Here is a 70,781-nt window from a genome sequence, read left to right on the forward strand (position 1 = left end):
CGTTTTACATCACGACAGACATTCTCCTGTCTGCACTTTGATTCTCGTTTGTCTGCAGTCTTGACATTTAGGGCTGGGAATAATTTTATGACGGAGTTCCACAAAGCTTTGACCCAATAAACTTTTTTCTCTTAATTTCTTTTAAAAACTGTTATATTTTGATGTGAATAGCTACAAATTCAAAATAACTTTACATTTTCTTAGGCACAAAAAAATATATAAAATAATCAGACACTTCTGAAATAAATCACCATAATATTTAATGATGCAACTCTACAACCATGATCACACCGATTTCTGAAAATGTCAGTAAATATTTAAACAAAACTGACAAGCTTTTAGCCTCAATATATAATCTGTTCAATTTCCCTATAAATAATTTTAATAGTCAAAACATTCACATTTCTCAACGGAGTCTGCGTGAAACAAAGCTTTTGTCCGTCAGACTGTGGAAAGCAGCACCGACATGACCAGCAGCACCCAGCTGACCAGGGAAGCGTTTCCTTTAGAGTGAAACACGGACCTATCGTTCAAACGCTGCACTGGCCTGTAGTTCTGAATCATTTTTTTCTCCTCATGAAAGAAAAGCTGGTCGAATGCAGAGAGCTGCAGTGAAGACAAAAATCACAACAAAAGGTTAAATATCACCACTGCACAACAAAACAAATTAGACGAGTTGTCAAAAAGGTAGGTGGTGATGAATATTTAATACGTTTGTATTATGCATTTTATACGCCCATAGTTTCATTTTACACCAGTCAAGAAACAGTAAAAAAAAATACAACTAAAAATTTAGATGTTTGAAATCAAGCCCCATCTCCAACTCCTACTCCGCCTTCAGCATGTCAAACATTTCTCATTGTGCCATTTTAAATGGTTCTCAGGAGTGTTGCACTGAGAAGTAGCTCCTATGAGCTCAGCTGATGTGCAGTTCCACCAGGTGTTTGCCAATTGCTGCTGGCTAGTCTGAAAGAGCTGAGTGGGTAGAGCTGTACTCTACAAGACGGTAGCTAAACTGGACCGCATTTCCACTCCCACAATATGCCCCATTTTTTTTTAGAAAAGGAATCAAAGAACTGGGTTTGACTTATTGTCATCAGTTTTGCATACAAATTTCAGTATGCAAAACCTCTTCAGAGCTTGAATTTCAGCTGAAGAGAATTAAATATGGAGCAACGACCCATGAAAGTCAGATTAAACCTTTAAAAATCCAAGATTCAAAATATACAAATTTTCATCCTACCATGAAAAACTTTTCCCCCCCAAATTGCCATGTTTTCATTTAGTAATTTTCAAAATTTCAATTTGTGCAATTCTATTGTTAATTAAAACACAACTATCAATAAAGTCTTAATGCTGAACAAAGTGTCCCAGTCACCTGATTCTTGCTCAGAAGAATGGGGCTTTCAAACAGCGTCCAGACGACAGCTTCATCGCAGTTGGGAGTCGTGAGGGAGCCGTTGTAGCGGAAGTATTTGTTCAAGCTGCTCAGAGGAGGAATAAGCATTTCCAGGGAGACGTCTGACAGTGTGACGTTACTGGCTGCAGTTCAAAACAGATTAGGAACCACAGGCTTACTCCATTTTATTGTGAAGTTCAGAGAAAAGTTGTTTATAATGTTTTGTTACTGTGCAACTGCTGGCCTTCAGCCTAACATAGATCAGTGTGCAGATAAAAGGGTTTGATTATGTTCCAATTCCAAGAAATCTGCAATAACTTACTGGGATTAATGATCTGCTTCAGAGCATCAACCAGGGTAGTGTACTCCTTATTCTCAGATGGAGACTCCTGAAATGAAGAAAGAGTGTCTGGAAATAAAATCAGGATTATATAAAGACCAGGGAATCACACAACAGATGATTTGTGCTCAACAGGTAATGAAGATTTTAAAAAATAGATATGAGCAGTTATTTGATGCCACTGAAGAAGCTGAAAATGTGGGAAAATGCAGTATAATGAATTGCTCATGCTGAAATGACTCGTAGTCCTTTGAAGAGTCTTTAAATATTTACAGACAGATTTATGTCGCCACTTTATATCTGCCACTGACTGAATGCGTGCAATATAAGGCCTGTTTTTATGTCAGAATCTCCTCAAAGTTTAATTGCATGCTACAGTTATCGCGCATCACATTTTTAAGATCGTGTTTCCACTGGGGGGGGGGAAAAAATTTTAAAAAAATCCCCAAAAGCAATAATGGCAACGCCTCACATTTAACTACCTTAAAGTTACCCATCAACAAGTTAAGTTAATCATTTTCAGCTTGTTTTGTCATTTATAATAGATGTAGCAGGCAGCAACATTTAAAGGTTTTATTGCATATTGCAGATAAAGTTTCCCTTATTGCACGTTTGTGTCGTCACATTAACCCTCAATTCAGAATGTTGACATAAAAAGTAAAGTTACCTTAAAGAAAAATCCAAGAACTGCAATTCCAATGGGGTCCTTCACAGCCTGGGCCAAAGAGTTGTAACCTTCTTTGATGTGGACAATGTGCATCTACAGGTTACATGAAAGATATGCTTGCGTTTTTATCGGTTTTTTTTTTCCTGAGGTGAGGTTTATTGCATTTAAACAAAGGTCATAAAAAAGTTAAATATGCTCCTGTTGCATGCATCACCTCCATGGGAAACTTCTCTCCATCAATGGTGTGTTCGGATCCAGATGAACCATCCTTGCCCCAGTGCAGATGGAGCTGAATGGCTTTGTACTTTGCAGCCAAGTGTCCTCCACTGATCACGATATCAGAAGGCAAGTTCAGCTGAGCTAAAAAAAAAAAATATAAAAAAAAAAAGGGATATATACACAAGACTCCAACATGAGCAAAATGTACATCTTTGTACACTTTTTAAATTCAATTTTTGAAATCAAGCACTTTTTTTTAAATGTTGAAATATTCAAAGTTTACAAAGTTGAAAATAATGACAAATTCTTCAGACTTGTCATAAAGCTTCCTTCTGTCACTAGCAAGGCGGAAGGAACAAACAAGATGTTATGTCAAAGTTTACCAAAGTACATAAAGACACATTTTTGATATATTGTCATATCTCCAAGATTGAGCTATTGCCCTTCTTCCGTCATTGGCAATAACTAGGCACACTTGGAAGGAACCAACCAAGCACGAAACAAGAAGGTCAATAAACTCTTCACACCAACAGTATTTATCATTATCCTGGCCTTCTACTGGATAATGTTCAATAAATGTAAAAAATCAAATTCAAGAATAAAAAATATTTTAGAGGGAATTTGGTCATGAAACAAGTTGAGAAATCAGAAACGGTCAACACTCCTAAAAATATATAAATACATTTCCTTTATTTAAAATTCCTACCGTTCAAGCTACTCAGCTCTGCTCTTTCTCATCCTTATCTTTATAGTTTACAGCCAAACATTGCCTTCTGAGCATCATTACTGCCACTCCACCTCATTATTTACAGTTTTTTTTCCAAACAAAGGTAATTTGACCTGAGCCCTACCAGTGTGACCGTTGTTTATGAAGGTGACGGGATACGCTTTATGGTAGTTGACAAACTGAAGCGGAGTTGGGCGTTCGTCTTTGAGCGTTTTCTTCGTCACAATGTTCACTGGAGACTGAAATCTGCCACCGCATTGTTGAGAAATTTCTTGCCATGCATCTGGACCTGTGAGGAGAAGATGACAAGAAGGTTAGTAAAACAACTTTCCCTGTTAAAACCCTTCATATGATTGGACTGAAGCCGAGTTTACCTAGACAGGTGCTGTTGCAGTCAACCTGTGACTGGTAGCACCATTCTGGAAGAAAAAACACTGATGAAGATGTGCAGATCAACAGATTTTGTACTGAAAAAATTAAAATGTCAATTCTCTTCAGTTGATTTAGTAACTAGTCTTGTGCAGCATCGTCATAAATCAAAGAAAGTACAGTTTCTCAAGATTAAATTTTGTAAACTCCAAAAATTCATGAAGGTGTAACAAATTCAATAACATAAAACATTGCACAGGCTTGAAAAGGCACAGTCTGTCTAATGTTAAAGATCTGAACTCCTTAACGTGACTCTTTACAGGACATACCTGAAGCTGAGACGGTCTTCACGGACAATGCAAAGCAAATTAAAACCCAGGTGAGCTGCATGGTGAAAACCCACTTTGCGTCTGTCTGAGTTTTCTGACTGTGTTGGAGGTGAAGCATTCGATGGGATGTCGTGCGGTCTATTATAGGTCAGGTAGGCCCACCTATCAACCCCTCCCACACTGAATGATTTGCTGTTTCCATCTGGATTAATGATATCTCAGAAGAGATAATGACAAGAAAATGCTGACTGTCATCTACTTTAAAAACAGAGATTAATCCCTTAACTCTTACCTGGCTTTTTTTCATATGGAATAAAATTGTAAGGATTTGAGTTTTTCTGTGTGTTTATTTAGGTTTATGTGTCAGTTGATTGTTGTCCTGTCTGCCCTTGATTGATCCCAGCTGTGTCTAGTTCTCTTGATTACCCCCTGGGTTTCTTGTTTCTCAAGTCCTTGTCTAGATTGTCAATACTGGGCTCATTATGAGAATTTGAGGTATAGATATTGGGATCCAACAGATGGCAGTAGAGCAACAATAATGGATGCAAGCTGCCGTGAAATACTAAAAAAGAAGAAGAAAAGAAGACGTCTAGTTGTCTAGTTGTCTCTTGTCTGCCCTCTATTGATTACTGTTTACCAGTTGCTAGAGACTAGCTCCTGTGCTGCCTGGGTTTTTGTGTTTTTCATCATTAAACCACCATCATCTTCAAGTACCTGGGTCCTACCGCGTTTATCCTCACCATTTTCACCCCCACTTCATGACAAAAATATAGAACTATATAAAGAAATAAAAATATTATGAAATGTTTTAACCCTATTGTAATTTAGTCTGAGAGCAGATTTGCTTCCAATTCTCAACATTCTGCTGATTCTGCCTGATGTTTTAGTGATTTCACCTTCACTCTCAATACTTACATCCTCATTTGAAAGAAGGATCTTCAACAATAATGCCATATTTGTAGTTTTTATACTTTTCCAACTTTTATCAGGTATCTTAAGTGTTTTCAAGCTCTTTGAACCATTCAAATCTGCACGAGTTTTTAAAATAAGTAGACAAAGTCCTGTCCATTTTTCACTTTACCTTGACTGAGAGTTTAGATTCAACAATTCTGTCAAGTTTCGTTTGAATGCATTGACCTTAAATGCCTTTGTTCTGCTCAGTAACTAAATTATTGTCAACAGAATTTCTTGTTATTTTATCCCTGCAAACAGGTTTACAGTATAATGCATGACTACTTTAACGAGATAAACCATCTGAAGTTCAAACAAAGAGTTTATTACTCCAGAGCTCAGTCATGGTGGACTTTGGGTTGATGAAAAGTTTTAAACTTACCAAAGTCAATTTTACATATTTTTTATTAGATATTCCAACTTCAAGCAAGAAACATAATGCAGCATTAGTCAATCCCTCCAAGATGTTTTTTTTTTGTGATTGCGGTAGCTCAAAATTATTAACCTTTTTGGAAAAGTTGTGGTCAAAGTTCCTCATTTTTTTATGCTTCATTTTTGCCATAACACGGTCTTGAAAAAAGAAATTGAAATTGCTGGACATAACCAACCTTAAAAAAATAGGATTTTAACAGTTAATATTTAAAGTGAAAACAACATTTTCAAGCATCTTCTTGAAATAGAACCTCAATAGAAATAAAATTATGCCCTGAGGAGTTATCAAAGTGCAAAAGATGAATTCCATATTGGTCATTCAAGTAAACATAAAATGTTTACATAGTGCAAACAAATCCTACAGAACATCTTAAATGTATTTTAATAGCAAATGTTACAGTTTAATGTCACACATGCTTTCATTTTGCATGTACAGCTTTTAAGAGATGTTGTGAAACAACTAATTTAGAAAGAAGCTAAGGGGATTGGTCAAAATTCAGCCGAGTTGCTGTGATTGGTCAGAAAAAAATAAAAATAAAAAAAGGAAATATACAAAAATATTAAGCTAATGGGTCAGACTTGCGGAAAATTGCAAGTCTGCACAAAAATTTTAGCAAATTTGCATTAGTAGTTGTGATTGCAACTTTCTGGAAGGACTGATCAGTAGCATCCACAAAACTTTATGGAGAGGAGAGTCTGTTAGATACAGGGAGAGCAGTGTGGTTTTTGTCCTGGTCGTGAAATACTGGACCAGCTATACACCCAAAGCAGGGTCCCATCCAGTGCATATGTGGTTTGTGGACTTGGAGAAGGAGTTTGACTGTGTCTCTTGGGGGGTAGTCCAGGGGTATGGGGTACCAGCTATGACCAGTGCCAGAGCTCAGTCCACATTGCCAGCAGTAAGTTGAACTCGTTTGCAGTGAGAGTTGGACTCCGTCAAGGTTGCACTTTGTCACTAATTCTGTTTCTTTATGGACAGCATTTCTATGTGAAGCCGAGGGGATCCATTTGGATGTCCTTAGGATTGCATCTCTGCTCTTTGCAGACAATGTGGTTATTTTGGCTTCATCTGGTTGTGATCTCCAGCTTTCACTGGAGTGGTTCTCAGATGAGTATGGTGCGGCAGGGATGAGAAACGGTCCCTCCAAATCTGAGGTCATTTTCTTGAGCCGGTGTAGAGTGCCTTCTATGGGTCAAAGAAGAGATTTTGCCCCGAGTGAGGGAGTTTAAGTATCTTGAGGTCTTGTTCACGAATGAAGGAGTATTGGTGCAGGAGATAGATGGATGGATTAGTGCAGAGTCTACAGTACAGCAGACGTTGTACCGGTGTGTCATGGTGAAGCGAGAGATGAGCAATTAGGCAAAGCTCTTGATTTACCCTTTGATCAGGAGCTTTGGCTAAATACCAAAAGAATTAGATCACAGATACAGCAACCAAAATCAGTTTCCTCCACGGGTTTCCCAGGCTCTCCCTTAGAGATAAACTGAAAAACTCGGCCAGTCCACAAAACACAACACCAGTCGAGGTGTTGTGTTTTGTGGATGCCTTCTTGACACCTCCATGGGGAGGAGTTCTGGGCTCATCCCACCTGGAGGAGACCCAGAGGAAAACCCAAGATATGCTGAAAGACTATGTTTGTCAGCTGGTCTGGGAACACTTTGGGATTTTCCCAAAGGACAGAACCTAAGAGGTCAGTCTGGGTCTCTCTGCATAGACTGATGCCTGGCAACCTGACTTTGATTGATTGATTGATTGATTGATTGATTGATTGATTGATTGATTGATTGATTGATTGATTGATTGATTGATTGATTGATTGATTGATTGATTGATTGATTGATTGATTGATTGATTGATTGATTGATTGATTGATGCTGACAATTTGCTGGGTACATTTTTGGTTGGTTGCCTTGCATTGTTCCTACTGTTTTCTGACCTCTGACCAGTGAAGATGATCATTAGGAGCCTTTCACACCAGATCGGTTTGGCCCACTCAGTCTACTTTAAATGGACCAGAGATGTTTTCCTTGGATAGTCCACTTTGTTCTGGCAGGACAAAATGCTCATCCAAACTCTGCTGCGGTCCAAGAACACAAATCCTGGTCCGCCTGAAGATGCGGATCGAGGTTTCCTTGCAGTGAGAATGTAAATCAAGTGAACCAAAGAAAAGAATGGAAAAGATAAAATTTATGAACACATGCGTACTCTCACTAGGAGTCTGTTATAATAAAATCATCTCATAAACCTTTTCACAAAACAAATTAAGCTGAGAGAGAATGAGTTACTTTGCTGGAACTGGCTTTATAGGTTCCTGTCACGCAACTAGATCTTTAATGATCTAACCCCGGGCTGAAGGAAGGGGAAAAAACCAAGTATGACTAAACCAGCAATATTGGAAAAATCTCTGCAAGACATTTTATCAAGTCCACAACGGACAGAGTGTACAATAAAACATGGTGCGGCCCTATTCGGACATGTACAATGCACTTTGAGGGATGACCTTCTCAGCCAATCCTGTTGCTCTATTGAGCAGCACTGAGTTTGTCCCAAAACCTGAAACAGAGAAGGCGCCTTTGTCTGAAGGTTGAGCCTCTGTGAAGATCTGCACTTTTAAGGACAATAATAAGGATCAGGTTGAACAGGTTGAAAAGTCTTATGCAATGACCCATTTTTTCTTCATGCTGCTTGTCAAAATCCTGATTCCCACGCCATCCCACAAAAAAAAAAGAAAAATGATGAAACCCGAGGGAGCGACAAAAGGGGATGTGGGCCATTTTAAAGGAATTTCACCAGGAGGAAAAGATGAGGCTGCAACAACTAAAGAGCTTTTGATGGCGAGATAAGACGGGAGGCCTGTGAAGCTAGCAAAGCCCGAGTTTAGAAGTTGAATCTCTTCACCAAAATGTTTTAGGACACTCAGTGCGGCAGTAATCTTCCTTAATGAGGGAAATGATATCCAGAATGGCTAACCCTGCCTCATGGTACCAACATCATCCCAGCACAAGTTTCATCAACTTTCACAGAGATGTAGCGCTGAATGACAGCCAAGATACTTTAACCCATCACATTGTTAACATTTATTAGACAGTTGCACTGATTTTTATTTGAACATTCTGTACAAGCGCACTTTACAGCATGCCTTTGCACATTAATTTGTGTGCGTGTGTGTGATGTTTTTTTGCTACATACATTTCTGAAAATTATTATGCATTTTATGAATAAAATGTTTTCAGTGATCAGCAATTCGTTTCTATGGCAAACTGAGAACATAGATGACTTAGGTCAAGTACACCAGGCGTATAGGAAAAGGTAGATAAAAAGCCAATTAAACAAACTAACATTTCTCCTAGTTGCACGTTATGGTATGCTGCAGACACAAAAACAACTCTTTTGTGTTATTATGTTTTCATTATTGTCTTTTAACCACAGGTTGATAGCAAGATGTTGGGGTGATGCAGTTTTACGGACTAACTACTTCAAATGTCAAAAATTTAATCTACTTTTAGTCTTAAAATAAGATTTTCTTTTAAGAAAATTGTCTATGTAAAGCAAGAACATATTAAGGCAAATGTTGGAAACTTCATGTAAAATTAAGTCACCAATATTTTTTCTTAAGGGCAGGCTCTACGGTTGAAACCAGACACACAGTGAGTTAAGAATTGCAAACAATTTTTTTTTCACTGTCTGAACCTTAATCAGACCAAACTTGTCTTGCTTTAGGTTACATTTACTAAATGTATTTTTATTTGCTTAACAACACAATTGTTAGAAAAAAATAAAAAGCAGATGTTTACATGTAATGAGGGAAATATAGATGATAAGGTCATGGCTTTGTAAACTTCTGATAGGTTAACTCACACATTTGAGCTAACTGGAGCCAGATATTGACTTGTTTTGGTCAGAAATGGACCCCAGAACTAAAGCAAAAAAACCTTGTGTAGATGCAGGCTGAAGCAAAGAAGATAGTGTCATTGTCCGCAGTGAAGCATATCTTGTACCAACATGTACTGACAGGCCACTCGGTGAGGAGGAAGAAATCACTCCAGAGGAAAACTGAAAAGCCAGATTGCAGTTTGCAGATGCACACCAGGACAAGGATCTTCATTTTTAGAGACACTTTCTTTGGTCTGATAAATCTGAAGTGGAACTGTTTAGTTAATGATCATCAGTGCATTCGAAGAAAAAAAATTGAATGCTTTTACCATCCCAACTGTGAAGAATGGTGGGGCTGTTTTGCTACAGGAGGAACTGGTGCACTTCATAAACTAAACTGCATGATTTGAAAAAAAACATAGTGTTGAAATATTGAAGCAACATCTAACTACATCAACCAAGACGGAAGAGCTTTGGTGTTGATTGGTCTTCTTAATGGACAATAACCCTCAACATCCAGCCAAAGTGTTAAGTGTGTTATAAAAGTGTGGTTCGATTTAACTTCAGACAGTAATGGAACAAATTAGACATTTTTTTTTTTAATTCATTGTGTGCAAACTTCTGGTTTCATTTGTAGATGATTCCTGTGATGCAACACAAGATTAAGATGTTTTTATGGTATAATTTTTTTTACCTCTTGTAGGTTGTCTCATACCCAAACAGAGCAGAATTGTACAGTAGATATCCAAGAAATACCAAGCCGTGCGAGAACAAGATAAACAGAAGGATTAAACCGCTCAAAAGGTGATGGATGTACCGATGAATCGTGCTGCATTTTCTGCACAACTGGTATGACTACCTTTTTGTACTTTTCTTAGTGGCTGAGTTTATTTGTACAGGACATTTCAGCAACAACGCAGTTAAAAGTGCTTCACATGGTAAATACATCAGGCAACAAGAGACACCATTTTATCAGCTGTAGCCTTTACGTCTCCCCCACTCTGCACATAAAACATCTAAAAGCTTGTTAACTTCAGCCATACCTAATCGTTTGTGCCTGCGGTGTTCTGCATGCGCCTCACAGGACTTTTTCCGACCCCGGAGTGCACCCAGATCTTAGCTGAAGGGATGTAAAGCCCCCTTTATTTCTCTATCATGAAGCTAAAATATAAACTAAAACATTTCTTCAAATAACTGATCCAAATCTCTGCGTGCAACACGTTTCCAATGGATTTTGAGATGAAAGAGTACACTGCATTATGTGAGTTTTTCCCCCCGGTTACATAACATGGGGCAGTGTGTAAAAGGGTTTTATTTAATTAGAATGAATAGACTAGTACACCCTCTTTAGACTGCTGCTTAAGCATGACGCAGCTGAATGTGACGGCAAATTAATTATTAGTGTGATAAAACAATATCTGCCTTTGACAGCGGATGTTGAATTATGGCACTAATTCAATAACTACAAGACTCCACCTGAACTTTACTAGAAAGAAACTTAATCACTTCAGAAATGCCGTTATTGTTCCTTTCATGGGTATCCACACACCTTAAACGTTTCCACGTTTTCTCAAGTTTCAGCAACAAATTTCACATTTTATCACTTTTGACGTCGCAAAGCAATGGAAAGGAGTCAAGGTTTTGATTTTGAAATAAAAATCTAAGAGATGTCACATGCATTTTTGTTCCACTCCTTTCAAGTTAGTTAAGTCAATAGAAGTCATATTGATTAATATTTGTGGGTCAACTATGGATAATATAGTAAATCCAGCTGATCTCTGAAGGACCTCAGAGGTTTGTCGAACAAACAGCATCATGAAGACAAATAGAAACAGTTATGAAGAAGTATAAAGCAGGAAGGAGAGCATTAATCAGGAAAGCAGCTGTAAGGTTCACTAGCTGTATTTCTGTTGACCATATAATTGCACAATATGATATTTTGAAAACAAGTTTGCTAATTTTTGTTATACGAAGATTGGACACCAAGGATGAAGTGGGTTGTTTTTTTTTTGTCTTTCTCAAAATTGATTTGTCTAGCAAAACTGCAATGGAAACAAACAATTCAACAACCAGACTGAGGTAGTTGGAGGTTCTTAATAATTTAGAGCGTTAAGTTTCTTATTCACATATAAAATTAATTGTCTTTCATTTAATGGAAATGCCACAATTGTGAATTTTTTTTTCAGCATTGTCAAAGTTTTGTGTAATGGAAATGCAGCAAATAATTGCATTTCCATTGACCACATAATTGCGTAATTTGACATTTTGAAAATAAATTTGCCTAATGGAAAATTTGCAAAAAAAAAAAAAAAAAAAAAAAAAAAAAATATATATATATATATATATATATATATATATATATATATATATATATATATATATATATATATATATATATATATATATATATATTTGACAACACTTTTTAGTGATACGATGAGGTGTTTTTTTTTTTTGGCCATATAAAAATTGGTTTACTTTGCAAAACTGAGATGGGAACACTTTTAGCATGGGAAGGTTCAGGGTGCCTGAATATTTTTGCATGGCAAAGTAGCTTGCAAATCTCACAACGCAGACGCTGGGTAGGCACACACAAACAGATGTTTTATGAGATATTTATTTTTACAAAAAACAAAATATGAGAAAACATGGAGAGAATAAAAACATTTACACTCTAACAAAATGTCAAGAAAGCATTAGGCAAGATCAGCTTTATGGGAAACCTAAGAACATAATGTAAGATTATACAAATTCTTACTCTCTGGATACTCTTCAGTAACTTCACTAAATGAAGAACAAGTTTGTTGTAACCAAAAAATTCAACAGACACACACTTGGATTGTTCTTAATTTTGTTAGTTTGTGATTGTTATGTGAATTATTTTCATTTTGATATTCAATAATACCAAAATTGTGCACATAAATGTATATTTCAGTCTGATGATGTAATTTTTACATATTACATGACTGATGTTTTCTTCAGTTATTTAGCTCTCCTTACCTAATACCTTCTTTACTGTTATGACTAATGACTCAAAGCCTGATTTAGCTTTGTTGTGAGGATGCTCTTTTTTGACTTCTCTAGCGCCTTCAATACCATCCAGCCCCATCTACTACAGGAGAAACTGAACAGCATGGCTGTGGACCCCCATCTGGTGCGCTGGATAACAGACTACTTGACCAACAGACCACAGTTTGTCAGGATGGCGAACTGTAGGTCCACCATTCTGACCAGCAACACAGGGGCTCCACAGGGCACGGTTCTTTTGCCCCTCCTCTTCACCCTCTACACCTCTGACTTTAAATACAACTCAGCTGCCACATACAAAAATTTTCTGACGATACTGCCATTGTGGCGTGTATAAAGGAGGGTGGAGAGGGGGAGTACAGGAGCCTGGTGAAGAACTCCGGAGCATGGTGCCACAGGAATAAACTCCAACTGAACATCTCTAAAACAAAAGAGATGGTTCTTGATTAGGGTGTCCCTCTTGCCTCAGCCTATCACCATTGGTGGCAATGAGGTAGAGGTGGTCAGCACATACAAATACTTGAACCTACAGCTGGACAGTAAGCTGAACTGGTTTTCCAATATAGACAATGTGTACAAGAAATCACAGAGTAGAATGTACTTCTTGAGGAGACTGGCCTCCTTCAATGTGTGCTCTAAGCTCCTGTACATGTTTTATAAGTCCATTGTGTCTACTGTTATCCATCCATCCATCCATCCATTTTCCTGCACCCTTGTCCCTCAGTGGGGTCGGGAGGGTTGCTGGTGCCCATCTCCAGCTAATGTTCCGGGCGAGAGGCAGGGTCACCCTGGTCAGGTCGTCAGTCTGTCGCAGGGCAACACAGAGACACACAGGACAAACAACCATGCACACACACACTCACACCTAGGGGCAATTTGGAAATGCCAATTAACCTAACAGTCATGTTTTTGGACTGTGGGAGGAAACCGGAGTACCCGGAGAAAACCCACGCATGCACAGGGAGAACATGCAAACTCCATGCAGAAAGACCGGGGCCGGGAATCGAACCCAGAACCTTCTTGCTGCAAGGCAACAGCTCTACCAACTGCGCCACTGTCTACTGTTATATTCTATGCAATTGTTTGTTGGGGGGGGAGGGGAGTGCAAAGAAGAGGGACATACAGAGATTGAACCGCCTCATCCACAGAGCTGGCTCTGTGGTCAGTGTGAGCCTGGAGTCTGTGGAGACAGTGGTGGAACAGAGGACACCACTGTCCTCTGTTCCACCACTCCAGGACTAAACTCAGTTTTTAAACTCAGTGACGGGTTTCTCTCACTGGGATGTTCAACTGAGAGGTTTAAAAACTCCTTTGTCCCACGAGTCATTAGGCTTCATATTTCTGTGATTTCTGGGAGGGGAAAGGGAGGGAGATGGAGTAATTAGCATTAATGTATTTAAGCTCTTTACTAGACCACTTTTTAATGTATGTATATTGTGTACCTTTTATAGATGTTTCCAGTTGTACGATTTTTAATGCTGTGTGGATGTGAATTAATGTGTGAGCATCAGACAACCTTAATTTCCCTACGGGATTAATAAAGTTTTACCTGACCTACCTAACCTAACCTAACCTTAGCTTGATTGAACTTTGCGCTTGTTCTGCTAAAGTCGGAACTTGCACAATCCTGCTTCTGGATCTAGAAGAGAGTGAGATCCAGGCTGTTTGCAATAGCAAAACGTGCTGAGTCTACAATGACTATGCTGTCGTGGGTTACACAATTCTTCCCTTTCAACTCTCACATACTTAATCAAAAGACTCTCCATCCATCCATCCATTCATCATTAGAGCGAGGAGTGGCCTTGAACGCACCGCGCAGAATGGGGCGTCTCCGTGCAGCAGAACTCCAGACTATAAAGAACCCGGTGTTCTCCCGGCTCCCTCTGTCTCTCTCACTTGTCCTCGTTACCTGTAGTGAAGACCTGCCGTGAAGCTGTGATGGACCGCTGGAAGGGCAGAGTGGCTCTGGTGACCGGAGCTTCGGTCGGGATTGGAGCGACCATCGCCAAAGAGCTGGTCCGGTACGGCATGACGGTGGTGGGCTGCGCGAGAAGCCTGGACAAAATTCAGGTTTGTTGCACTTTGATTTAAAAAAATAATAATAATAATAAAAATTGTGAGCAATTTGATATAAAGTTCGAATTTTACGCAGCTTTATCAAAGCAAATGAGAATACTTTCACATGACAACAATAATAAAAATAAATAATAGTAGTAGAGAGCTTAAATTATTCATGAAATTAGTAACAAAAGTATTTATATATGTAGAGTCGGATTTATGTTTAAGATTTCTTTCGACTGTGTCGTGATTGCATAAGCTGGAGAACAGAGGGGCGTTTTAAATGTAATATAAGCTTACAAAACCTTGTAAATATACAAAGGTCCTGTTATGCAATAGAATAAGCAGATCGGTTTACAGTTCAAATCCACCGGGGTTGGTTTGTAGAAAACTCTGAGTTCCGCAGAGCCTCATGAGTTACACAATGAAGCAAATGTTTGCAGCAGGCTACATTTTGGGTCTTTATTGAGTTGGGTGTCTTTGAAAAAATTTCAAATGATTCAAAAAGACAAAAGCACGTTCCAGAAGTTTGAAATTAAATGTGAAATATGTGCAGTCTCTCTGTTAAAAAAGTTTAAATTGTGAAGACAAAAGAGAAACTGTGTGTCACCGGGATACAGAGAATAATTTCCTGTACAGGTTAAAGTCCGCCTGAGATTAAATTGTGTAGTAAATATTTAATTATTCACTCATAAAACCATAAAATTGCTCAACTGTTTATTCTGGAAGGATCATGTATGTTACAGTAAAAAGGAAAATCTGCCAAGAAGTTTTTTTTTTTTAAATCTTCAAACTAAAAAGTATTAAATCATTACAGTAAGAAATTATTTAGATTGCAATTTTTCATGATTAATTCTTTTTTCTGGAGTTTTCGGTGGAAGTGTGGGGGTTGTTTTGCATTTAAAAAAAAAAAAAAATCAGTTTTGTTATGCAGATCTAAAAAAAAAAACTGCCCCAAAACCAAACATTTAAAACCATCTGCTCATTTTTGAATATGTCCTGACATATTCAGATCGACTATATGACATTGTGGTAAAATAGTAAAATGATGTCAGTAGACGTTCTGAGTCAGCTAAAACTAAACAGCAAAGAAAACCTCTGCATATAAAATAAATATGTTTTTATTAATTGCATTCAACGCATAGATGTGTATATGTTTATGTATTTAATGACTGGGTTTTTTTTACATTTATGTCTTTGTGTGAACCTGCTGTAAAAGTTGGAATTTATTGATCTGTATAATCAGATCCTGTTCACCAAACATTAGCTTACACATCTGACTCAACAATAGCTAATTCAAATATTAGCTCAAATATTAGTCTTTGAAAAATCCAGAACTGACTACAGTGGAAACTAAGGTAGCAGATTTACACATCAGATGTATGCAGCTTTCCACGTCTTTTATGGAGCCATCTTGGATTTAAACTTCCATCCTTAAATAAAACTGAAAATTAGTTTCTTTAGCACAAGCAGATTTTCAGTCACCATATTGTCAGACACTTCAATCAAATGTTTTCACAAACTTCTCCTTCGTTTCAGGCCTTGGCTGCAGAGTGCAAGAGCGCAGGCCACAGTGGCGTCCTGATCCCGATGAAGTGCGACCTGACCAACGCAGAGGACATCCAGTCCATGTTCGCAGCCATCAAAGCGCAGCACAAAGGCGTGGATGTTTGCATCAACAACGCAGGCCTGGCTCACCCCGAGTCTCTGCTGAGCGGCAAATCCAGCGCCTGGAAGAACATGCTGGACGTAAGAACTCACTGTGGCTCAGAAATATTGTTTTGAGGCTTTCAGGGACAGTTAAAATATTTTATGTCTGAGAATGAGAAGAAGGGAGAAACGAGTGAAATGAGCAGAAATAAAGATGGGTTAGTTCAGCTACCTGAGGTTAACCAGGGGTGGTTAAGATAAGTTAGTGAGACCAGCGGATTCTTCACTCAACCCAGAGCAGGAATTAAAACAAAGTTAGAATCAAGAGAAACTCTTGTTAGTTCATCTAGAGAAACTCCTCATTCAGCATTTAGCATTAAACTGTTAATTGAGCAAAACCCAGAGAAATTCCTTTTAGTTTACAAATCTAGAACAAACGTACACAGTACCATCATCTTTATCAGAACAGGAATCCAGAGAAACCCCTAAATTATGGACTACTTTTTCTTAAACATGGGGAACTAATTTGTAGTTTTATACTTTGTTTTTCTTTTACTCTTTCCTTTGGTTTGTTGTTTTGTTGCATTTCCTTCTAATTCATGTAACCTTACCCTTCCTTACCTGCTATGATGTCAATAACTCTAAACGTAGATAAACAATGTTTTTTTAAAAAATCTTAAGAATGTTCAGGCAAATATTTTGCCATTTGGTAAATAGAAATAAATTTTATAACTCTGCCAAAGCTAAAAGAAGATGGTCTGATGTAACTTCACACAATAAGAAAAAATAATGTCTGTTTCAGTTATCTAAAAGAGACAAAAAATTTTCCACACGTGTTTATCCTCTGCACGTCGTACTCTTGTTGTTTTGCAGGTGAACGTTATGGCTCTGAGCATCTGCACTCGTGAAGCGTACCAGTCCATGAAAGAACGTAACATTGATGATGGGCACATCATCAACCTGAACAGGTACGCTTTCATTTTACTCATTTGTTTTCTTTGCCTTACAGACAGTAATAATAACTGACCGGGTCTTTTTTGCAGCAGATAGCGAACGGTTCACACTAACTTAGCCTATGGTTCATTAAGTATCACAGAAGTAATAATATGTAACTGGAACCTTATTGTAATTAATTCAATCTCTTAACATACTTCTCTTCTTTTTCATTTTAAATCTAGTTATTGGCATCAGCTGTCATTTGCTTTATCCAGGCCAAAAAAGCATCAATAAGCATAGAATGAGTGAGATAAGTAGACTTTATATGAGAAAGAAAAACAAAAAAGAGTACAGTTATAGTTAAATAGCTAATAGTTAATAGCAGGACTGAATTAATATTCATTTCAAGGGGAAATAGAATCAAATAAAGTAAATGAAGTTAATAGCAGTGATAACTCTAGCAATGTCTTTTGTTTCGAAGAGACATCCTTAAACTGAAAGGAAAAAGTTGAAGAATTTTAAAAGAATCGTATAATCAGTTCCACGGCTGGACTATTATTATTATTATTATTATTATTATTATTATTATTATTATTATTATTATTATTATTATTGCTTAGTGGAATCAGAGAAGTAGTGAATGACTTATGATGCCTGCTGGTGTTATGATGGTGCTCAGACTGGAATTGCTATTAATATTTGAGTTCATATAATATATGATATATGAACTCAAATATATCCTTTTTGTTTGAGTGTCATACTGATATGTTTAAAAATCTAGGTTCATTAAAATGGAGAATTGATTTGAAAAATTTGGAAAAAAAACCCCAGAAAGGTACAGGGTTAAACAGAGAAGCACTAAGTCAGGTGTACATTTTATAGAAAAGACAAACAAATAGTCTGTACAAAGTTAATGGCATCGTTTGTTCTGCCAGAAGAACAATGGAGCTAAACCCAAAAGCACCGATGAAGACTACGTTCTATGGGAAATGATAACCGGCCACTCAAGAGTTAATAGTAGCTACAGGAAATTCTGTGTGTTTTGATGAACAAGCACAGCAAACAAAATCCAAGCGTTTGGTTGCTTATGAAAACACTACTGAGTTAAATGAGAGTCTTCTGGCACAGAACGTCTGATCCTGTTCGCTCATTTTATTGGGATGTTTTTGTGACTTTTGTGGTGGGGATATATCAGCAGTTCTTTGTAATGTGTTTGACTCGCATAACCCTCAAATACCCTTCCTCTCTGTTCCAGTATCTGTGGACACATTGTAATTAACAGCGGCGACATCCATTTCTACACGGCCACCAAGTACGCCGTGTCCGCCCTGACCGAAGGCCTGAGGCAGGAGCTCAGAGAGGCCAAGACTCACATCAGAGCCACGGTGACGTTTCAGTGCCATTCATTTAGAAACTGTGGCTGGGACTTTATTCCGTCTATTGTACCTCTCTGAAAATTATAGTGTGATTAGCTTAGCATACAGTTGTTCCGGTCGGAATCTTTTGGATTCACGTGTTTCTGGTACGCCCGTAAATCTGACGCACAAGCGACATCCACAAACAACAAAGCTGCATCTCTTGACCAACTCAAGGTTAATTTCTCTGTAAAAAAAAATCTGATGGAATGTAGAAAGGTTTGTTGTGTTCAAGTTGTGCTTAAAGGAGTTAACCAATCAACAAAGCTGTTCCAGCCTAAAATAGCATCTGAATGCTAATCATGTTGCAGCAGTACAGACATCTCAAACAGCAATTTTGTCATCCACAGTCTGCATTTCTAAAAGAATTTTGAAAGAACTTACCTGTATGATCAGATGTACTTAAAGCACAGAATTTGTATAACAGCATTTTGTACCAATCTGATGGTTGAATAGCCTAAATAACACATTATATAATTACATAATAAATATCTATATTTTTTAGCTCAAAAGTATTTTAAATAGAAAATTTAGCTTATTTTGTCTCAATATGGTTTTGATTAAAGTGCTATTAATTGTATTTAATGCAATAGAAAATCTGAATCGTGTCCCATCACTATTGAAAACGCACCTTTTGCACACAGTTAGCCTCCAATGAGTCAGATTATGATCTGCCCATGTTGATAGATCCACCACGCCCAATAACGAACTCCCTGAGAACATCGTAGCGGTGACGAGGTTTAAAGCCGAGGCCATCAGTCATCTTTTCATTCCTATTTATGTGGCGCGGCTCTCTGAAGGTGTGTTTGTTGACAAAAAGGTTCACGACTCGAACCGCTTTGTCTCTGACAGATTTGTTGCCGCTTGAAATGCATGACTTGCTGCTGAATTCGACTTATTATTCTTTCAGTTCATGCAGTAGTTTTTGGAATTGATCTTCAACGATTCAGGTCCGACCAGTTCTGCAGTCTCTGATAGGACAGACATCTTTTTACGTCCTAACGTTAACTGACTGTCCTCTTGTCTCTTCAGTCCATTTCTCCTGGCATAGTAGAGACTGAATTTGCTCATCGTTTCTACAGCGAATCCCCTGACAAAGCCTCTGCAACATATTCTCAGCTTAAGGTAAGCATATTTTAAAAAAGCACACATTAATACACTTGATACTTTTCACAGAGAAAAGCAGTAAAGCTTTTATCTTATTTTACAGCCGTTGGAGGCGATAGACGTTGCTAATGCCGTGGTTTATGTCCTGAGTGCCCCGCCTCATGTTCAGGTAGTTGGGTTTTCTTTCTTTGCATGTTTCAGTTTTGAAGGATTGTCTTTTGCTTTTCTTTGTCTGAGTGACTCCACCTTGTTTTCCAGGTGGGAGATGTGGTGTTGCGACCTGTGGAGCAGCAGATGTGATGTTGAACCATGTGACGGCTGCATTTACACACCACTCACTCTTCAGATGATCTCCTTACTTCTTCTATGAAATTAACAATTTTAATCTCCAGTTTAAATAATAAAAGTCTGATTTTAAGATGGAACGTGTCGCTGCTGATTTTGTTTTTTGTAGTTTTTTTTAAAGTGTTTTGGATAAACCTTCAAAGCCCTGGGATCTTTCTAACATTTTGTCTTATTAAAACAATAAACTTGAAAAGATTATAATAACTTATTTGAAATGAATGAAATCTTGATTTTAAGCATACAGTGGCTTGAAAAGGTATTCATATCGTTTGTGTCACATTTACAACCGCAAACATGAATATATTTTGTTGGAATTTAATATGAAAGACCAACATAAGATGGTATACAATCATGAAATAGAAAATTATACATGATTCAAAACACTTTTTTACAAATAAAAAACTGAAAACTGTGGAAAAAGTTCAAAAGTATTCAGCTCCCCAAGTGCAACCATTTGTCTTTAGCAGTTTCCTGATGAGTGCTAATGACTAAGTAAAGCCCACCTGTGTGTAATCTAATGTCAGTACAAATTCAGATGATTATTCAGGAGCAAACAACATCGTGAGGTCCAAGGAACACAGCAGTGTGGAGAAGCTTACAGCAGGCTGAGGCTGTAAAAAGATTTCTTAAACTTTGAACACACCACTGTTAAATCCATTATCAAGAAACGGAAAGACATGAGACTGGGGCAGAGCCTCACCTTCCAGGACGACAACCACCCTAAACTTAAACCAGGGCTACAATAGAATGGTGTTGGAATCATGTGTTAGAATGGTGCAGTCAAAGTCCAGGCTTAAACCCAATCAAGAATCTGTGGCAAGATCTGAGAAGTTTTCCATCTAATCAGACTGAGATTCACGGGTTTTGCAAAGAAGAATGGGTAAAAATTTCAGTCGATAGATACACAAAGCTGATTTCTACCTCACAACTGAATAACACTTTGTGTTTGTCTTTCACACTGAATTCCAATGAAATATTTTTAAGCTTGTGGTTGTAATGTGACAGAATATGGAAGAGTTCAAGGGGTATGAATACTTTTGAATGCCACTGTATAAGCAACAAATGTTTATGAGGAAATGAAAACAAAGGGATGCAAACTTAATGAGGTGCTATGGATGTTTAGAAATTCATTAGGCTATAAAAGTGAACACACTGTTCCCTGAAAAAGTATTTCCGTGAATCTTTTAATCTCTTACATCTGCAAGCTTGTGGTTATTGTTATTGTTATTGTGCTGTACTTTTTACTTTTATTTGAGTAATTGTATCATGAAGCAGCACTACTTTACTTGAGTAAAATCTCTGGATACTCTTAAGTAACATCAAAGATTGAAGAACAAGTTTTTTAAAAAACTAAAATAAAAACAGCCACAGAGACACACTTGCAGTTTTTGTGAAAGTTTAGTATGTTTAATACTGAAATTAACTGATTTGGGGCCGGGAGGAATCTTTTGCTTAAATTAGTTATTTTGTGATTATGTATAATAATTATTTAAATTTTGATATTCATAATTTGATCCGTCTGATAATGTAATTTTTGCATGTTACGTGACTGATGTTGCCTTAAGTTATTCGGCACTTTTTACCTAATACCTTCTTTACTGTTATGACTAATGACTCAAAGCCTGATTTAGCTTGATTGAACTTTGCGCTTGTTCTGCTAAAGTCGCACAATCCTGCTTCTGGATCTAGAAGAGAGTGAGATCCAGGCTGTTTGCAATAGCAAAACGTGCTGAGTCTACAATGACTATGCTGTGGTGGGTTACGCAATTCTTCCCTTTCAACTCTCACCTACTTTATCAAAAGGCTCTCTATCCATCCATCCATCCATCCATCCATCCATCCATCCATCATTAGGCTTTGAACGCACCGCTCAGAATGGGAAGCAGAACTCCAGACTATAAAGAACCCGGTGTTCTCCCGGCTCCCTCTGTCTCTCTCACTTGTCCTCGTTACCTGTAGTGAAGACCTGCCGTGAAGCTGTGATGGACCGCTGGAAGGGCAGAGTGGCTCTGGTGACCGGAGCTTCGGTCGGGATTGGAGCGACCATCGCCAAAGAGCTGGTCCGGTACGGCATGACGGTGGTGGGCTGCGCGAGAAGCCTGGACAAAATTCAGGTTTGTTGCACTTTGCTCTTTTATCTGTTTGTTTTTTTTGTTTGTTTTTTTTTAGATAAAGTTCAGAGGAGAACGTATTTAAAGTATAATAGAAAAGTTTCAGAGAACTTATATCATTTCATCGTTTAGTGTAATTAGTGATCACACCATGTTTATGTATTGAGTCTGGTCTATGTCTAAGATCTTTCAGCTATGTCATGATTACATAACCTGGAGAAGAAAGGTGTTTTAAAAGTAATATAAGCAAACAAGTAAGTAAACTTTATTTATATAGCACCTTTCACAGACATAAAAATCACTAAGTGCTTTACAAAAAAAGGAAACACATGAATAATAAAAGAATCTAAAATCAATTAACAAAATTAATCAAAAGTCAGTCTAAAGAGATAAGTCTTAAGACTTTTTTTAAATGCATCAGTTGACTCTGAGCAACGCATTGATAGAGGACAGATAGATAATCTGTTCCAGAGCCTCAGGGCCACCACCTGAAATGCTCTATAGTCACAAGTTTTAAAATGAGTTCTGGGAACCGACAGCAGCATCTGATTAGAAGACCTCAGAGTCCTAGACGGACAGAGGGCTTCAAAAGGTCCAATATATATTTGGGAGCCTCACCATGAACTGCTTTAAAAGTTAAAACCAAAATTTTAAAATGAGTCCTAAAATGCACCAGGAGCCAGTGCAGGTTTGTAGGAGTTCCACTGAGCCTTGTGAAGTAAATGTCTGCAGCAGGCTTCATTTTGGTTCTCTATTGAGTTAGATGTTATTATAAAATGGTCAAATGATTCAGAAGGCAGTCTTCATCTTATCAGGTTCTGCCACAGGGACCTGATTGTAGCCACTTGATAGGTCAAGTGAGGAAAGCCACTGGGCTTCTGGCAGCTCATCCAAGGATTCCTCTGTTCACCTCGGATCTTACTGTTGAGCTTTCAGTAGTTGACAAAACACAGGCGGATACTCCCATCTTTCTTGTTTACTACTACAACTGGGGAGGCTTAGGGATTTCTACTCTCACGGATCACCTGACTATCCAACAGCTCCCGAATGTCGGCCTTTACACCCTCATACTCTTAGGGAAGAGGAAACCTCTGATGTACCGGTACTTTATTTAGCAGAGGGATTTTATGGGTTATTAATTCTGTGTGTAACCTAGGTATACCTATGGGCAGAAAACACACCCACATATTTTTCCAGCAGAGATCTACCTTTCTCTTGTTCCATGTTGTTCAAAGTTGACAAATCTACATCTGGTAGATAATCTGACTGAGGTGCAGCAGAGCTAAGCTGAGCAGAAACGGTAGCCTGTCCAGATCCAACCACCTCTGCAACACCTCCTGGAAGACTTACAGTGCTAGTAGGACCTGCCGGGAGTACAGGATTGAAGCAACACATCCACATTACTTACAGTAACAATAGGAATGTGCACGATCCTGCTGACCACTGTCATTTCTACTGGTGACACCAACAATCCTGCTGGGAGGCAATGTTTAGTGGCAAGTGGCTTAAATAACCCAGATTCTGTGGAACAAAGTTCAGCTCTAGGACACGTAGCAATGATAACCCTTATAGTGTCACCTGGCACACTAACTGAGCTGTGACCCCTTACTTGAACCGTACCCATTTTAGGGGCAGACTGTCTGCACTGGCACTTTCTGGTAATGTTAGAAAGCCATGTGCCATGAAGACGAAGCCTGACTGACAGCTGGTAACACAAACAATGCTGCACCATGTTGTTTAAGGAACTCATTTTACAATTCTCTAATGACTTTCATATCCAATACACCTGCTATTGTCGACTGAGAAGAATATTCCAGGGGGTCCTTAACAACGAGGACAGTTTGCTTAGGTGCCACCTTGCTATGCCCATAGGCTGCATGAAGCCCAAGCCAAGAGTAGACATGTAAGGTCCCCTGACAATATTGTTTAGAGAAACTTTGATACCATAGAAACAGTGTCCAAAAGACACTGAAGTGGGACATCCCTCATTTTCAAAAGTACTGTGAGACCCAGTAGTTTTGAAAATGTATTGTCAACCAGCAGTGAATCCAAACACTTGTATTCAGGACCACTTCAGCTATGACCTACCCCTTCTGAAATGTGGATCCACAAAGCAGAAGGAACTAAATTCCCGCCTGCTGATATGCAGCTGCAGCCTCTTCTAGTATGAGAATGGGATGCTGCGAGACATGATTCACCCCTTGGCTGACAACAATTTCTGGCAATCTGACCGGGTTTCTGGCAACTCCAACAAATAGTAGGGGTCATTCTGTTCGGTTGTGGGGACCTAGAGGTGGGTTGTACGATCAACAGATTTTGAGAGAGCATGTTAATCTGTTCCTGGTGATTTAACAGCATTTCCTTTACTTCTGACAAATCAGAAGCGCTTGGAACAACTTCTAAATTTGGCCTGCTACTTTGGGAATTGTACTGCACAATATGATGGCACAGAATAGCTCCTTTTTCTCGCTTTGGCTGTCTGTCTTTCCTGTTCCCACCGGAATGCTTTTTTTTCCTTATGTCCAAAAGTGTAAAAATCTGGACTGTCCCCAATCAGCCTTTACAACTTTCTATATATGGTAGAATCATAAACATGTTCAGCAAACTGGTTTCTCGAAAGCATGGCATCATTAGCCATGCTTTCGACATTTCCAATAATCTTTTCTGCTAAATAAAAAAGTGGATGGGAAAACTCCTGCAATGATTCACCCTCTTCCTGTTTTCTAGAAAAAATAAAAATCCCGAGAAGGGGTCTAAGACAGTCGCTCCACAACTGGCACTTTTGCTGAAGAAAGGGGAATCTAGTTCTACCAGAAGTAGATAGTACAGAGTTTCAATCTGATATGCTTTTCTTTACGTTTCTGATTCTCCTCTTGAAGATGCCGACTCGTATCCTTCAGTTCTCATCTTCCATGGTTCCTTGGCAGAGATTTCCTTTCAGGAGAAGAAAGGGAACCAAAGACAAATTTAATCCATCTTAACCCTGTCCAATTCAATGAACCAGTTAGATCTGAACTACTACAAGCACACCTCACTGCCTTACAATCCTGCCAGCAACGCCAGATGGTGACCTGAGGTACAATTACCACTAAGTATAGTGAGTTGTAGAACCTCAAATTCTTCTTTCACCAGACCTTTACACAGATTAGTTTGTAAGAATTAACAGTTAGATTTATTTTATTTGGTTCACAAAGTACAAAAATGCCCTGATTTAAGAGAAAGTGTAATCACAGTATAAATAAATATTCTGTATAAACATTGTGTTATACAGGGGAAAAACCCCCCAGCTAAAAACAGAGGACGATGCTGACCCTGGGAACCTCTTAGCTGAAATGTTTGAGTAAAGTAGACTGATTGGGGGAGAAATAAAAAGTAAGATAAATAAATATATCAAGGTGCTCCCCAAGAAAAACACACTCATAGGATACACTGGTGAACAAAACAAAGAAATAAAATTCCCATTCTACTACTCCCTTCAGCCTAAGAAGACAGCTTTGAACCCAGGGACACCATAGGGCCCCTTTAAAATAATCCAGTGGGCCGAACACTAGGTTTTCCCCTTCCTTAACCCAAAACAAAATCTGGCAAGTATTAAGTCAGGTTGAGGATAAACTGGCTATAGAGACAACTTTGGGCAGAGTGAGGGTGCTGTTATAGTTGGAGTCTATTTGTCTGTGTAATCAGATGTTCACCAAACATTTGCTGAAACATTTCACACACCTCTAACTAACTGAAATATTGTCTTTACCTAAGAAAAAGGCAGAATTGACTAAATTAACATTAGTAACTTGGAAGCAGATGTAGGATTACACATTAGATGTATGTAGCTTTCCACGTCTTTTATGGAATTGTCTTGAATCTAAACTTCCACCACTAAACAGAAAATATATTTTGCACAAGGAATCTTTATTGTCTGTTCCTATTGTCTGTTCTGCCAGAAGTTCCAGCCAAATGTTTGCACAAAGTAAAACCGCAACTACTACTTTGTTTCAGGCCTTGGCTGTAGAGTGTAAGAACGCGGGCCACAGTGGTGTCCTGATTCCGATGGAGTGCGACCTGTCCAACGCGGAGGACATCCAGTCCATGTTCGCAGCCATCAAAGCGCAGCACAAAGGCGTGGACGTTTGCATCAACAACGCCGGCCTGGCTCACAACGAGCCTCTGCTGAGCGGCAAAACCAGCGCCTGGAAGAGCATGCTGGACGTAAGAACTCACTGTGGCTCAGAAAATCTGATGAAACATTGTTTTGAGGTTTTCAGGGTCAGTTAAAATATTTTATGTCTGAGAATGAGAAGGAGAAGGGAGAAATGAGTGAAATGAGCAGAGATAAAGATGGGCTAGTTCAGCTACCTGAGGTTAACTACCAGTGGTGAAGATAAGTTAGTGAGGTCTTGACGCTAAATACCCCAATACAATGTTGCAGAAAATTTTATGCTAAAATACTTAAAAACACACATTTATTCTTTGCATATTTACATTGTACGCCTGTTGTTTTGCAGGTGAACGTTATGGCTCTGAGCATCTGCAGCATCTGAAGCGCACCAGTCGATGAAAGAACAGAACATTGATGAAGGGCACATCATCAACCTGAACAGGTACGCTTAGTTGCTTATGATAACTCCACTTAGTTCAATATCACAGCAAATGTTGCCTGGGTAACCCTTAGATGTCTTTCTCCATTTCAGCATCTGTGGGCACATTGTAGTTAACAGCAGTATTTTCTATTTCCTCACAGCCATCAAGTACGCCGTGACCGCCCTGACCGAAGGCGTGAGACAGGAGCTCAGAGAGGACAAGACTCACATCAGAGTTACGGAGAATCTTCAGTGTTCAATTTTGCTTAAAAAAATTATTTGGGACTATTATTGTGTATATGCTAGCTGCTACGCTGCAGCTAACGCAGCCTCTCATTAATGCTGAAGCTAGTTAGCATAGCCACCTATGACGATGAATGAATGGTTTTCCTGTAACGATAAATTATTTCTCCGCCATTTTCACATTTAACAGCGAGTACATGAGTTGATTGACAGTGCTAAGACCCTCCTCCTGGCTTTGATTGGTTGTTTTTAATCGGAGCGATGCATTTCTCCAGACGTTCAATAGCACCTCGTGGAGGAGATCGACCTTTTCACAGATTATCTTTCTCACCATACAGTCATAACATGGTGACAGTTTTAACAAATATGCAAAAATCATATATATATATATATATATATATATATATATATATATATATATATATATATATATATATATATATATATATATATATATATATATATATATATATATATATATACCCACCCCCTCTGTGGTGGGGGTGTTCCCCACCACAGAGGAAAGCCGTTGTGGTGGATGTAGCAATACCAAGTGATTACAACATCAGGAAAAAGGAGCATGAGAAACTGGAGAAATACCAGGGCCTCAGATAGGAACTGGAAAAGACCTGGAAGGTGAAGACCACAGTGGTGCCTGTGGTCATCGGGGCCCTCGGGGCAGTCACCCCCAAACTGGAGCAGTGGCTAAAACAGATCCCAGGGTCAACATCAGACATCTCAGTCCAGAAATGTGCAGTTCTAGGCACAGCCAAGATACTGGAGAAACCCTCAAGCTCCCAGGCCTCTGATAGAGGACCCCAGCTCAGAGGATGAAAGAGACCACCCGCAGAGGGTGAGCAGGGAATTTCTTTTTATATATTTTATAAAAGTGACATAGGACACCTTTAAGGCTAAGGTGATCAGTCATATTTTCATTCCTATTTGTGTAGGAATACACAAATAGGAATGAATTTCTATTTGTGTAGAAATAGAATTTCTATTTCTAATAGAAATTCTATTGTGAAGGTGTGTTTATTGATGAAAAAGAAAAAGTTCATAACTCAAGGCGCTTTGTTTCTGAAATGACAGTTTTATTGACTTTTGAAATGCATGACTTGCCGCTGAATATGACTTATTCTTTCAGATTTAAAAAAAAAATTAATTGATCTTCAAAGATTCAGACCAATGTTTTTAGACGTCTTTTTACGTTGTCTAAAGTTAACGTTAACTGACTGTCCTCTTGTCTCCTCAGTCCATTTCTCCTGGCCTAGTTGAGACTGAATTTGCTTATCGTCTCCATAGCGAAATCCCTGACAAAGCCACTGCAACATATTCTCATCTTAAGGTAAGCATATTTTAAAAAGCACACATTAATACACTTAATTCACAGAGAAAAGCAGTAAAGCTTTTATCTTATTTTACAGCCGTTGGAGGCGATAGACATTGCTAATGCCGTGGTTTATGTCCTGAGTGCCCCGCCTCATGTTCAGGTAGTTTGTTTTTCTTTCTTTACATGTTTCAGTTCTAAAGGATTGTCTTTTGCTTTTCTTTGTCTGAGTGGTCCACCTTGTTTTCCAGATTGCAGAAATGTTGTTGCGACCTGTGGAGCAGCAGGCCTGATGTTTAACCATGTGATGGCTGCATTTCCACACCACTCACTCTTCAGATGATCTTCATCTGTGAAATTAACAATGTTAATCTCCAATTAAAAGAATAAAAGTCTGATTTTAAGGTGGAATGTGTCGCCGCTGAGCGTTTCATATGTGCTTTCTAAACGCATTCACAACTCTGGAATCTTTCCACATTTGTTTTTAATGTTAATCCTAAATATTAAAACCATTAATTTAAATGGAATTTAATTGCTTTTTGAAGGGTTAATGAGAGCTTGATCTCAAAAATATAAGCAACAAATGTCCATGAAGAAATGAAAATAAGGGGGAAACTTACAATTGTTAAAAACACCTTAATTTAGACCAGTGTTTCTCAACCTTTTTCGGGCCAGCGCCCCCCTAGCCTTTGTCCAGGTCCCTCACCGCCCCCCACCAAAGAATTTGTAGGCTACTTTGCACTGACAATTATTTTATTATTAATGTTACTATCATTATTGTAGATGTTTTGAATCGGTGCACCGATTATGTTTTCCCATACACTTCAGCGCGCCTTACGCTCCTTCACCTCGCGCACATAACGGGGTAAATGTAGCGAGTTTTGCCCTGGAGGAGGGGGGCTGGGGGGGGAGGCGAGTTTCTACGCTCCTTCGTGGGGGGCGCCGATTTATGTTTTCGCATCCACCTGAATAATGTGTAGTTACGCCCCTGCCCATGGCACTTGAACAATATTATTTTACATTTTATCTGGAAACAGTGTCTGTTTATTCTTGCCATACAGTCCTCTGTATTAATTATTGATCGAAAGGTCTTGCCATACCAGTTTATTCCTCCGTATTTACTTTAGTTTCTTAGTTTATTCTTGCATTTTGTTCTTCATTCATTTCCATTTAGTTTCATTTGATTAGTATTATCCTCTTTTGGTTTGTTGCTATGTCCACTTTAGTTTCTTTCCTGTTGGTAGATTTATTTTATCGATTATTGACCATCAGTCATTTTCACTCATCACCTGCTGCGCCGCCTAATCATCATGTGTTTCACATCATGTGTTGATTTTTCACTGTTCAGCGTCGGATTCTCTGTTTTTATGCCATAATTCACATCTAGTTCGTCGCTCCGTTTTATGTCCCGCTTCTCCTGTTTCAGAGTTTTGCGCAATGTGCGCCTCGTTTTTTTTTTTTTTTTTGTTTTTTTTTTTTTTTGCTTTACTCCCTATGGTGCACAGCGTTCGGGAAACATATTGATGGGGAAAAGGCAGACTGACATAAACCTTTTAAAACAACGGAAACAATTTCTGCGTTCTGATTATTGAAATTTAAAAGTGCTGTGTTGTTCTATCACCCCCGTTTCATACCGGACCACTTACAGCACCGGTGTTTACGCTATAAAATGAACGCTCTCTATCGTGGTATCATCTATGGAGGGATTTCTTTATTTAAATGGGTTCATTTTTCAGAGGGATACAAAGTCAAGGTATCGTGATTTTAGTAATTACATGTTTATAAGAGCGATTTTCTGTTGTCCTTCCATGGAAGCGGGCAGCTTTCAAATGGAAATAAAACACTTTTTAATATAAATTGCTGCTTTGACATGATCACAGAACTGCCAAAACATATGTAGCCTACATAAATACCAGACAAAGTGAATCACAGCAGCGTCATCAGCCGGTGTAACGCTCAACTGATGCGGAGCGGAGCTGAGCCATGAAGCTACAAACACTGAACAGAAGAAGAGCTGCCATCGATACAGTTGCAGCCAGCATGATTTAATGTTACACAATACAGTTTTACCAAGTTGCTCAAAGTCTAAACTGGTATTGTTGTGCATTTAAGGTGTAAAGTTTACCTTCGACCAAACGCCCCCCAAAGGCATCCCAGCGCCCCCTTTTTGTAAAAATGTCCGCCAGCGCCCCCTGCAGTCCCCTGAACGCCCTCTGGGAGGCGGTACTGCCCACGTTGAGAACCGCTAATTTAGGCATTGAATGACATTGAATTTGCCATTGAAACAATCTTTTATGTCATAGAGGATGCAGCTGAGATTGTAAAAAAAAACAATGTTTATTTACAAACTTACTTTACTTTTAATTGTGCTCTTTCAAAATAAATTAGCTTGTAATTTTATGATCTTGAAAAATGAACACATTTTTGTTGTTTGCAACAACAAAAATATTTCAGCATTTTGATCTTTCACTTCTGCTTCCACCTTGACACACATTTGGTTACATTGTTTATTATTATTATTATTATTATTATTATTATTATTATTATTATTATTATTATTATTATTATTATTATTATTAATCACCATAGTTTTTTTTATTTGTTCACCATCTCGTCCTTTAAGATTTCATCACGCTTTATTTCGTGTAACTTCCTGCCAGTCTGAGCGCGCCCTTCTGCGGTCGAATCTGTGTTGAGAAATCCCCTGTCTGCAGCGTAATGAGGCAACTTCACCTGCTGAAGTTCAAATTCACCTCTCAAAGAGAGACGTGGCTCCAGAGTCTATTTTAGGATCAAAGAAAGACTCTTATCAGCATAGGCGTAGGAAGCGGGGGGACGGGGTGGACATGTCCCCCCCAATATTGGAGACAGTCACATTCGTCAACCCCCACCCCCCCAAAATTTCACCGCAGTTGCGAAGAATTTTAAAATCTTCCACTCGCTTGCTTTTATTTTGAAGGCGCACAACAGCGCATTCAGCAGAGCGCTTCCGCCCCCGCCCCCTCCCTCCCTTCCCCCCTCTGAAGGGCTCAGAGTAAAGGCAGCAGCAGACGGAGTCAGAGAAACTCCGTTTGAATGAGGTAAACTGTCTGTTAGGAATTTTGTCATGAATATCGCTCGTTTATAACATCTTGTCAGTTTACTTTTATATATAGAACTAAATCTTTTTGGTTAAGCGGTTTTAATTCTGGGATCGTCACATGTTCAAAATTTTACTTCTGTTTAAAAGTTAGGTAGTCTAGTCACAATGATTTAGAATGAGACTGAAACAGCAGCGAAATGAGCCTTTTTATTATTTAAAGTGAGCAACACCTGATCATACTGACCGCTTAATATGTATTTATATTATATTATATTATATTATTTAGATATTTAGGAGAACAGAGCTAGAATGATGAAGAAAGGTGAGGAAGGTCTGGTGAGGTCTTCATAGCTTATTGAAATATGTATTAACTGTTTTAAATTTTTAAATAAACTAAACTATTTTATTATGAGAGGAGCAGGTCAGGGAAGACATAGGAGAGCCAGGTGGAGTTTCAGAGTGTGAAGATATAAAAATTATATTAATTTCAATAAACCCAGAAAAGAGAACAGATGAAGACTGATGTCAGGTTGATTTCTTTCAACGTTTCAATATTTTTTTCATTATTTCCACACTGTAAGGTTAATGGTTAGGAGACGATAAAAAAGTGCTTGAGGAGAGGTTTAAAAATGAATTTGTGAAAATTTTTGCTACACAGTAAATAGAGTTGAGATGTATAATAATGTATACATCTGAAAATTAAGTTGTTTAAATTCTCATTCTGTATGATAAAAACATACTTTTTAATCTTTAGTTCACATTCTGACACTGTACATTACTGTAGTGTCTGTTGTAAATCCATGAATCCAACATCAGGCTGCAGAGAGTCAGAGGGAGACAGAGACAGAAACACATATCTGTAGATATTTCAGTTAAATGTTTCCGGCTGAAAATTCCAGGAAAAAAAAACATTTAGGCTTTTTGCCTCAGTGTTTTTATGGCTCATGTTGGAAAGTGAGACTGAGTTAAGTAAGGAGCTAAAGGTCTGTTAGACGTGAAAAATATCATTTTTATTTATTTTGTAGATCAAACTGTTGCACTGATGTAGAGATGTTCAAAAAGAACAAAACTTGTTTTTTAGATTTTATTTTTGTTGGTCAAACTGCTGTATTGAGTTTAAAACTGCCGAGTTCTATTTTATGAGCTGTTTTCTACTTTGGTTTTAGAAAGAGGTAGAACCAGTTCAATTACCAGTCAATTTATATCACTGCATTTTGACCAATAATCAAATGTCTTTTGACCAATAAGATATTTCAGAATCTGGTAGCTTGTCTGTGCTACCAGAGTATTTAGCTTGCTAGTGTAACCGGATACTTTTCTGCGTTGTGCTGGTTTTTGAGTGAATGGACCGTGACACAGTTTTTTTCAAGCGGATGATTCTCGGTTTATTTCTGACGAAAATACAGACAAAACAACCGTGTTATAGGCTGCCCGCTCCAAGTCCTCTCCCGCAGGACAACATGTCAAAAGGGCAACACCTCACACAACTTGCAAAAAAAACTAAATAAACATTTTTGTACAACATACCTGACGAAAATACAGACAAAACAACCGTGTTATAGGCTGTCCACTCCAAGACCTACACAAAACAAAAGTATATAACAAAAATTAACTTAATAGATCTATAAATAAACTGAATGTATTTAGATGGAAAAATGAAAAGCACACACCTCTCCCGCAGGACAACATGTCAAAAGGGGAGGGGCTAAGGGGCGCAAACAATTTAAAGACAATACCACAGAAGAAGAAATAAAAGGGAGGGGCTTCCGATCTTAAAGTAACACGGTTAAAACAATGGCAGAGGTGTTTCAGTAAGATAAGGAACAAGACAAATAACCAAAAGAAGACATTTTGTGTAATTATAATAAAAGAGAATTACAACCAGGTTACATTCACCCCCCTAGAATTACACAAAATGAAAAACAGTTAAAAGAGCCTCAGTACCAGTACAAAATAGTTTTCTTTCCTGCAACAGTGTAACACATCAGCATAACAGCTACCCTAAAATAAGGTCAGGAGACTAGAGATCGCTCAACAACTAGTGAAATCTCACGGTATCCCATGGACAATAAGAGGTGCCTTTTACACCCCCCTATACAGAATAAACATATAGATGGTACTGAAGCTTAGGCAAACAAAGGAAAAGACAATCCTAGACAATGGCAGGAATTATACAACAAGAACTTGGAGACTCACACATCAATAACAGGCTGAACATTATCTTTATCATAAAATGCCTCAATGACAGCCATGGACTCTATCAGGCGACAAACTGGTTTAATAACCCTCCCAAAGCGTGAAGTTAGGCGGCGAACAACATTCCCTCCCACACTGTCTGGAGGATGAACAGAGCCAACATCATCAGGAAGATGAGGTAAGGAACCAGCAGTCGCCAGCACTCCAGTGTCCATAGAGGAGTTTTCAGAGTCATGAGGCAGGTCACTATTTCCAACTGATGGAGCTGAGGACACATCCTGAACCCATGAAGCAGTACGGTCCTCCCCATCACTGCAGGACAGGGAGTCAGGTAGGGTAGGCTCAGCAGGAACAGCACTAGGAGCCTCACTAAAACATTCTGTTCCATGTAGATCAGAAACCGAAGGGACTCTAACCACACTGTCAGCATGGCGGTTCACATCGCTATCCATGGTCATTCCCACAGGTAAGAAGTTCATATCAAGCAGGAGATTGCGATGCACCACACGCTCATTGCCATGACGGTCTCTGATTCGATAAATGTAGAGAGCAGGTTTGGATGCAACCACTGTGTACATCACAGGCTCCCATTTATCAGAAAGCTTCCGCTTTCCTCTGGCTCCCTTGTTCGCCACCAGAACCTGATCTCCAACTGACAGAGGGTGACCCTTGGCTCTCTTGTTGTACTGGTCACATTGGTGTTTCTGCTCTGTACTGGTGCTCTTCTCAGCCATTAGCATAGCAGCACGCAGATCTTCAATCGGTGATTTGACGTAAGAGTGGTAGTCACAAATGACATCGTCATGAAGAACGTTCCGAAAAACAAGGTCAACAGGCAGCCTGGGAATCCTCCCAAACATCAGATAGAACGGTGCAAAGCCAGTGGTCTTATGAACTGTGCAATTGTAAACAAAGGCCAGAGACTGGATCATCTGAGGCCATTTGTGCTTTGAACGTGGAGGAAGAGATCTCAACATGTTGCCCAGGGTGCGATTGAATCTCTCTGCAGTCCCGTTACCCATCGGGTGGTAGGGCGAGGTGTGTGATTTACTCACACCACTCAGCTCCAAAAGCTCAGCCAGCAGCTCACTCTCAAAATTTGCGCCCTGATCCGAGTGAATGCGCTGAGGAAAGCCATAAACACAGAAAAACACATCCCATAGCTTCTTTGCAACTCTTTTAGCAGTTTGATCCTGACAAGGGAAAGCATGTGCTAACTTTGTGAAGTGATCAGTGATCACCAAAACATCCACAGACGTGTTGTTGCTGTCCTCAGCCGACCAGAAATCAATGCACACCAGCTCCATTGGAGCAGTGGTCTTGATGTTCTCCAGAGGGGCTCTCACCACAGGCTCTGGGGTTTTACTGAGGACACACCTGGGACATTTTCTCACATAATCTCGCACATCTCTCTCCATGTCATGCCAAAAGAAGCGATGACGAGCCAAGGAGAGTGTTCGTGGCTGGCCTTGATGACCCGCATTATCATGGACAACAGTCAAAACCACAGACTTCAAAGCATCAGGGACAACAAACTGGAATCGTTTACCTTTTGTCAATGTTAGTTTGTCCCACTGCTTCAGAATTTTTAAAGCCAGTTGGTTTTCACCAAAGCGTTCCCGCCTCGATGGACGGTGTCCCCGCTCAACATAGAGGACAACTCTGGAAACAACAGGGTCGTTTTTCTGGTGAGAGACAAGGTCAGTTAGACAAAGAGCTGTTGATGGACCTGTGGTGTGTGGGATTATCATGTCCAGATCATCAGCTAAAGATACTGCATGCTGAGCCTGATCAGTATCTCCACTGCAGACAGATGTCAAAAGAGAGGAGATCTCGTCGCAGGTAATGGAGGTGTCAGCTGCAAAGGAGGAAGAGGTGTCCACTGGGGCTGACAGGTCAAACGGAAAACGTCCTGCACAGCGTGATCAGGAACCTCACAGACATGCTCCAAAAGTTCCTGACAAGGCTCTGACAGAAGGCGATCAGCCAAGGGCTTCACAAAAGGGGCTCTGCTCAGGGCATCTGCCACCACATTCTGTCTCCCTGGAACATACCTGATCTCAAAGGTGTATGGAGCAAGCTTAGAGACCCAGCGCTGTTCACAGGCATCCAATTTGGGCTTGGTCAGGATATATGTGAGAGGATTATTATCCGTCCACACAGTAAACCTATGACCCTTCAGCCAGTGGCTGAACTTATCACACACAGCCCACTTTAAGGCTAGGAACTCGAGCCTGTGCGCAGGATAGTTGGACTGACTGCGACTGAGAGACTTGCTGGCAAAAGCAACAAGTCTAGCAATCTCTCCATCAGCCGGGACCTGCGACAAAACAGCACCGAGCCCATCCAATGAAGCATCGGTTGAGAGAATAAATGGCCTCTCAAAATCAGGATGTGCCAGCACCACACAGTTGAGGAGTGCAGCTTTAAGGTCTCCAAACGCTTTCTCACAAGCTGGAGTCCAGTCCTGGGGAGTTAGAACACGAAATGTTCCAGCTTTCCCATGCCCTTTGCCCTTCACTTTACGTTTCTGACCTGCGGTGAGGGCGTAAAGTGGCTTTGCAATGCGGGAACAAGCTGGAATAAAGTGCTGATAGAATAGCACCATGCCCAGGAATGACCTCACCTTCTTCTGACACGGAGTACAGCCATCCTCCTTCATGAGGTCCTTTTTGTCAAACCCAGAGATGACCCTGACCTTCTCCTGATCGACAGAAACACCACCAGCCTCCACAACATGGCCCAAGAACCTCACAGACCTCCTGAGAAAGTGACACTTTTTCTGGGCCAGCTTCAAGTTGTTAGCTCTCAGGCGACAGAAAACAATCTCCAGCCTCTTTAACGAGTCATCCTCAGAAGGTGCAAACACCAACAGGTCGTCTAGATAACAGAGGAGGCTGGAAAAGTTCAAGTCACCAAAAACGTTGAGCATCATCCTCATGAAGGAAGCTGGGCTGTTGCATAACCCTTGTGGGAGACGGTTGTACTCATAGAGTCTTCTCTATGTTTTCCCCGAACTGCAACGCTCTCAAATTGTGTTTTTTCTTCTAGTCCTCCCTCTGGGATTTAAACATCTACTCCTTGTTGGTCACAGGCCTGGTCACGTTTCTTTTTCTGTTTTTCGTTTTCACCCATCACTTTGGAGGTCGTGAGTAGAACTGACTATTGGTTCAGGACGATATTCTGGCTTTGACATTGCTTGGGGTGACCCGGCCTTAGGGAATTGTGCACATTAATAGTTTAGTTGGTCTGCCTTATGTGCTGCCTTATGTGAGAAGTATATGTTGTTGGTTTTTTTTTTGTTTTCCTTAAATCTTAAAGAGTGTTTACAGCTTACCATTCAACTGGTGATTAACAGTGAGGGTTCCCTGTCACCTTAGTTAATAAAGTAAAGCTGAATGATTTTGCCTGAAATTCTGTTTCTCTGAGTCATATTTGTTACAAACCAGGTCAGTGGTATTGCCTACATAAGGGTGTACCTGATTGATGTCGAACCCAAGCACCCACCATTTTAGTTTTCCTCATAGAGTGGTTTAAGGTGCTACATAATGAAATCAAGCCAGTTTGTAAACCCAATGAACCAGAGACCTCCAAAACATCCCGAATTAGGTAGATGTTATCTACCATGGACCTGCTGGGGACACAATAGATCTGATCCCGGTGGATGACCTGCTCCAAAGCTTTCCCCAGCCTAGTGGCTCGGGCCTTGGAGAGATTCTTGTAGTCGGTGCAGAGGAGGGACACAGGGCACCACTTCTTGATGTCCTGCAAGTTACCCTTTTTGGGCAGCAGGGTGATGACCGCCCTGCGGCAGGACAAGGGGAGTGAACTGGTGGACAGACTTTTGTTGCAGATGTCGAGCAGGTCTTTACCCAGAATGTCCCAGTAGGCCTTGTAGAACTCGACCATGAGCCCGTCAACGCCTGGGGACTTCTGGCCCTGCATGCTGAGGAGGACTATGTGGAGTTCTTGAAGCCCCAGAGGGCGCTCCATCTCGGAGTTGGTCTCCACAAAGACCTAGTAGTAGTAGTTCATTGCAGAACTCCCTGAACAGTTCCTCGTTCTCTCTGTATTCACTTTGGAATAAAGAACAGTAAAACTCCACACTCTCACCTGGTTCACTCAGTTGCTGCCCTGTGTCCGACAGCAAAGAGTGGATCAGCTTCCTCTGCCTGTGCTTCCTCTCCAAGCTGAAGAAAAAGCTAGAGGGAGCATCCATCTCCGTGATGTTCTGAACCCGGGACCTGACCAATGCGCCTTGGACTTTGTTTTCCAGCAGGTTTGCTAAAGTTAGCCTTTTGGATTTGAGAGCTTCAATATGCTCTCGATTTCCTGTGGATTCACTAAGTTGTTCTAATTCCACAATGTTTATCTCCAGGTCTCTGACAGATCTGGTAATGTCACGGGTGACATTCAGAGTGTGCTGTTGACTTGGCAGTTTTATCTGTACTTTTCCATAGTCCCACCACTGTTTTAAGACTGGTAAAATCAGATTTTCTCTGTCTAAAACTAGTCCAAAAAAAACTTAAAATCTCCTTAAAATCCTGATCATAAGTTAAGGCTGAGTTAAAATGCCAGTAAGCGCTTCTAGGTAAAATGTTTCTGATAAAAACACTACCTAAAAGCAACGAGTGATCTGTAAAAGCCACCGGTAAAATCTGGCATATTTTAAACGCGTTAAAATTGTGTTTAAAACAATAAAAACGATCAAGACGGGCTAAAGAGATTCTATTTTCTTTAATGTGGGACCATGTATATTCCTGGAGCCTGCATGCATTCTCCTCCATACATCCACCAGCTGCCATGTGACGAGACCAGCTGCCGCAGAGTATGTTGGGCTGCTGGATGCGGCTCTGCATGGTTACGGTCTAAAAACTCATTTTCGGTACAATTAAAATCTCCACCTATAAAAACATAATCCTCAGACCCACGATCACCCAACCTTTCCCCAAGTTTTTCATAAAAATGCTTTTTCTCTGCATGGGTGATAGGAGCATAAATATTAATATAAACTATCCTAAAATAATCAAATGTTGTCTTGACTAAAAGACACCTCCCCTGAATGACATGTTCGACTTCTGTTGAGTTTGGGGTGAAAGCTCTTGAGAAAAGGAAGCCCACCCCTGCACTCTTGGAGGTGCCTTGGCTTAAAATAACCTAATTTAATTTGTTTTATCAAATTAAATAACCCCATTCTGTCTCTATTAAATTATCACTGTGCGTTTCCTGTAAATAAATTACATCAATTTTCTTTTGATTTGTGGTTTGAACAATCATAGCTCGTTTTCCAGCCTCCCTCGCCCCGTTTAGATTCAGAGATTGTTGTTGCGCAACACCTCCCCCCCGTTCTCTCTCACTCTACTTCCTCTTCTCAGAGGAGGGAGATGTGCAGCCAGCTCTCCATCTAACGGGTAATTTGAGTTTTCTAAATCTGATGGGATTTTACCCTGTTCAGAACTGAGTAAACTCTGTTTAAGCTGGCGTCGAGAAAGACTAGCCTGGTTTCTAACGACCTCCCCCTCCAGATGTCCCACCCTTTTTCACCCTGTGAATTAGCCAGATTGAGTAGCTTGCAACCAACTAGCTTCACAGAGCACACCTGTTAACGGTCGCTCTTTCTCTTTATTACAACTTGCACTTGTTACTGAACCAGGTTGGTTTTAGTGACTCGGGCGAGTCCCAAGGGTGTTTTAGTTTTGGCTAAAAGCAACCTATAAAACATTTCTACTTTTCCTCCCAGAATCAAACTTCATAGCTATTCACAACCATCAAAGAACTTTAAGGTGACTCATTAATGAATGTCACAACATCTTTAGATTTCTTAAATGCTAATTATTTATTAGTAAGGCAATTTTGCAAGGGTCAGTACAGCTTAATTCACTAGCAGAAATAATCAATAAGTAAAATCAATAATCTAGCCTATCTTTCCCTAATGCTGACACTGAGAACTAAAAAAGGGAAACTTTGAGAGAGACGGACAGAGTTTGGCATTTTGAACCCCAGAACTGGCTGATGATGAAGAAGGTGTTGCAGCAGCAGGAGGTTCCCAGTACAGGAAGAGAACTGACTTAGAGCGGCAGGTCTCGGGCATCAGGGTGACTTCCTCATGCGCGTAGCGGTCCTCAGCTTCTTGTCTTGCAGCTCTGTAGCTCCCTTCTTCTCGTCTCACGATCTTCCTGGTCCCACGGAAGGAACACACCAGTTCTTCCTCTTTGCCTTTGTTCTTTGCCTTTGTCTTTATCTTTGTCTTTATCTTCATCTTTGCCTTGGTCTTTGTCTTTGGGGGTCTAAACCCAGCTGTTGAGAGAAGTGCGATTTGAAGCCACATGTTGCGGGGCTAACGGGTTGGTCCCCATGTGCAGAACAGTCTTCGGTTCTGTGGCCCCGGCTCTTCTTCAGCTGCAGAGTTCTTTGTCCATCTCCGTCTTGGCTCGAAGCTGCCTGAAGGATCCAACCAACGATTCCTCTTTTGCACCCACCTTATAAAGGGTTTATCCACCTTTTGGTGCGTTTGCATTGGCTAGCTTTGTTGCTGTGCCTGTCTCATAGGCTGACTGCTTGGACAGATGATCTCATATCCATCACTTTGGAGACCTCATGACCTGATGTCTGTTCTAATGTCCCCAAGTTGCTCAACAGTTCCTCCTACCTCTGTTTCCTGCCCAACCTTTTCTTAGGCAAGTTGAAGTTTAGCAATAAGGCCTTGTCTTCTCCGCTCTCCCATCAGTTCCCCTTTTCCCCTGACCTTTCACCTACCATCTACCTCCTACACAACATCAGTGACCTTTAATTACAGTTACAACATTTTACACCTTTTCAAGTTCAATGTCAAAATCACATTTATAACCTTTTAGTTTCTTTGATTTAACATTCATTTATAATGTTATAATAACCATAACTTATTAGTTACTCTTATTATAATCATAATGTGAGTTCTTACAGACATTTCTGACAAAAACCAAGAATACCCATTATTCTAATTATCCGATACCATGTTACAGTTTCTTGTTTTACCTTTAAGTACTTCCACAAGTGTGAGAGTAAGTGTAAATATTCTTATAATCAAACCAACATCAACCACTGGTTAAACCGATATTAATTATTGGCATAATTATAAGTCATTATTTTAAGTATTTTACTCTGGGTTTTATCCAATCTCTCAAAATGTTTAGATTCTATTCTTTAAAAACCTTTAATGCTTTAAAATAAGGAATGGTCTGAACTATTTTTAGCCTGATGCAAGATAGAAACTTCCTCTTTTCTTCAGGAAACAAGCTCTTCCTGTTTCATGACTCTCTTTCTGCCTGACTTTGATTTTTTATGATTAAATAGAAAAAAGTAGAATTAAAGCAAAGTTTGCAGGACACAATAACAACACACACAACCAGATTCATTTTATTACCGTCTGACTCTATTGTTGGGTCTTGATGTCACTGTGTAATTAATTTTAAGGTAATTTTATTTATTATTACTATTAAACTAAAATCTCCAGCATGGGGAAGTGGGATGAGCTCGACTTTTCTCGACAAAATGCTATTTTAAAAGAATCCATATTGGGTAAGAAGCTAAAAAGAAAATACAAATAGACTATAAATGATGTTAAAAAACTACTGCGCATCATTTTTCTCAGAGTTGTTTTCTAACTTTGATCATTATTTTCTTTAGTCTAAAACTTCTAAATCTGTAAAACCTGAAACTTCCTTGTTCCTAATGTAATATCTTGCTGAGAAATAAAGGATTTTTAAATTAGAAAAATGGCTTTCAACTTTTACTCCTTTCAACCCTTTAGTTTCCCTTAAAAATATTCTAACAGACCGCAGGGTATCTAGGTTGTTTACTGCTACTTTGAGATATAGAAACCTCACTGGTATCAGAGACCCAGCTCTCAGCATCACTACTCTCCTACAGCTCTTTCCTCTCTGCAACCAGCTTGCTGGCCTGTTTACTGGCCTGCAGAGCAACCACCACATTCCTCCTTTTGCTTCGCCTCTTTAACGGGGCTGAAGCCTCCAGTTCCAACGCCTCCTCTGCTTCACCTGTCTCTCCTGCCACTTCAGCTCCAAAAATCAACTCCACACTGTACTATCCCTCTGCTGCACCTCTCCTTTCCCTCCCTGATCCCCACACCCTAAATACTCCTCATCGCCCCTCACCTCCACCTGCTGCTCTCCCTGCACACCATCCCTCTCTACCACTTCACTTTCACCCTCACCATCCCATCACCACCATCATTCACCCCATCACCACACAACACCGTGCTTCCATCAATTCTCACACATACACTCATTTTCACAGTTTCCTCACCGTCTACTACTGTAGCAGGCTCTTCCGCTACCACCGCGGGTTCCTCCACCGCGACCACGGCCCCCTCCGCTGCGGATTCCTCCGCTGCTACCGCAGGTTTTTCACTAGGCGGGGCCTCCACCTGCTCAGCAACAGCAGGCTGCTGCTTTGCTGCACTCGACAGAGCTGGCCCGGCCGGGACACATTTTTACAATGTGCCCCTCCTGACCACAGCCAGTTTCAGGATCATAGACATAAGAGTAGACCCCATAGACATTATATAAGAATAGACGTCTCATGGACCGCTCTCTCCTATTGTCGCTGACGAGATTTAGGGCGGCCATCTTGGAGCGGTCCACCACTCCACTCAGCGTTATGTGTTTAGCAGACATAGACATAACAAAAGAGTAGACCCCGCATTGGCTGATCCGGCTCAGGAAATACGGCGGCCATCTTGGAGCGGTCGTCCCTCCTACTTTGCTCAACCAAAACAACAGAAGATGCCTCAGCACTGAGGGATATTGTTGTTCGGATCAATGGACTACTGATGTCAGGGCTTGACAGATAGCATTTCACAAGTAAGATGTACATATTATTGTGTATATGTTGTGATTAGAATATTTACTGTATTTATGTCCACCAACGGGATACCAGCTAATATTAGCTATAGTGCTTGGTGTAATACCGCGGTTCAGCCCCGCTATGAAGGCTAACCAAGATTCCGTAAATCTAAAAAAATATTCTCTAACATTGACTTAGATTATCTGACACAAGAGCCTACATTAGAAATTAAACAATGTAACTTATATTACTTGTTATAACATTGACCAGCAAAGTTTACACAGGTGGTAAAAGCTATTATTTATATGTAATTCTTTCACTGTCAAAAGTAAGATAGCTCCCAAATCTTCCGTTTTTGTTTTGAAGGTTTCCTAAAGACACTATGTGAGGAATAAGTGAGAAATATCTTTAAAGAGAGACGGATTCACTGCAGCACGGATGAATCTGGCATGGGATTTTGGACTCGATCTCAGCTGCTGAAGCTAGAACTTCATAATAAAATATATATATTAGGCTATACATGTTTATATGTATATACATATAAACATGTATCTAATATATTATTCAGTATTATTTATTTTTGTCATTATTAATCATTATTTGTGTTTGTATATTTATATAAATATGTATTGATATTACAAAATAATTTATTAAATAAATTATGAACGGCTGTGTGGTTTGTAAAATGCTCATCATATATCAATATCAGAATATTCTATTCCTATTCTATTGTTTTCCCCACTAAGCATATTTAAATATACTGAACTATGTATTAATGCAATTAAAAAATAATTTTAAATACAATTGTTTATAAATGTAGCTTTGATAGCTGTTTGTAAAAGGTTTTCAGTAACAAAAAAGCTTGTTAAAATTGATTAAATGCGCTGATACGTCATTGTGCCTGACAAACATATAACGCTGAGTGGAGCGGTCGACCGCTATAAGATGGCCGCCCTAACTCTCGTCAGTGACAATAGGCGAGAGCAGTCCATGAAGCGTCTATTCTTATATTATGTCTATGCTTCAGGATGAGGACCGTGGATGAGGCCACGGTCAGATAGGGGCAGATGGAGATCGAGGTTGGATGTCAGAATCCACCCTCAAACTATTTTTATTGAGCAGTTAGTGGGTGGATGGTGCCTAATCCAACCAATGCGTCCTGGAGCGAGTACAGTATGTCTACCCACTGTCCATGAAAAGCCATGGCAATAAACCACAGAGATAATATCTGTCAAATGTTCAACTTTAAACTGCAAAAGTAAAACTGGAAATTCTGAGTTTATGAGAAGAATTATCCAAATAATTTTGTGGATAAAGGTTGATAGAGACAGAAAGCTTTTTAAGTCACTATTTTCCACATGTAATAATATTGATGTCTCTTTATTATTTAAGGCCAATGTCTAATTTCTTTGAATAATACAATGATTCAAGGAATCATGCAATCTTCCTTCTGCCAGGAAATTATGAAAAGTAGAATGTCCGTCCAGACGTTTGCAAACTCATCCAAAAAGTTATTCTTTTTTTATAACTTTTTGGATGAGTATATATATATATATATATATATATATATATGTATATATATATATATCTTCAGTCTTCAGAAGGAACCCTCGAAGGGTTCAGTCCCATCCAACTATCGGCCAATAACCTGTCTCTCTACAACATGGAAGCTCATGTCAGGCATCATAGCAGCTAAGATAAGCGGGCACATGGATAAATACATGAGCAAGGCACAGAAGGGCATAGGCATAAATAGCAGAGGAGCCAAACACCAACTCCTTGTAGACCACACAGTCGCCCGAGACTGCAAAACCCGACACACCAACCTGTGTACCGCTTGGATTGATTACAAGAAAGCCTATGACTCAATGCCACACACTTGGATCATTGAATGCTTAGAGATGTACAACATCAATAGGACTCTAAGAGCCTTCATTGCAAACTCGATGGGGCTGTGGAAAACCACCCTTGAAGCCAACTGCAAACCACTTGCACAAGTGTCCATCAAATGTGGCATATACCAAGGAGATGCTCTGTCCCCACTGCTGTTCTGCATAGGCCTGAACCCTCTCAGCCAAATCATCAACAAGACTGGCTACGGATACCGACTCAAGAATGGGGCCACGATCAGTCACCTCCTCTACATGGATGACATCAAGCTGTACGCCAAGAGCGAGCAAGACATCGACTCACTGATCCACACCACCAGGATCTACAGCACTGACATTGGGATGTCATTCGGACTAGAGAAGTGTGGTCGGATGGTTATAAAGAGAGGGAAGGTCGCCCACACAGAAGGGGTCTCACTCCCAGAAGGAACAATAGCAGACATAGAGCACAGCTACAAGTACCTGGGAATACCACAAGCAAATGGCAACCTCGATGAGGTCACAAGGAAAGGAGCCACAGCCAAATACCTCCAACGAATAAGGCAAGTCCTGAGAAGCCAGCTCAATGGCAAGAACAAGATCCGTGCAATAAACAGCTATGCCTTACCAGTAATCAGATACCCTGCCGGAATAATTAACTGGCCAATGGAAGAGATGAAGGCCACGGATGTTAAGACTAGGAAGCTACTAACCATGCATGGAGGGTTCCACCCCAAATCCAGCACCCTGAGACTGTACACGAGCCGTAAGGAAGGAGGCAGAGGACTGGTGAGTGTGAGAGCCACTGTCCAGGATGAAACATCCAAGATCCATAAATACATCAAGGACAAAGCCTCAACGGACGATGTCGTTCCATCGTCCGTTGGAACGATGGAACGACATCGTTCCATCAGCGAATGTCTCAGGCAATGGGGAACAGAAGACAAGGTGCTGGAAGTACCATCATGGGAGGACAAACCCCTACATGGGATGTCCACCAACAAATAACTGAAGTGGCTGATGTCAGGAAAACCTACCAATGGCTGGAGAAAGCTGGACTCAAGGACAGCACAGAGGCACTCATCCTGGCCGCCCAGGAACAGGCCCTAAACACCAGAGCAATAAAGGTTCAGATCTACCACACCAGACAAGACCCAAGGTGTAGGTTGTGCAAGGAGGCCCCTGAGACAGTCCAGCACATAATAGCAGGGTGCAAGATGCTGGCAGGGAAAGCGTACATGGAACGACATAACCAAGCGGTGGGCATAGTGTACAGGAACATCTGTGCAAAATATGGACTGGAAGCCCCGAGATCAAAGTGGGGAACACCCCCAAAAGTGGTGGAGAATGACCGAGCTAAGATCCTGTGGGACTTCCAGATCCAGACAGACAAGATGGTAATGGCGAACCAACCGGACATTGTGGTGGTGGATAAAGAACAGAGGAAAGCCGTTGTGGTGGATGTAGCAATACCAAGTGACTACAACATCAGGAAAAAGGAGCATGAGAATTTAGAGAAATACCAGGGCCTCAGGGAGGAACTGGAAAAGACCTGGAAGGTGAAGACCAAGGTGGTGCCTGTGGTCATCAGGGCCCTCGGGGCAGTCACCCCCAAACTGGAGCAGTGGCTCAAACAGATCCCAGGAACAACATCAGACATCTCAGTCCAGAAATGTGCAGTTCTAGGCACAGCCAAGATACTGCGCAGAACCCTCAAGCTCCCAGACCTCTGGTAGAGGACCCGAGCTCAGAGGATGAAACAGACCACCCGCGGAGGGTGAGAAGGGAATTTATATATATATATATATATATATATATAAATGTATATATATATATATATATATATATATATATAGAATTACTGGATATTTAGGTATTATCTGAATTAGCAAAACTGAGAGTGAATAAAGCAAATTCTTCAGTCTTATCTATAGAGGCTTAGTAGTGTCACAACTTTTTGGGAAACTAATCAAGTATCCATCCATCCATTTTCTTCCGCTTATCCGGGGTCGGGTCGCGGGGGCAAGCAGCTTCAGAAGGGAGGCCCAGACTTTCCTCTCCCCAGCCACTTCTTCCAGCTCCTCCAGGGGAATCCCAAGGCGTTCCCAGGCCAGCCGAGAGACATAGTCCCTCCAGCATGTCCTGGGTCTTCCCCGAGGCCTCCTCCCGGTGGGACGTGCCCGGAACACCTCACCAGGGAGGCGTCCAGGAGGCATCCTGACCAGATGCCCGAGCCACCTCAACTGGCTCCTCTCGACATGGAGGAGCAGCGGCTCTACTCTGAGTCCCTCCCGGATGACCGAGCTTCTCACCCTATCTCTAAGGGAGAGCCCAGCCACCCTGCGGAGAAAACCCATTTTAGCCGCTTGTATCCGTGATCTCATTCTTTTGGTCATGACCATAGATGAGGGTGGGAATGTAGATCGACCGGTAAATCTAGAGCTTCGCTTTTTGACTCAGCTCTCTTTTCACCACGACGGACCGGTACAGCGCCCGCTTTCCGGCAGATGCTGCCCCAATCCACCTGTCGATCTCCCGCTCCCTTCTTCCCTCATTCGTGAACAAGATCCCCAGATACTTAAACTCCTCCACTTGAGGCAGGATAACCCCCCCTGAACCAGAAAAGGCATTCTACCCTTTTCCGGCTCAAGACCATGACCTCGGATTTGGAGGCACTGAGCCTCATCCCGTCCGCTTCACACTCGGCCGCGAACCGCTCCAGTGAGAGCTGCAGATCACGATCTGATGAAGCCAACAGGACCACATCATCTGCAAAAAGCAGAGATGCGATCCTAAGGCCACCAAAACGGATCACCTCAACACCTCGTCTGCGCCTAGAAACTCTGTCCATGAAGGTAATGAACAGAATCGGTGACAAAGGGCAGCCTTGGCGGAGTCCAACTCTCACCGGAAACGAGCCCGACTTACTGCCGGCAATGCGGACCAAACTCTGACACTGGTCATACAGGGACTTGACAGCCCGTATCAAAGGGCCCGGTACCCCATACTCCCGGAGAACCCCCCACAGGGCCCCTGAAAGACACGGTCGAAGGCCTTCTCCAAGTCCACTAAACACATGTAGACTGGTTGGGCGAATTCCCATGGACCCTCCAGGACCCTGCTGAGGGTGTAGAGCCGGTCCAGTGTTCCACGACCAGGACGAAAACCACACTGCTCTTCCTGAATCCGAGGTTTGACTATCCGACGAACCCTCCTCTCCAAGACCCCTGAATAGACCTTACCAGGGAGGCTTAAGAGTGTGAACCCCTGTAATTGGAGCACACCCTCCGGTCCCCCTTTTTAAACAGGGGGACCACCACCCCAGTCTGCCAATCCAGGGGAACTGCCCCCAATGTCCATGCGATATTGCGGAGTCGCGTGAGCCAACACAACCCTACAACATCCAGAGCCTAAAGGAACTCCGGGCGGATCTCATCCACCCCCGGGGCCCTGTCACCGAGGAGCTTTTTGACCACCTCGGCAACCTTGTCCCCAGAGACTGGAGGGCCCAACCCAGAGTCCCCAGGCTCAGCTTCCTCAACAGAAGGCATGTTTGTGGGATTGAGGAGGTCTTCGAAGTATTCCGCCCACCAGCCCACAACGTCCCGAGTTGAGGTCAGCAGCACACCATCCCCACTATAAACAGTGTTGGTGCTGCACTGCTTCCCCTTCCTGAGGCGCCGGGTGGCGGACCAGAATCGTCTCGAAGCCATACAGAAGTCTTTCTCCATGGCCTCTCCAAACTCCTCCCACGCCCAAGTTTTTGCCTCAGCGACCACCCGAGCCGCATGCCGCTTCGCCCGCCGGTACCCATCAGCTGCTTCTGGAGTCCCACAAGCCAAAAAGGCCCGATAGGACTCCCTTCTTCAGCTTGACAGCATCCCTCAACGAAGGTGTCCACCAACAGGTTCGAGGGTTGCCGCCACGACAGGCACCAACAACCTTGCGGCCGCAACTCCGATAAGCCGCCTCGGTAATGGAGGCATGGAACATAGTCCACTCAGACTCAATGTTCCCCAACCTCCCCCGGAACGTGTTCGAACGTGTTCCAAGTTCTGCCGGAACAGGAGCTCACAGGGTACTGTGAGCTCCGTCTCACAGGGTACTCCGCCAGACATTCCCAGCAGACCCTCACTACAAGTTTGGGCCTGCCAGGACTTACCGGCTTCCTTCCCGTCCGCCGGAGCCAACTCACCACCAGGTAGTGGACAGCTCCGCACCTCTCTTCACCCGAGTGTCCAAGACATACGGCCGCAGATCCGATGACAAAATCGATCATCGAACTGCGGCCTAGGTTGTCCTGGTGCCAAGTGCACATATGGACACCCTTATGTTTGAACATGGTGTTCGTGATGGACAATCCGTGACGAGCACAGAAGTCCAACAACAGAACACCACTCGAGTTCAGATCGGGGGGGCCGTTCCTCCCATCCACGCCCCTCCAGGTCTCACTGTCATTGCCCACGTGAGCGTTGAAGTCCCCCAGTAGAACAAGGGAGTCCCCAGGAGGGGCCCTCTCCAGTACCCCCTCTAAGGACTCCAAAAAGGGTGGGTAATCTGAACTGTTGTTCAGCCAGTAAGCACAGACAACAGTCAGAACTCGTCCCCCCACCCGAAGGCAGAGGGAGGCTACCCTCTCATTCACCGGGGTAAACCCCAACGTACAGGCGCCAAAATGGGGGGCAGCAAGTATGCCCACTCCTGCCCGGCGCCTCTCACCGTGGGCAACTCCAGAGTGGAAGTACGTCCAGCCCCTCTCAAGGAGACTGGTTCCAGAACCAGAGCCATGTGTCGAGGTGAGGCTGACTATTTCTAGCCGGAACCTCTCAGCCTCGCACACTAGCTCCGGTTCCTTCCCCACCAGAGAGGTGACGTTCCACGTACCAAGAGCCAGCTTCTGCAGCTGAGAATCAGACCGCCAGGTCCCCTCCCTCAGCTGCCGCCCGTTACACACTGCACCCCTTTGGCCCCTCCGACAGGTGGTGAGCCCATTGGAAGGGGGACCCACGTGTCCTCTTCGGGCTGAGCCCAGCCGGGCTCCGTGGGTAAAAGCCCGGCCACCAGCTGCTCGCCATCGTGCCCCGTGTCCGGGCGAGGGAACGCTAGATCCAAGGTTGTTGTACATCATAAGGGGTCTTCGGGCTGCACTTTGTCTGGTTCCTGACCTAGGACCTGTCTGCCTTGGGTGACCCTACCAAGGGCATAAAACCCCAGACAGCATAGTTCCTAGGATCATTGGGACACTCAAACCCCTCCACCACGATAAGGTGGCAGCCCGAGGAGAGGTATTCAAGTAGTTTCACCTTTCCAAGTCAGAGTGAAGAAATAAACTGTCAAAAAGACTCAGCAGATGCTCAGATTAAAGTAAACTTAAAAATTCAGCTTCATATACAAACATCTTCTAGAACTTTGCAAGAGAAAGAGAAAAACAGAGTTGTTTTCGTTGTCCTGATTGCGCCACATAAAGCCTCTCCTGTGCACACACCTTATTTTACCCAATAAAATTATAGACTGAATTTCAACAAACTCACTGATGCATTTTCACCGTCCAGGGAAAACAGGTGAAAAATATCAATTTGGCTAATTCTGGGGCATTTACAGAAATGTTACTTACAGTGCATTGACAACGCCAAATAAATTTAAAAAATTTAAATTTCAGTCCAGCGCTAAGATGCACACATCATGCAATCATAAATATATTTATGCTTTATTTTATCTTTGTTATTTGTTACTGGTATTCAGTACCTTATTTCAGCTGTGGCTTGTGTTAAAGCGCTTTATGAATAAAGTTGTTGTTGATGATGATGATATTTCCCTTTTAGTTTCAAATCAAAAACACAAAATGGAAACCAGGACAGAAAGTAATTTTAATTTATGTGACCCAGATGTTTGGTAAGGAGTGTTAGCAAACAACATTAACAATGTTATCTGGACCAGACACAATGGTTTTCACTGTGCATATTAAGGCATGTTAAGGTATGATTGGTGTTTTTTAATTTTTTTAAATTTTTTTATTAAATAAACCAATCAGTTTAAAGGGGTCATATGTATCCTGGGATTTTTGCTATGCACTGTGTTTGTGTTCCCTGATCCCTAAGAGTACTGGGGTTCCACTGTAATTTGTCAATGTTGTACTTAAGAAAATAAATTGTTTATTTTAATTATGAGAAACTGTTTCATGATGTAATGGTACAGAATAGCAGTCAGAATTATCAGCGAGTATGACATAAATATCATATTTATGTATGTTGGTACAACATACATAGCCAGCACATTTCTTACTTTTTTATATATGTATTTTTTTCATGACAGTGGCAGAAACTGGCCTCCATACAATTCGCAACCGTTCCTTGTGTTTTGTCTTTATGCGCCACACAAGATAACGTATTGCGTCACCAAGAGCGTGCTGCGTTCACGGGTTTGTAACTATAGAAACTCGCTGGTCGCTCTGCTGCCCTGTCACATGCTTTATGGTCGCCTTTTTTAGCTGAAGAACGTTCGGGTGAGAAGCAGTGATGGACCGCTGGAAGGGCAGAGTGGCTCTGGTGACCGGAGCTTCGGTCGGGATTGGAGCGGCTACAGCTAAGGAGCTGGTCCGGTTCGGCATGAAGGTGGTGGGCTGCGCAAGGGACGTAGAGAAAATAAAGGTTTGTTTCAAGTTCAACTTTATTGTAACACTGTTCAGCGCTAACCATCTTACATAAGGTGAAGAGTGAGCATGTCAAGTGGATCACAAATTAAGTAGAAATCCCCAACTTCCTCCAGCGGTCCAATAAAAACTAATGGTCTGTGGGTATGGAGAGTGAAGAGTGCCAAGTTCCAATAAGTAAATTACTTGTGGAATAATGATTTACATGTGGTATTTATTTTTTAAAACTGTAAATAATCATGGAAATAATTTATTATATGAAGCGATCAAACAAGCAACGCTTTTTGAATAGCAGGTAGCAGCTACAGTGCTAATTCAGCAACAAGGTAGTTCAAAGTGCTTCACATCATAAAAAAATAAAGTCATCAAAACAACATACAGTTGACAATTGAGAAATCAGTGACAAACATTGCATTTTGACGAGTGCCGTCATCAAAATCATCAATACATGTCGATAGCCAGTACATGTGTCTCAATTAAAATATTTTCTATGTAAAAAAAAAAAAAACAAGATTTAATTATTTCATGATTTTATAAAATATTCCATGTTCCTGGGTCAACTTCATCCATCAAACTCAGTGGGCGGGATTAGGGAAGCCAGACGTCTCATTGGCTACTTCAAACAGGAAGTCAAGAGAATTTCTTCCACATTTGCTATGACTTTGAAGTCAATGGCTTCACCGGGAAGTACAGAAATAACTTCAATACTATAATAAACAAATACGTTTATGAATGTTAGCCGGTTTTAGCTAACACTGATCCTGCCTGAAGTCTGTGGCAGCTTCCTCCATGCAGGTTCACAGTGAGCTCTCTTGTAAACCTGTTAGAGATATTTCAGACCAAAACAGAAACATAAAGGCTGGAGTTGCTCAGCCAGAATTTGTAGCAAATAATTTATAAAAAATTATTGAAGTTATTTCTACACTTTGAGTGGAAATAAGAATTTAAGCATTCCTAATCCCGCCTCCTGAGTTTGATGGGTGAAGCTAACAGTTTCATTATATAACTTCATTAAATGTGTGTAAGTAAAACTTTATTAAATCATGACATAATTATGTACAGTTTTTAAAATGAAATTCATGCATGTAATAGAAACCCATATAATTTAATTCTATATTTAATAAGTAATTTCTATATATTTTCCTGTTTTCATAAATTAAAGACACATTTAAATAACTCTTTCATAAGCTATTAATCTAATTAGAATTTGACACTCATCGCCTTCTTTCAAGCACTTAAAACTCAGCTGTGAACTGTTTACACAGAGATCCTTTTAAATTAAGGATTAAAATTTGGCATGAGCTTCATCACAAGACTTTCTTGTGACCGTATTCATCTTCAGTTCTTCTCAAATCTGTTCCTGCACAATAAAAAGAAGAGCCTGTAGCTGGCTGTGCGAACTTAGTTTAATTAGACCCTGTAGGTAAAAACCCTGGAGCTGATTTCATATGGCTTTTTTCAATATTTGCTATTTTGAAAACAAAGGAAAACATAATAAATCTGGGCTGTTGTGGTTTCTGATGAGAATCATTATAGGGGGCAAATAATGTAGCCCTGTTATTTGCCCCCTGAAAGGGCTACATTCTATTAGGGGGCAAATAAAAATGAAGTATCCGTATCTCAACTGAACAAGTTTTTAGTAGCTTTTTGTGTTGTACAAAATATGGCCGTGATTCTTAAGGCTACCAGTGTCTAACTGTGCTCTAGAGAAAAGATAAATCAGCCCATATTTTCTTAATTTCAGGTCATCGATGATGACTCTCTCACTATGTCACATTGTCAGTTACTTGGAAAAAAAATCATGTATTAACTAAAATTGGACGTGGCAGATCAGCCTTTTATCAGGATCGGTGATCAGCCAGAAAACTGCAATCGGCGTGCGTTCCCCTACTAAACACTCGTTTCACCACTGAAGGACAGTCTGACTGTTCAAAATAGAAATAGTTTTACGCTGTTGAAACTTGACCTGTACATGAAAAAGTTTCACTCACGTAAGAGTAGCATCTCTTAAAAATAATATTAATCAAGTTGAAGTAAAAAGTAGTTGTGCAAAAAAGTGACTACAGTAAGAGTTAAAAAAAAACTTCTTACTGTCTCAAGGACTGTGTGGTTCACGTGCCTTAACATTCTTTTCAACACAATTCGAGATTTTATAAAGCCAGTTTTCGTCTTTGAAAACATGCAAAACAGCATTTCCACTGCTTTTTGTTTTTTTTTTATGGGTGCACCAATAAATCCTTCCCATTCCCCTGATTTTGTTCATTTTGGGAGAACGGTGATCGGTCTATGCTTACATGGGAAGCAAATATGATCCAAAGATCTAAAAATCAACTGCTGAGGTTTGACTGGCAGACCAGCCCACCAGGTCATGGCTGCATGTTTGCAGATAACAGCAGTGAGCCCAATGCTGCCAACTCAGTGACTTTCTTGCAATATGTAGCAAGAATCAACAATTTGATGTGTAATGATGGCAAAATGTAAGGCTTCAGTTGTTGACTGTGTGTTCTATGACCGTGTATTTTTGTGACGTAAAAACACATCACATAAATATGTAAAGCATATTTCCTGAAATGTACTTTACAAATAAAAGTTTATTTGATTTTGATCAGATTTGACTTTGATTTTAGATTTATTTCAGACAATAAAATCTTTAACGGCCAAAATCAGAATCTCCAAGTCAGGTTTTTTAAAGATCAATGACTGGTGATCGGCTAGAAAACTGCAATCGGTGCACCCCTAAGTTTTTTGGGGTTTTTTGCATAGGAAGCACCTAAGATCAAAAGTTATTGTATATATGTTGTATGACGAGCCTGCCAGAGAAACTTGCATACATTTTATTGAATTTAGCTGACCTCTGACGGCACGCCTTTGAAGTTCTTTTAAATGCACCGGTGAAGTGACTGAAATAAAGAAGTTTTATTGCAGTAAAACATTTAAAGTGATGATTTTTTATTTATTTATTTTTTTACTTTCAGAGCCTGGCTGCGGAGTGTCAGAGTGCCGGTTACGGCGGCGTGCTGATCCCGTTCAAATGCGACCTGACCAACGTGGACGAGATCCAGTCCATGTTCGCGGCCATCAAGGCGCAGCACAATGGCGTAGACGTTTGCATCAACAACGCTGGCCTGGCTCACCCTGAGCCTCTGCTAAGCGGCAAAACCAGCGCCTGGAAGAACATGCTGGACGTAAGGATGGTTCTGATCCACCTGGATCGGAGGGAAGTTTGGCTGCTGTTTTAAAAAGTTGTGAGTTTTTAAAATTCTTTTTCTTTTCTTTCTTTTTTTTTTCACGATTTCACAGGTTAACATTGTAGCACTGAGCATCTGCACACGTGAAGCGTACCAGTCAATGAAGGAAAGGAAAATTGACGACGGACACATCATCAACTTAAACAGGTAAGCTTTTAGTTAATAATGACAGTAATAATAATAATCTTGCAAAATGGATACATGCGTCAATAAACTTATCTGTATCTTACTGGGCCTTTTGTGGAATGTTTGTTAGGGAATTGAAACGACTGGTTTGCAATAAAATGAACTGAATCGAACTGAACCAATGCAAAGCAGTGGCTGATTAGGAGAATCGACGTGTTTTCAAAATAATTTAAAATAAGGAATCTAAACAGCCTGGGCATAATTTATATTAAGCGTTCTTTGTGGGGTTTTTTACTTCACTTACTCTGAAGCTGCTAAACCAACAGACGATCTTGCAGCATTTTTTTGTCAAACACTGGAGACCTTTAGCTTCTTCTAGAAGTGAAGTCTGATGCATCTCTTCCTGTAGACGGCTTCACTGTTGAGTCTTTTCTCCCTTTCACATTTTCAGAAACGGTTTTCTTCTTGCAACTTCTCTATAAGCGAGATTTGTGGACCACTGGATTTATACCAAGATCAAATTATTCACAATTTAAGTTATTAATTAGTAGAGATGCACCGATCCGATACTAATACTTGTATCGGCCCTGATATTGAAAAACATTCGATATTGGTGACAAGATCTGTTCAGTCTACTTCTTTGCTTCACGCTCTGAGCGACATCATGCTTTCTTATTTATTTTACATCATATTTAGAATATCTAATTGCACTTTTGAACCATTTGAAAGAAGTTTTGTTGCTGTTTATTTTATTTTTTTTACATGTTTGAAGTTTGTCAGTTTTGACAGTTCCAGGTTCTTCATTAGTTATTTTACATTGACAGTTATACTCCTGGTTACACTGACTGAACAAATTAAAGTTGTGTTGTCTTTACATGTTTGACCCGACTTGTGAAGCTGTTTATGTATTTAAGTGTGCTGTACTGGTGTAGAGCTAACAAATAAATTTATTATTCAGTACATGTATGGGTCAGATATCGGTATCAGTATAGGAAATGGAAAAAAGTGCCTAGTAATTAGGTGACTTCTGATCGCAAGTAGTGTTTCTTATTGACTAAAAATGCACACCACACTTTTAAGATTATTTCTTAGAATTTCGGACAATCTGTATAATTCTTCAATCCAAAGATATTAAATTCAGAATTCAGTTCAAATTAAAATAAATAAATAATGTACCAACCCCAATGGAACTTGGATTATTTTTGCTTCAAAAACCCTGACACTCGGGGGAGGAAAAATAAGACAAACAAGAATATTTTCCAAAATAAGACCCTGACCTTATGCGTTACACATAAAAAGCTGCCCTGCCATTCCTGTCTGTTTGAAATGACGCTGGCCTCTTATAAGCTTCCATCTTCTGTTGCAGCATGTGCGGACACCGTGTTCTTCCCAACGCTGATATCCATTTCTACACGGGAACCAAGTATGCTGTGACCGCCCTGACCGAGGGCCTGAGGCAAGAGCTGCGAGATGCCAAGACCCACATCAGAGCCACAGTAAAGGACCCGTCGCTCTCTGTGGGAATTTTAAAGCCATGATTTATACTCATTGTGTCGGGAGTGCATCATTAAAACCAAAGCAGATTCATCAGTTTAACCACAAACTGTCACACGCTCTGTAAACCCACTCACCCCGCCCCGGCCCGCCCCCGTCCGACCCTCCAGGCAGGGATTCGGTGAACACGCCGTGTACTGTGTGGTGCTCAACGCCGTTTCTCTCTGCAGTGCATCTCTCCGGGTTTAGTGGAGACGGAGTTCGCTCTGCGCCTCTACAGCCAAAACGCAGAGAAAGCCGCTTCGGTTTACTCCTATTATAAAGTACGACAGCTACCTTCGAGTGGGATTCTTTTGTTACACTTCTGGGGAGCTGAAACGACTAAACTATTTGTTTTTTTTCCCCCAGGCTCTGGAAGCAATAGATGTCGCTAATGCTGTCGTATACGTCCTAAGCGCTCCTCCTCATGTGCAGGTTGTTTATTTTTCTTTGAAGCAGTTTTTTTTTTCTGTCATTTTTGTCCTGCTTTGCACAATTTTAAATGACCTTTTCTCTGTATTGTTTTTTTTCTGGTTCAGATCGGAGACATTCAGATGCGATCAGCTGAACAAGTGTCGTAGAGCTGCCGAACTTATACGCTAAAGTTTCACATGGTTTGTTCACCATGTCTGTGGGATGAGTATAACTAATAAAAGTCTGATTTAAGAGGTAAACTCTGGTGCATTTTTGTGTCAGTATTTTCCCAAAATTAAAAGTTTGTATTTGTAACATAGTGAAGTAGGAACAGTGTGGCTCAGGGTCCATTCTTCTTCAGGAGTTGTAACCTTCATGTTTTAGATGTTTTAGTTCAACATAACTGAGTGTAATGAATGGCTCACTGCACAGGAGTTTCTGCTATGACTTCAGCTGTGTTTGAGCAGGGCCACATCTACAATAGTCTGGAGTCTTTTTAATTCACTATTCATTATTACTACAGTAGATTAGCATGAATGCTGCCTCATCTCTTCTGGTTTTAGTTGGACAGGAGTGCCATCTTTTGCATTTGTAAAAAATGGCAAGTGCAAAAGAGTAGCATAGCAGCTTTATGAATTTGGCAGCCAATCATAAAAACAAGTGTATCTATTTACATACAAGTTAGAAAATCTGCAACATTTTCATTTTGTTGTACCCAGTGACCAGGCGTTTTAGTTTTAGTATGACATTTTGTGATAAAACCCAACAAATGTAGAAAGTCCAACTTTTCTACTAGATTGTAATGTGTTGACAGCATGGTGGTACTTGGAAAAAGTTAGATAAGAAAAAGTTAATTGCTACTTGTTATTACTTGATACTTGTCTGGTCTCAAACTAATCAAACCACTCTCAAACCTCTAGCAAGTCTTTATAATCGGGCCTTAAAGGTTTTATATCAAAAGCCAATTAGATTCCATCATTGTCGCATTTTGGCTAAATTTGGAAATTTGGATTTTACAAATTTGCTAAATTATAACGTTTTAAAACTGATTTTTAAGTGTTTAAATGGACTAGCACCAATGCCATTAAGCGATTGCATACAGACATTGCAGGGCAATAGCAGATCTACCAGAGCAGCCTTGGAGGGAAATTGTAAGGTTCCCTTTCGAAGAACCACTTTTGCTCAAAGTGCACTGTCTGTGAGAGGATCTGCAGCTTGGAACTCACTCCCTGTTCACTTAAAGTCTGTAACCAGTTTTAGTATGTTCAAAAATCAAACCAAACTCTGGTTATGCCAAAAACAAACCTGTACTCATTTTAAATTTTTTTTACACTTCTCTGAATATATTATGTCGTGTTGTTTCAAATGATTTCACTTCAATTTTTAGAGTTATTATTTTTAGGAAAAAAAAGCCCATCTAGGGACAAGTGCTGCGAATTAGCTGTTGCTATTGCACCATGATGCTAACATGGGACTGCTGTTTCATTCAGTTTGTCTATGTAAATGTGTGTCTGTCCCTATCAAATAAACTTTGAAAAAAAAACAAACTCTGAAGCATCCATCCATCCATTTTCTTACACCCTTGACCCTAGTAGGGTCAGGGGGTGTGCTGGTGCCTATCTCCAGCGAGACATTTCGGGCGAGAGGCGGGGTCACCCTGGACAGGTCGCCAGTCCATCGCAGCTTAAGAATTCTTGTTCTAGACCAGTGTTTCTCAACCTTTTTTGGCCCAGCGCCCCCCTAGCCTTTATCCAGGTCCCTCACCGCCCCCCACCAAAGAATTTGAAGGCTACTTTGCACTGACCATTATTTTATCATTAATATTAATATCACTATTGTAGATGTTTTGATTTCTATGCTTGTTTCTGTATTTATCATCACAAATAATTTCCCAGAGAACAAAAAAGCCATGGGAATAGAAATTATTTTCACATGTGTCTATGAAAAATGCAATGAACATTCAAGTTAAAATTGGTAGACCTAACAGCAGCCAATCAGAGTGGAAAAAATATTCTTATTTTGTGCCATTTTCTAGTTGTTAAATCTTGCACAAAATGACCAGATAAAAGATGTACAACAGGCCAGTTTAAACTTTGAACTATTTGCAAAACAACTGAGCTCTGCAACATTAAAACATGGATAGAACTGTAACTACATTAATCTGCTCTTCAGTGTTTGTCAGTTTCTGGTGGTGCAGCTCTGCTGCCTTCAGGAGAATGGGACATCAGAGTATCATCCATAAAACTTCACCCACATGGCATTTATTGTGCAAACCAGACCTTCCAGTGGAAAAAACAAAAGTTCCAGGTCCTTTTATTGAAATACAAATAACAGACAGAAACATGGATTATATATTTATATAGACCTGTCTATTGATTTATAGATTAATAGTTTTACTGGACAGAATTACAAAGAACAAATCTGGTTCTTAATCAAATCCTAATGAGTCAAATTGAAAGTGTCATGGAGTCATCAGCCTCATGACATTAAAACTGACATGAAAAATAATATTGAAGAAATAAATATGTCAAATCTAATTAAAAACATAAATAAGTGATCTGTTATTTACTGTTATGGTCTGTAAGATATATTTATTCTCAGTATTAGATATAGTCTCAACAAACCCTTCTTAGTTGCCATGCCCATTACTGAGAAACTCTCTATTTCCAATGACTGCTACCACTTCTGGATGACAGAGGGACACCTCTAGAACAGAACCAGAAAGTGGCAACTAGATCTGATGTATAATTTCAAAATAAAGCACTATTAAAATAGTAGTTTGTATCTTTTTCCCTCTAAGTTGCCGTGCCCATTGCTGAGACACTCTGTTTCCAATGACTGCTACCACTTCTGGGTGACAGAGGGACACCTCTAGACCAGAACCAGAAAGTGGCAACTAGATCTGATGTCTGTCCATCCATCCATCCATTTTCTTACACCCTTGTCCCTCAGTGGGGTCGGGACGGGTGCTGGTGCATATCTCCAGCTAGCGTACCGGGCGAGAGGCAGGGTACACCCTGGACAGGTTGCCAGTCTGTCGCAGGGTAACACACAGAGACAGACAGGACACACAACCATGCACACACTAGATCTGATGTGTAATTTCAAAATAAAATAATTTCAAAAAAGTCCTTTGTATCTTTTCCCCTTAAGTTGCCGTGCCCATTGCTAAGCGACTCTCTGTTTCCAATGACTGTTACCAGGTCTGGATGACAAAGGGACACATCTAGAACAGAACCAGAAAGTGGCAACTAGATCTGATGTGTAATTTCAAAATAAAAGCCTATTAAAATAGTAGTTTGTATCTTTTCTCTCTTAAGTTGCCGTGCCCATTGCTGAGACACTCTGTTTCCAATGACTGCTACCACTTCTGGATGACAGAGGGACACCTCAAGAACAGAACTAGAAAGTGGTAACAGATGTGATGCATAATTTCAACAATAAAAACCTAATGAAAAATCACATTTTTACTTTTTTCTCACTAATTTGCCATGCCCATTGCTGAAAAACTTTCTGTTTCCAGTGACGTCTCTCACTTCTGGATGACAGAAGGAGACCTCTAGAAGACAACCAGAAAATATCAAACACATATGATATATAATTTCAAAATTAAACCTTTTAAAATAAGATGTTTTTACTTTTTTATTCAAAATAAGTAGAAAATGTGACACTAAACAAATTGTGAGTAAAAACTGAATGCAATTATGTAGAGATGGCAAATGTCAATATTTTAATTGTAATAGAACATAGATTGCAGATCAAAAGTTTAATCAGAGTAACTAACCTTTTAAAGTAAAAATATGTTGATTCAAAAGTTCAGTGTCTACAAATCCCAAAAAAGTTGGCTGGAAAAAGGAAACTGAACATATAACAAACAGCTGGAAGACCAATTAACACTAATTAGGTCAATTGACAACATGATTGGGTATAAAAAGAGCTTCTTAGAGTGTCAGTGTCTCTCTGAAGCCAAGATGGTAAGAGGATCACCAATTCCACCATTGTTGCACAGAAAAATAGTGCAGCAATACCAGAATGGTGCTACCCAGCGTAAAATAGCAAAGACTTTTAAGTTATCATCATTAACCGTGCATAACATCATCAAAAGATTCAGAGAATCTGGAACAATCGCTGTGCATAAGGGTCAAGGCCGTAAAACTCTGCTGGATGCTCGTGATCTCCGGGCCTTTAAACGTCACTGCACCTCAAACACAAATGCCACTGTCAAGGAAATAACAGCATGAGCTCAGGAGTACTTCCAGAAAGCATCGTCAGTGAACACAATCCACCGAGCCATCTGCCGCTGCCAGCTGAAACTCTACAGTGCAAAGAGGAAGCCATTTTTAAGCTCCATCAGCTCAGGCGTTTGCACTGGACCAGGAGTCATTTAAAATGGAGTGAGGCAAAATGGAAGACTGTTCTGTGATCAGATGAGTCACGATTTGAAGTTCTTTATGGAACACTGGGACGCCATGTCATCCGGACCAGAGAGGACAAGGATAACCCAAGTTGTTATCAACGCTCCGTTCAGAAGCCTGCATCACTGATGGTATGTGGTTGCATGAGTGCTTGTGGCCTGGGCAGTTTGCATTTCTGGAAAGGCACTATTAATGCAGAGAACTATGTTCAGGTTCTAGAACAACATATGTTCCCATCTAGACGTCATCTTTCAGGGAAGACCCTGCATTTTTCAACAAGATAATGTTAGACCACATTCTGCAGCAATCACAACATCATGGCTACGTAGGAGAAGGATCCAGGTACTGAAATGTCCAGCCTATAGTCCAGATCTTTCACCAATAGAGAACATTTGGCGCATCATAAAGAGGAAGGTGGGACAAAGAAGGCCCAAGACGATTGAACAGTTAGAGGCCTGATGGGAGAGCATTCCTATTTCTAAACTTGAGAAACTGGTCTCCTCTGTCTCCAGACGTCTGTTGAGTGTTGTAAGAAGAAGGGGAGATGCCACACAGTGGTAAAAATGGCCTTGTCATAACTTTTTGGGGATTTGTTGACGTCGTGAAATTATACATTTTCTCAGTTTAAACTCTTGATCTGTGATTTGTGTCCTCCATCCATCCATCCATCCATTTTCTTCCGCTTATCCGGGGTCGGGTCGCGGGGGCAGCAGCTTCAGAAGGGAGGCCCAGACTTCCCTCTCCCCAGCCACTTCTTCCAGCTCCTCCGGGGGAACCCCGAGGCGTTCCCAGGCCAGCCGAGAGACATAGTCCCTCCAGCGTGTCCTGGGTCTTCCCTGAGGCCTCCTCCCGGTGGGACGTGCCCGGAACACCTCACCAGGGAGGCGTCCAGGAGGCACCCTGACCAGATGCCCGAGCCACCTCAACTGGCTCCTCTCGACTTGGAGGAGCAACGGCTCTACTTTAAGTCGATTTGTTGATTTGTGTCCTATTGTGAATAAAATATTGACATTTGCCATCTCCACATCATTGCATTCATTTTTTATATACTGTATATATATATATATATATAGAGAGAGAGAGATTATAGAAACATTTGTATATAAATAAGATGATTGAGTTAAATCCAAAATGAGTGAGGCAGCTCTTGACTACATTTTCTACTTATTTTTGAATATAAAAGTAAAAACGCCTTATTTTAAAAGGCTTTAATTTTGAAATTATACATCAGATCTAGTTGCCATTTTCTGGTTCTGTTCTAGAGGTGTCCCTCTGTCATCCAGAAGTGGTAGAAGTCATTGGAAACAGATGACTGCCAGCAATAAGCTGCTTATTGCTGGCAATAAGCATTCTTATTGCTGGCAATAAGCATTCTTATTGCTGGCAATAAGCATTCTTATTGCTGGCAATAAGCATTCTTATTGCTGGCCATGCTTATTGCCAGCATTGGAAACAGAGTGTCTCAGCAATGGGCACGGCAACTTAGAGAGAAAAGATACAAACTACTATTTTAATAGTGTTTTATTTTGAAATTACACATCAGATCTAGTTGCCACTTTATGGTTCTGTTCTAGAGGTGTCCCCTTGTCATCCAGAAGTGGTAGCAGTCATTGGAAACAGAGAGTTTCTCAGCAATGGGCACGGCAACTTAAGGGAAAAAGATACAAACATATATCAGAAAGTTGCAACTAGATCTGATGTACATCAAAATAAAAGTCTATTAAAATAGTACTTTGTATCTAGTAGAGAGAGAGATAGAGATATTAGTTTTTATTTTGTATTAGTTTCTCAGCATATATTATTTTCTTTTTTCAAATGCAGTGGCTGGAAACTTATTTTGAGTAGGTCAAACATGGACCGGATGTGCGCTTTTATTGTGAAAGCAGCACGTAAATGGGTGTACCATAATGTCTTGAGTTACCGCGCACTTGTTTATTGTGTGGTGGGCCGGCTGGACGCTGAGCCGGCTAGCTTTACCAACCGAGCTACCAGTAGCAGGAGAACTGAGCTGCGCCAAGAAGCTAACAGAAGCTAACAAACACTGAATAAAAGAAGAGCTATACAGTTGCAGCCAAGCATGATTTAATGTTACACAATCGGTTTTACCAAGTAGCTCAAAGTCTAAACTGGCATTGTTGTGCATTTAAGGTGTAAAGTTTACCTTCGACCAAACGCCCCCTAAAGGCATCCCAGCGCCCTCCTTTTGTGAAAATGTCCGCCAGCGCCCCCTGCCGTCCGCTGAACGCCCCCTGGGGGCGGTACCGCCCACGTTGAGAACCGCTATTCTAGAAGAATAATGCACGGGACTGAAGATGGTAATATTTTTTTTAACCTTTTTATCACCATTGACAGGGAGAGAACGTCTTTTTGTGAACTTCAAAGACAAAACAAAATATTATCCTTGTTTTTACCGTTGATTCTGAAGCATAATCAGGTCAGAGGTCACCAAACTGTCCAAATGTTGTTCAAACTTTGTTCACAAACTTTATTACCGTGCTAATACCCTCCTCCATTTCCTGTCCAAACAGTGAAAAGAATAAAAGGGAAGTTGGTTAAACTAACATATTATGGAGTCTTGCTGCATTTCGTTTATCTCTAAAGTGGGAGAGCATGAACAGCATGATGCCAACGCAGAGTTTCAGGTGACGCTCCATTTTCAGATATGGATATTTTACAGCCTCTTGATTGTCAGTAGTTTGATAAGATTAAAAACTAATAGAAGTTGTCTAGTCGGGGGAATTTTAACATGCGTCATGCATGGCAGCCATATTGGATATGGATATGGACAAAATGCGACTTTCCCAGGCAGATATCCGAATTCAATTTTAAACCTTAACTATTCAAAACTTTTAGCTGGCTGAAATTTGTTTAGCATTCCAAACTGTTGGTTGACCTTTTTAATTATTATTATTTTGCTCTTTGTTCATTGAAACTGATCATACAGTTAACTTCAAGTCAAAACTTAAATCACAGCGACTTATCGTTTATTTCTGACATATTTAGAACGGCTGGGCAAAGTGCTGTACAAAGTACAAAAACAATAATAGTAAAATATAAACTTCAATAAACCAATGAAAAACAAATAAAACATAGCTAGACAAGATAGAAAAGTTGTTCAGTAACAGGTCAAATATCTTCAACTTGGACTAAAAGCCAATGGACAGTGGGGTTTAAATTATCTTAAAATGATCGCCAATCTGTGCAGGTTGTTTTGTAACTCGAGTTCCAGCTCGACCTCCACACCAGTTGGTGGCGGTAATGCGCTGTTCTCTTCCTTGCCTACCACCACAATAACAACAGAAGAAGAATCTGCAGCTTATGAATTGTTTTTGGGGTTTTTTTTTTGGTTGGGAGACGTATTTTTGAGAGGCCTCTATTATTTCCCCCCTCGTATATTTCAGTTTTTGTAGTAACAATGTCTTCATCTCAGGACTTTAGAGAGTTTATTAGAGAAAGACTGACTGCTGCTGCGGAGGAAATATTCTCAGAGTTTGAAAAGCAAATCATCCGATATCAGGAAAATATCAGACTGTTGAATGCTCACTGGAAACCGCATTTGAAGCTGCACAGATTAAGTATGGACATGAAGTTTAACTCAATAAAGGCATTTTTAATATGTAAGACAGTCTCCGTAACTAGGACGCGAGGATAACTTCTTTTATTCTCGGGAGCCCGTGAGCTTATTAGCTATACCCGCTTTCAAAATAAGAGCTGTGACGGCGTTTTTTGTTTTGTATTTTAAGTCTGTCGATATGTACTTCAGAAACCTCAAGTGTTAAATTTGAAACTAATGGAACGGAATTTCTTTAAAATTCAGTGAAATGCTTTATGGTGGGCGGTGGTGACAGGTTGACTTACGGTTAACTGACCTGGGAAGCTGTGTGGCATCTTTATTTAAAACAACTATTTGCTTTTTGGTACCTTGAAAACATATTTTTAATTAAGTGTACGTTGTATTAAAATCGCATATGTGATTCAGGATACAATCATTTCAGATACATTTCACTGCATTCTGCACTTCTCTGACAGACATAGAAAGATATATATATATATATATATATATATATATATATATATATATATATATATATATATATATATAGCTTCTATTTTCTCAAGATATCTGAGTCACTTGTTTAACATTGAAATCATTTTTGTAATCCTAAGGAGATAAGGCACACGGACAATTTCAGCTGCATTCAGCGCAGCAGAAAAAGCTTCAGGTAGTTTCCAGTTCTGGGTTCTACTAAAGTGATTTACTGAACTCATCTATCCAAACGGTGTGCTCAGTCAAAGTCAAACAGTGATTTAACAAGAGGCGAAATTACAGTTAAGTGTGATTAGGATATATTATTTTCCCCCTGGATAAATGAAATCAGAATTTAAATGTTGCTTTTTGAAATTTCGTTTTGTTTTAAATCTTCTAAAACTTATGAGTTTTAGAAGATTTATCATCCAGCTCACATTGATGATAAATTGTCCCAGTAATTATTACAATAAACGATAATATTTTGAGTTCACATCCAACAATAATGGCATAATAATGCAAGTTGACCCTTTCAAAGTTTAATAAACTTTTAATTTTGTAAAGAACACTAAGCACTGGGAACTGGTAGATATTTCTAAATATGTATAACAATGTAAACCAATTTTTGTTCCGATAGTCTCCAGACTCTCATCATCTTCCGTCTTCACAGTCGTTCATTGTCTTTTTCTCCCAGGCCTCCCGCAGCAACATGTCAGCATGGTGGTGGCGGTTTCTGCCGGGCAGCTGGCTACTGACAGGGGGACGAGCTGCAGCCGGGACCAGGAGGAACCACGACCTGCACGGGTGAAACAGGAAGAGGAGGACTGCTGTAGCACCCTGGAGGAAGAGGAAGCAGAGCAGGAGGAGGAGACACACAGACACACTCTGAATGCTTGTTATGAGGAAGGTAGGGAGAAAAAACTAGTCCGTTATGACTCTTCTACTGTGAAAACGCTGTTCAATATTTTTAGTGGACACATTTTTATGATTTTTATCTTTGTTAGTGTCTTGGAGTTCTTGACTAAAGTAGGAATGTTTTTACACTATGTACTGTCTGATTCCACCATATTGAACCGCGCGATTAAAGCTTGTGAAATTTGTAAAGGCTTGATTGGTTTACAGTGAGGACAGAGACGAAGGGGCTTCAATGCTCACTAAGTTTCATTACTACAACAGCACAAAACTACGCATTAGAGAATGGCCTTGGGTGGATTATGAGCAAGAATTACAAGAATATTAGTTTATTTTTCAGTATTTGAATGCTCTTTCCAGTCACATAAGTTTCTAATGGTTTTCCCCAGCACATTTGAATGGTTAGCCAACACAGGGGGGCAAATGGCTTTTGTTGCATTTTGGTTCTAATCAAATTTAACTTAAAAAAAAAGTTGACATCTAAATAAATGAAAATCACAAAATAACACAATTTAGAGTTAGTCTCTGTTGTTATATTTGAATGAAAAGGTGTTATAAAGAAGGATATTTGTTGCACTCTGATGTAAACTTAGACCTATTTTTCTTTTATTTCCAATTCTATCCGGTCACATTCAGAATATTCAGATTTTTCTTGTTATAAATACATGGTTTTAGTATTATTATTATTATTATTATTATTATTATTATAGTTATTAGAAACTGAATCTGACAACAATAGGTTGACTACCTACAACATGTGAAAATAAACTGCAACAACCCTTCTTTCAAATGGTTCAGAAAGTGCAATTAGGAATTTTAAATAGATGATAAAGAATGTCATCAATCTGAGCACAAAGCATAGAGTTAGACTGAATAGATTTGCCATTATTGATCGGGCACATTGTTACCGATTCACAATCTAGATTTTCTTTGATATCAGGACCAATACAGATATTATCGGATCGGTGCATCTCCAACCAGAGCATTGCTGGTTTTTCCTAAAAAAAATGTGACACTGGTTTCCTGCTCAGAATGGTAGCAGTGGTCCTGATGAGGACTTTCAAAATCCAAGTCTTGAAAATGTAAAGTATCAGATTATTTTTCTCCTTCATTTGACAAGATTCTTAAATGGATACTACACCTTTCCGCCCTTCAGTTGCTTTGTCTTTTTGTCGCTGCAGACCTCACACGGCAACGGCTCTGCGTGGAGGACACACCCACTGACCAGCTGCTCTGTGACCAGGACAGGATCTGCACTGGAGTCGAGGACGAACCAGAACCTCCACAAATCAAAGAGGAACAGAAGGAATTCTGCGGCTCTGAGGGGGAACGGAAGCTCGAAGCGCAGGAGGAAACAAACGGATTCCTGCCAACTCCTACTTGCGAGGAAGGGGAGAGCTCTGTGTCAGAACGATGCGCCAGTTTTCTTCGAACCAGCGTAGGTGACCAGATCCAGCCTCTTGCCGTGTTTGTACCTAAGGAGGAATCTTACGAAGGAAGCGAAGGTGCACATGCGGCCGATATAAACACAGACCTCCCTCTGGTGTCGGGCTCTACGGTTGACGCGGGCACACAGTATTTTGGGTGTGGCTTTTGTGAGAAAACCTTTCAGTTTAGATCCAGACTGATCCGACACTTGAGCACCCACATGCGCAAAAACAAGTTGAGGTGCGGGGTTGGTAAGAAGTCGTTCAACCAGAACTACCAGCTGATCCACCCCAAGAAAACCAACGGCTCTGGCGGAAAACCGCTCGACCCACACGCCAGCTTCTTGACTGGCGCTGAGGCCGAGCGACTCCTCTGCAACACATGTGGGAAAAGCTTCAGCAGCCCCTACATCCTGAAGAGACACGAGAGAGTCCACACGGGCGAGAAGCCGTTTGCCTGCGGTGCGTGCGGGAAGTCCTTCAGTCGAAGGGACCACCTGCTGGGCCACATGAAATCCCACTTGGCCAAACCGCGAGTCCCGAGGCAGCCCGCGATCAAGCAGAGGGCCGTCCGTGTAGCCAAGAAGCTCTATTCCTGTCAAACATGCGGGAAACGCTTCACACGATATCATTGCTTCTTGCACCACGCCAAGAGTCACAATCCACTCGTCTGCAAGACCTGCGGGAAACAATTCAGTCAGTCATCGGGACTGAAGCGACACGAGTCGATCCACTCAGGTGTGAAGGGGTTTCCCTGCGGCGTCTGCGGGAAATCCCTGAGTAGAAGGGACCACTTGGTGCGCCACATGAAAGTCCACGCCAAGAGCAACCCTTTTTGTTTGACGTAGCCAAAGCATAGATAGAAATGCAGCAGCTAAGGCCTGGAAAGTTTGATAGTGGTAATTTGATCGTCCACATGAGAGATGCTTTCTTCACACAGAGATTGAGAAGAAAAAATCAAGTGTAGTCCAGCATGATGAAGACTACAACTGGTTAGTTTGGTTGTTGAAACAGCAAATATACCTTAACATGCGCAGTGGAAACTAGGGGTGCACAGATTGCAGTTTTCTGAACTAACCAGTTACAGTCCATCATTTAAAAACCCTGACCTGCCCATTTCAATTTTGGCCAATATCAATTTCTTTTTTTCTGAAAATGTTAAATCGGTGCACCCCTAGTGGAAATGAGTTTATTTCTATCAGAGAAGCTAACTTCTGCAGTCGTTCTTATCTCTGCACTTTGGGACGCTTCCAGTCAGCGCCTTGTTCTTGAATTCAGCTTCTGGGATTGGCTGGTTTGCTAGCAGCAGCCAATAACGTGTCAGATAGCCTTAACAAAAGAAATGTGCATAAATAATTTAGTTCAGCACAAAAATGTTTTAGTTTGTGTAATCTACAGGTGTTTCATCAACAAAGCTTTTTTCTCAAAACAACTTTGTTTTTCTCCCTAAATTTAAAATGTTCTGGTTAAATTGTGTCTGTTTTCTGTATTGTACTGGAGCAGAAATACTGAAATGATTGAAATAAAACCCATTTTGAAATATTTTCTGTCATTTTAAATTTTTATTTAGAAAAGAAAGCATAGATTTAATTAGATTTAAAATTTTATCATAAAAGCACAAAAAATTGTCACAAAAACATTAGACAGATGGGTTTAAATTTTTATCAGGCACAAAAATTTCTGGAACTCATTTTGTGACCATTGGAAACGGAATCATTATTTAAGAAAACATTTTTTTTTTCAAAGGCAATTTTTATTATCTATTGAAAAATGTGGAAGAATCAAAATCCGATCTGTTTGAGTCGTAGTGAAGAGGTAGTGCCAGCAGGGGGCGACACAAAGTTAATTCCTCAGCCTATTCAAATTGAACTGCGGGCTGCAGCTGCTATGTAGCTGTGAAAACTAAAACATCTTGTTTTTTTTTTCCAGTAGAAGAAAACCTTTCCGATACATTCTGGGAACATAAAATTACGTGGAACAACAAAGTTAAAGCAAATATTTCTTTTGAAGAGAAGCATTTAGATTATGTTTTCTACTTCTAAAAAAATTCTGTTGTGGGAATGAATAAAAAATGTCCAACATTTGTCATAGCAAAACTGACTTGACAGTTTTTGATACTAAAATGAGTGAATTTGCTACAGCTTTTTACTCTATAAAGACTAGAGGCTGCCTCTTCAAATTTTTACAAAGTTGCTTTTTCTTAGTAGGTCAGTTAGTTTGTAGGTGAGTTCATGTTCGACACTGAACTGCCTTGAGATTTACACTATTGGCCACTTGAGTGTTTGTTGGCCCTCTAACAACACGAACCTTAAGCTTTCTTATTGCTCGGCATGTTTCTTTGCTTTACCATTTTGAAAAGTGACTCCACTAATTCGTGCCATATTTGTACCTCTGTGAAACAGGAAGCATGACATTGATTAAAAGATGCTTCAATTATATTTGCTTGATAGAATTTAGTGGAAGAGCCAGAATTTTATTCATCAGAAAAAAAGTCTATTAAAAATCATTTAGTCTTCTAAATGCTTCTGCTTCAAAAATATTTGCTTTAACTTTGTCATTCCATATAATATTCTGTTCCCAGAATGTATCGGAAAAGTTTTCTCTTATTGTAAAGATACTTCTTAAAATGAAATACTAGCTTCACCAAATGAATGTATTCAAAATAAAGGTAAGCTGACAGCAGGTGTTGAATATGAAAACCTGTCTGGCACTGAGCTGAAGCTGCTTTCTGAAAACGTTCTGGTCAGATTTGTGTTCACTGTCAGAACACTGTTAGTCCAGAACTTCTGATCTTTGTCATTCTTCTATCAGGTCAGCATGTTTTATTTGTTGTTGTTGTTGTTTTGGGGTTTTTTTTTATTTAATCTTCCCATGAAATTTAAACTTGTTCAGTCTTTTCAGGTCTGGACCATCTTGTTACAGGTCCCTTAATCACTCTTTGGTTTTCTAAAGCTTCTTTATCACAAGTAGTACCAGTGGTTAAGGTCAAAGCAAGTAGTTTTTCCAAACTGTTTAGAAAAAACATCTTTGTTTGGGCTTTAATACACCAGTAACGATATCATATAGCATGAAAAGATAAGTTTTGTGTAAATGTAAAATGCTCAAGTTGACATAAGTTTACATGGCATTTTTAAAAATAGTATGTTAAATTGTTGTCTTCCAAATGTAATTTTTTCTATTTCTCTCTTCTTCTTTTTTTTAGATGAATCACTTTAAAAAAGTGGTTTAAGTTATGTTTTTATCTCCACTCGGTTGTTGAGTAGGACTGTCTTTGGTGTCTAATAATAAATTGGTGTACAGAGGGAACCTGGTGAAGCAGTTGGACGCTGGCCTTTACTGCAGATTCTCTCTTTTGACTCCAGACATTCCTGTAGATAACATTGTGTCCACCATCCCAAGGGCATGACGTAGGCTGGCACAGAGGAGTCTGGATCAGGGATCTGCAGCCTGCGGCTCCAGAGCCACACGTTGCGCTCTGGACCCTCCTCTGTCGCTCTTACAAAATCGTAAATGTTTGTGATTATAGAAGCAATAAAAGTAGGTGGGTTTAGGAATTCTTCTACTTCATGCAATGTCTGGCTAGAATGGCAGCAATGATACGAGGCTTGTAATAGTAAATTTATGTGTTTTAACTTTATTGTATGTACTTTAGCATTTTTAAGTGGACTACCCATCTTTCTTCATTTTGCATATTTATGAATGACTCACTCTTTTGGTCTCAGCTTGAGATTTCGTTCAATTGTAAAAGTTAGATTCATTTTGTTCTAAAATCTAAAAATAGAGAAAAAAAATCACTCCAAAGCTGTCAAAATACAAATAATTTCTGGTGTGTACTTATGAAATCTTTTTATTATTATTATTATTATTATTATTATTATTATTATTATTATTATTATCTCTAGCTACATATGTGTTTAAGTAAAAAATTGTTGCAAATGTA

General features: G+C 40.3%; 4 protein-coding genes and 1 pseudogene across 7 annotated transcripts; 4 read left to right on the forward strand and 1 right to left on the reverse strand.

The window, feature by feature from the left end:
- Positions 1-243: 243 nt before the first annotated feature.
- Positions 244-4,209, reverse strand: ca4b (carbonic anhydrase IV b). Its single transcript, XM_008424901.3, has 8 exons — positions 4,051-4,209; positions 3,727-3,771; positions 3,477-3,641; positions 2,621-2,766; positions 2,407-2,499; positions 1,722-1,788; positions 1,379-1,542; positions 244-606 (listed from the first exon to the last, which is right to left on the reverse strand). Exons 1-8 carry the CDS (start codon positions 4,166-4,168, stop codon positions 442-444), a joined length of 963 nt encoding a protein of 320 aa, XP_008423123.2. The 5' UTR covers positions 4,169-4,209; the 3' UTR covers positions 244-441.
- Positions 4,210-14,155: 9,946 nt separating this feature from the next.
- LOC103474141 (dehydrogenase/reductase SDR family member 11-like) lies at positions 14,156-19,925 on the forward strand. The gene is made up of 7 exons (XM_008424902.3): positions 14,156-14,404; positions 15,932-16,141; positions 16,916-17,010; positions 18,234-18,363; positions 19,426-19,518; positions 19,604-19,669; positions 19,759-19,925. Exons 1-7 carry the CDS (start codon positions 14,273-14,275, stop codon positions 19,798-19,800), a joined length of 768 nt encoding a protein of 255 aa, XP_008423124.1. The 5' UTR covers positions 14,156-14,272; the 3' UTR covers positions 19,801-19,925.
- Positions 19,926-20,055: 130 nt separating this feature from the next.
- Positions 20,056-28,982, forward strand: LOC108166808 (dehydrogenase/reductase SDR family member 11-like; annotated as a pseudogene). The gene is made up of 7 exons (XR_014090466.1): positions 20,056-21,959; positions 25,950-26,159; positions 26,456-26,551; positions 26,692-26,765; positions 28,026-28,118; positions 28,198-28,263; positions 28,352-28,982. The product of XR_014090466.1 is annotated as a dehydrogenase/reductase SDR family member 11-like (transcript).
- Positions 28,983-31,099: 2,117 nt separating this feature from the next.
- Positions 31,100-56,320, forward strand: LOC103474142 (dehydrogenase/reductase SDR family member 11-like). 2 transcript variants are annotated; one of them, XM_008424906.2, is made up of 8 exons: positions 31,100-31,180; positions 50,578-50,737; positions 53,715-53,924; positions 54,040-54,134; positions 55,480-55,609; positions 55,838-55,930; positions 56,016-56,081; positions 56,186-56,320. In XM_008424906.2, exons 2-8 carry the CDS (start codon positions 50,606-50,608, stop codon positions 56,225-56,227), a joined length of 768 nt encoding a protein of 255 aa, XP_008423128.1. In that variant the 5' UTR covers positions 31,100-31,180; positions 50,578-50,605; the 3' UTR covers positions 56,228-56,320. The 2 variants fall into 2 exon arrangements, with proteins under 2 accessions (XP_008423128.1, XP_081470504.1); XM_081614378.1 differs by lacking the exon at positions 31,100-31,180 and having other exon boundaries at positions 50,415-50,737.
- Positions 56,321-63,758: 7,438 nt separating this feature from the next.
- LOC103474144 (zinc finger E-box-binding homeobox 1-like) lies at positions 63,759-68,383 on the forward strand. 2 transcript variants are annotated; one of them, XM_008424907.2, is made up of 3 exons: positions 63,759-64,050; positions 65,197-65,409; positions 66,596-68,383. In XM_008424907.2, exons 1-3 carry the CDS (start codon positions 63,891-63,893, stop codon positions 67,687-67,689), a joined length of 1,467 nt encoding a protein of 488 aa, XP_008423129.1. In that variant the 5' UTR covers positions 63,759-63,890; the 3' UTR covers positions 67,690-68,383. The 2 variants fall into 2 exon arrangements, with proteins under 2 accessions (XP_008423129.1, XP_008423131.1); XM_008424909.3 differs by lacking the exon at positions 63,759-64,050 and adding an exon at positions 64,575-64,804.
- Positions 68,384-70,781: the final 2,398 nt, after the last annotated feature.

This window comes from Poecilia reticulata, chromosome 13, assembly GCF_904066995.2.
Source record: "Poecilia reticulata chromosome 13, P_reticulata-male-v2, whole genome shotgun sequence".
NCBI classification, from domain to species: domain Eukaryota; kingdom Metazoa; phylum Chordata; class Actinopteri; order Cyprinodontiformes; family Poeciliidae; genus Poecilia; species Poecilia reticulata.

What these genes read in the sequence shown, in the direction of transcription:
- ca4b (XM_008424901.3), bottom strand. Translation starts at nt 4,168, where the DNA reads ATGCTTCACCTCCAACACAGTCAGAAAACTCAGACAGACGCAAAGTGG. An exon ending in GAAGCAGATCATTAATCCCA is followed by an intron (nt 1,543 to 1,721) that starts GTAAGTTATTGC and finishes TTTGAACTGCAG; the next exon opens with CCAGTAACGTCACACTGTCA. An exon ending in TTCTTCTGAGCAAGAATCAG is followed by an intron (nt 607 to 1,378) that starts GTGACTGGGACA and finishes TCTTCACTGCAG; the next exon opens with CTCTCTGCATTCGACCAGCT.
- LOC103474141 (XM_008424902.3), top strand. Translation starts at nt 14,273, where the DNA reads ATGGACCGCTGGAAGGGCAGAGTGGCTCTGGTGACCGGAGCTTCGGTC. An exon ending in CACATCATCAACCTGAACAG is followed by an intron (nt 17,011 to 18,233) that starts GTACGCTTTCAT and finishes TCTCTGTTCCAG; the next exon opens with TATCTGTGGACACATTGTAA. An exon ending in GTGCCCCGCCTCATGTTCAG is followed by an intron (nt 19,670 to 19,758) that starts GTAGTTGGGTTT and finishes CTTGTTTTCCAG; the next exon opens with GTGGGAGATGTGGTGTTGCG.
- LOC103474142 (XM_008424906.2), top strand. Translation starts at nt 50,606, where the DNA reads ATGGACCGCTGGAAGGGCAGAGTGGCTCTGGTGACCGGAGCTTCGGTC. An exon ending in CCTGGAAGAACATGCTGGAC is followed by an intron (nt 53,925 to 54,039) that starts GTAAGGATGGTT and finishes ACGATTTCACAG; the next exon opens with GTTAACATTGTAGCACTGAG. An exon ending in AGACCCACATCAGAGCCACA is followed by an intron (nt 55,610 to 55,837) that starts GTAAAGGACCCG and finishes TTCTCTCTGCAG; the next exon opens with TGCATCTCTCCGGGTTTAGT.
- LOC103474144 (XM_008424907.2), top strand. Translation starts at nt 63,891, where the DNA reads ATGTCTTCATCTCAGGACTTTAGAGAGTTTATTAGAGAAAGACTGACT. An exon ending in TTTGAAGCTGCACAGATTAA is followed by an intron (nt 64,051 to 65,196) that starts GTATGGACATGA and finishes TTTTTCTCCCAG; the next exon opens with GCCTCCCGCAGCAACATGTC. An exon ending in GAATGCTTGTTATGAGGAAG is followed by an intron (nt 65,410 to 66,595) that starts GTAGGGAGAAAA and finishes TTGTCGCTGCAG; the next exon opens with ACCTCACACGGCAACGGCTC.